The 67,910-nt window shown below is 50.6% G+C and overlaps 6 protein-coding genes across 8 annotated transcripts; 1 reads left to right on the plus strand and 5 right to left on the minus strand.

The window, feature by feature from the left end:
* Positions 1–3,327: 3,327 nt before the first annotated feature.
* On the minus strand, positions 3,328–7,777 carry RRP8 (ribosomal RNA processing 8). Its single transcript, XM_030330794.2, has 7 exons — positions 7,556–7,777; positions 6,077–6,443; positions 5,395–5,848; positions 5,176–5,305; positions 4,891–4,997; positions 4,710–4,806; positions 3,328–4,484 (listed from the first exon to the last, which is right to left on the minus strand). The coding sequence occupies exons 1-7, from the start codon at positions 7,652–7,654 to the stop codon at positions 4,365–4,367; spliced, it is 1,374 nt and encodes a 457-aa protein (XP_030186654.1). The 5' UTR covers positions 7,655–7,777; the 3' UTR covers positions 3,328–4,364.
* Positions 7,778–7,859: 82 nt separating this feature from the next.
* On the plus strand, positions 7,860–14,512 carry ILK (integrin linked kinase). Of its 3 annotated transcripts, XM_030330795.1 has the most exons (13): positions 7,860–7,960; positions 8,387–8,523; positions 11,713–11,878; positions 12,022–12,117; positions 12,319–12,415; positions 12,516–12,599; positions 12,706–12,791; positions 12,933–13,042; positions 13,151–13,278; positions 13,360–13,481; positions 13,580–13,679; positions 13,787–13,917; positions 14,102–14,512. In XM_030330795.1, the coding sequence occupies exons 2-13, from the start codon at positions 8,435–8,437 to the stop codon at positions 14,249–14,251; spliced, it is 1,359 nt and encodes a 452-aa protein (XP_030186655.1). In that variant the 5' UTR covers positions 7,860–7,960; positions 8,387–8,434; the 3' UTR covers positions 14,252–14,512. The 3 variants fall into 3 exon arrangements, with proteins under 3 accessions (XP_030186655.1, XP_030186657.1, XP_030186656.1); XM_030330797.1 differs by lacking the exon at positions 8,387–8,523 and having other exon boundaries at positions 7,867–7,960; XM_030330796.1 differs by lacking the exon at positions 7,860–7,960 and having other exon boundaries at positions 8,125–8,523.
* On the minus strand, positions 14,483–15,883 carry TAF10 (TATA-box binding protein associated factor 10). Its single transcript, XM_030330798.1, has 5 exons — positions 15,637–15,883; positions 15,341–15,495; positions 15,041–15,105; positions 14,836–14,950; positions 14,483–14,653 (listed from the first exon to the last, which is right to left on the minus strand). Exons 1-5 carry the CDS (start codon positions 15,866–15,868, stop codon positions 14,564–14,566), a joined length of 657 nt encoding a protein of 218 aa, XP_030186658.1. The 5' UTR covers positions 15,869–15,883; the 3' UTR covers positions 14,483–14,563.
* Positions 15,884–16,369: 486 nt separating this feature from the next.
* TPP1 (tripeptidyl peptidase 1) lies at positions 16,370–23,282 on the minus strand. The gene is made up of 13 exons (XM_030330793.1): positions 23,202–23,282; positions 23,016–23,087; positions 22,614–22,753; positions 21,300–21,450; positions 20,953–21,080; positions 20,623–20,801; positions 20,238–20,436; positions 19,902–20,090; positions 19,631–19,700; positions 19,071–19,191; positions 18,829–18,987; positions 18,531–18,656; positions 16,370–18,362 (listed from the first exon to the last, which is right to left on the minus strand). The coding sequence occupies exons 1-13, from the start codon at positions 23,243–23,245 to the stop codon at positions 18,222–18,224; spliced, it is 1,719 nt and encodes a 572-aa protein (XP_030186653.1). The 5' UTR covers positions 23,246–23,282; the 3' UTR covers positions 16,370–18,221.
* A 718-nt stretch (positions 23,283–24,000) lies between these two features.
* On the minus strand, positions 24,001–44,922 carry DCHS1 (dachsous cadherin-related 1). The gene is made up of 20 exons (XM_032595115.1): positions 43,020–44,922; positions 37,102–37,290; positions 36,774–37,005; positions 36,398–36,634; positions 35,087–36,112; positions 34,685–34,878; positions 34,342–34,438; positions 34,083–34,240; positions 33,019–33,883; positions 32,687–32,926; positions 32,470–32,595; positions 31,632–31,841; positions 29,499–30,377; positions 29,259–29,372; positions 28,881–29,092; positions 28,638–28,792; positions 28,312–28,442; positions 27,913–28,196; positions 27,409–27,547; positions 24,001–27,074 (listed from the first exon to the last, which is right to left on the minus strand). Exons 1-20 carry the CDS (start codon positions 44,808–44,810, stop codon positions 24,463–24,465), a joined length of 9,891 nt encoding a protein of 3,296 aa, XP_032451006.1. The 5' UTR covers positions 44,811–44,922; the 3' UTR covers positions 24,001–24,462.
* A 12,818-nt stretch (positions 44,923–57,740) lies between these two features.
* Positions 57,741–58,481, minus strand: LOC115526314 (glycine-rich cell wall structural protein 1.0-like). The gene has a single exon (XM_030333755.1). The coding sequence runs from the start codon at positions 58,479–58,481 to the stop codon at positions 57,741–57,743; it is 741 nt and encodes a 246-aa protein (XP_030189615.1).
* Positions 58,482–67,910: the final 9,429 nt, after the last annotated feature.

Consider the following 67,910-nt stretch of genomic DNA (forward strand, 5'->3'; position numbering starts at 1 on the left):
TGATGTTCTGAATCAGAAATTGGGGGAGGGCTTGGCAATCTGCATTATACTAAGACTTCCAGGTGATTCTAACAGTGCCTTGGGTGGTACAGCAACTCCTACCACTTATCTCTTACTACTCTTGCCTTTCCTTTAATGTGTTCTCAAATTGTTCCTTAAACTAGTTTGTTCTTTGAAGACCTAGCATGCTGTTATTTCTTAAGAAAATATACACTGTTGTCTCTTTTCAGTCTAGGCTTTCAACATTAAACACTGAAGCCCAGGAACTTGGGCTTGCATAAGAGCTTCTCCTGAAGCTGATGATGGAGCTGGGAGGCCCCAGTTCAGGCTCAGGGGAGTCCTGCTTTCAGAATCAGAGCAACTGATGGAGACACTAGTGGGGCTGGGCTGAGTTATGGGAGGCCCAAGGCCTGAATCAGCCCCAAAGATTTACTCGGGTGGATGGAACAGGACTAGGCAAAGGAAGAATCCAAATTCTTTTCTGGGAGAAAAACAGAAAAAGGAGAAAGGTGTCCCAGCTGTCCTGCTGAGCATAATGAAAACAGGGAAAATTAACCAAGATCTAGGAATATAAACATTCGGGAAATAATACAGACAGGTAAGCTATTAAAGGTGATGTGTGTCCCACAGTGAGATGACTGCTACTCCAACAATTTCCTTGGATTTTTAAATTTATTTTGAGATAGAGAAAGCACATGCAGAGGGACAGAGAGAGAGGGAGAGAGAGAATCCCAAGAAGGCTTCATGCTGTCAGTACAGAGCCTACATGGGGCTCAATCTCACGAACCGTGAGATCATGACCTGAGCTAAAATCAAGAGTCAGACACATAGCCAACTGAGCCATCCAAGCGCCCTTCCTTGGATTTGATGGCCTGCCTCCCCTTTACCCCAGGAGGCTCCTGCCCTATGGAGCTTTTATGATCGTCATTTCCCCAGTAATCTGCAGTGAATCCTGACAAGCTGGAGAGGACTATGAGGGTGTCAGCCAGCTCCACTCACCAGCCTCACATCACCCCCACAATGGAAGTCTCTCTAGTAGGCAGTCCAAACCCCCTGGACTTCTGAAATTCATGCCATCTAGCTTCCCTGTCATTTTATCTGCAGATCTCTGGGATCTGCCCCCTCCCTCAAGAGGCTGGCACTTGTTCCATACCAACTTCTACCATCATCCTGGAGAACTTCAAAGTCCATGCAGACAAGACCTCCCCACAATACCAGAGCCCTCAGTCCATTATCTGAGGGGCAACCTGCCTCACATGCCTCTCAGGCACTGACCCATGTGCCTTTGCTTTAGACTCAGCCACCGCCTAAAGCTGCTGGGCCTCGGACATTAATCACTCAAGCATTCCGATTTCTGACCATTGCCTCCCGTCTGCCCAGGTGGCCTGTTTAATGACTCCCAGTGCAACAACCCACTCATGTCTTCACTCTCCTACCTCTTCTACAAAATTCCATAGTCCAGCATAGTAATCAGTTACTTCTGAATAGTGTGAAACGCCTTTGCTTACTTTCAAATTGTTTTTTAAATTGAAAAAAAAAAAAAAAATTTTTTTTTTAAAAAAATTTTTTTTTTTTCAACGTTTATTTTTGGGACAGAGAGAGACAGAGCATGAACGGGGGAGGGGCAGAGAGAGAGGGAGACATAGAATCGGAAACAGGCTCCAGGCTCTGAGCCATCAGCCCAGAGCCTGACGCGGGGCTCGAACTCCCGGACCACGAGATCGTGACCTGGCTGAAGTCGGATGCTTAACCGACTGCGCCACCCAGGCGCCCCCAAAAAATTTTTTTTAATGTTTATTTATTTTTGAGAGAGATATGTGAGCAGAGAGAGAGAGAAAGAGAGAGACAGAATCCGAAGCAGGCTCCAGGCTCTGAGTTGTCAGCATAGAGCCTGACGCAGGGCTCAAACTCACAAACCGTGAGATCATGACCTGAGCCAAAGTTGGACTCAACCAACTGAGCCACCAGGTACCTATTTTTTTTTAATTTTTAAACATTTATTTATTTTTGAGAGAGTGTGTTGTTTTTTTTTTTAATTTTTAATGTTTAAGTTTTTTGTATTTTTTTAACACTTACTTATGTTCACTTTCCTTTCATTTCCACTATATGGCAAGGTTCCAACTCTGGATGATTCCTTAGTACTCATTTTTCCCACAGCTACACCTAGACTCCTGAGTAGGCAGAGATAACTACACCACTGGGCTGGCTGGTGGAACCATAAAGTCATGAATAATCCCATATGAACTCACACAGGCCCTCAGTGTTATTCAGTAATCTGTACGCCACTGCAATCTGACTTCATTCTAAATTTTTTTTTAATGTTTGAGAGAGACACAATGGATACGAGCAGGGGAAGGCAGAAGGAGAGGGAGAGAGAGTCCCAAGCGGGCCCTTCACTGTCAGCACAGAGCCTGAAGTGGGGCTCAATCTAACAAACTGTGAGATTATGACCTGAGCCTAAACCAAGAGTCAGACACTTAACTGACTGAGCCACCCAGGCCTCCGATTTTAACAGATCTTGCAACAGCATTTGACAGCTGACAACCTCTCTGTCCCTTCCTTTCGTATTGAAAGCATCCACTCTTCTGGTTTTACTCCTCCATTTCTGGCCTAACCTTCTCATCTTGTCAACCTGTACTCATCCATTTGCCTTTGCCCATCCATTAAATATTCCTCAGTTTTATTCTGAGCCATCTTCTCTTCTCACTACCTTACTCTGGATATCTTACCTATTCCTTTGACTTGAATTACCACCTCTAAACTGCTGATTCCCAAATGCTAGCCAGCTCTCTACCGGCACTTTTACGTCCCTCTTCCAAATGAACACCTAACAGGTACCTGAAACCCAACATTTTGAATGGCAGCACCAGCTCAACTATTTGCTCAAGCGAGAAACCAGAGACTCAGTTCAGATTCCTCTCTCTCACCAACCTTCAACATTTCCCCTGTTCTGCCTGCTCAAGTTCTCCTATCTGCCTATTTCTTCCATTGTCCCTAGTCCTCAGTGCCTACATCCTGTGCCCCAAACCTGGGTTCTTGCAACACACTACTCTCATCAGTCCCACTCAAATGGATCCTGTCATGCCTTATCACCACCTCAGCAACAAGCTCTGGGAATACAAAAATAAGTATGACTTGAGAAGACTACAGCCTAATGCACAAAGCCACCACAATGCAGTCTAGAGAGCGCAGATGAAGAAATTAATTCTGCTTTGGAAAGGGTGGAGTAGGGAACAGCGAGGCTATTTGGAAGGATGAATAAGACTCTGCCAGTCAGACAAGTATTTGGCAGAGAGAAGAGCACATGGGAAGACACTGTGCGGTATGTGTCGAATGGTTCAGAGCCTAGCCTCCAAACATGTCCTCTGGCCGACAGCCTTCCTCAGAGTCTCCATCTCAATGGAGGTACCGACTGGCTCAGAGCACTAGAAGCTGTGTCCCATTGGGCACTCTCCGTTTTTGCTCTTTGAAACAGATAAAGAGGCTATATCTTTATACCTGGATCCACAGCAAATACCCTCTGGGAGAGGCCAAGGGTCTACCATCCCAGTTCATCTTATTCCAGCGCCAGCCTTCCTTGCCCATAGCCATCCCAAGACATGCTTATCTGGGCCTACTGCAAGGCAGAAACAACAGACAGACCCTTCTGCCAATGGACAGCCCAAACCCCCACCCTACCATGGCACCAACCAGTTGTTATTTATGAAGAGACCCACGTTCCTCACCATCTTCCTCCAAGCACAGCTCAGAATCTTACCAGCAATCCCTAAATACCCTGGGAAGTAAAACCTGTTGAAAGCCCTATCTTGAGCTCTCCCAGAGTCTTCCTCAATCAACAAATTCATTCTTTACTTTTCAACCTCCAACCCTACCTAGGGAAGATTTTTAGAAAATAGTAAGGCTTACAACATATCACAGCCATAGCTACAGTTTATTAAGCACCTCCTATGTACTCAGCCCTGGCTTTAGATTTCCTCAGCAGATGGAAAATCAGAAGAGAGCAGAGATGCCAGGGCAGAAAGTCCACGTAGCTCCTGAGAGATGGAAAGAGGAGACAAACCCAGAGATGCCTTGCATTCCAAACCACCTAGTTCCCATGACATTTAGAGGATCCCTAATTCCCAAGCACTCTTGTATTTTCACAATAAACTCCTTATTCTTTAGCTAGCCCAAATGACTTTATGATCTTGGAACCAAGAAGCCTTCAACAGAGCAGGGCTGAACCAGGGGGTTTCATCACACTTCGTTCTTTGGATGGAGGAAGGGATGTACCCGTTCTTGGGTCAGAGCCTGGCTGGATACAGTCTTCAGAGTTCTGAGCCTGGAGTTCGAGACTTGCCTCCCTTTCAAGGGGGCCCCAGAGGTCACCTGCGCTTGTAGAGACATGGCTGAAGTTTCAGGCCTGTGAGTTGAGCCTTGGGACCGACCCGAGGAGGCCCAGTCTTTTCAAAGTCAAACAGGAAGAAGTGGCTGTTGGTAAGATCCTAGGGGCAGAAAAGACCTAGTAAGCTCCAAATCCTCACCCCAGTTCTTCAAAATACTTCTGTCCATGTCCCGCCCTCAGTTAGAAAGCTTCCAGGGCTCTCTCATGTGTCATGCCTTCAAGAAGCAAATGTCTGTGTCTGTCCCTATAGCCTCCTTCCCGAACACTATTACTCTAAAAAACGACCACATGAGACAAAAATAGGGAGACTTCTTGGGGCCCTCACCTTGGAGATGACTTTGAAGCCCAGTTTGGTCACAGCCCCCAGAAAAGTCCGAACATCTTCAAAACGGCTACTGACTTCAGCCACTTTCAGAAGACCCCTGAGAAGGATAAAAAGTTCTATGTAAATGCACGGACACAGGCATGTGCACATATATATGCATCCGTGTCCTGAGAGCTCCTACCCTGGCTTCAGCACTCTATTTGCCTCCTCTAGGAAGTCCCTGATGTTGGTTCCCATCAGTGAAAGGCAGAACACAGCCACATCCACAGACTCATCCTCCAGAGGCACCTGTGGAGAGTAGGAGTACTATAAAGAGCACACGATATGGGACTCAGAAATCTAACACTGAGTGCTAGTGCCAGACACCAGGATGGGCAGGCAGGGCGGAGAGAGGGAGCATTAGAGATTAGCACACAGAGGCTGGGTCTAGACACAATTCAGATACAGAGAGGAAGAGGGGGTTTACCTGGGCCATGTCACACACAGTGACCCTGGGGTCCAGAGAGGCCAAGTCAAAGCAGTGTACAGGGTTCCGGATACTTGAAGCCAGGCGGCAGTCCCCGCAGCCAAAGTCAGCTACCACCAGGGACGCAGGCCTGGGAGTGGAGGGGAGGGATCACTTACTGGTCTAGTCTGAGCCATGACTGACCCACATCGCTTCTCACAGTGCCCAACCCCCATTCACCGCTGGCGAAGATCTCTGGCAATGCGGTCCACTGGCTGCAGTGGCCACTTCTTGACTTGGCTCTGGAAGCCGCGATGGTAGAGGAGAAAGGCCTCAGGGTCTTCCTGGAAGAGACGCTGTGCAGCACTGCTAGGCCCTGAGTATAGCTGTTCGTTGAGGTAACGAAATCGAGCACCATCCAGCCGTTGTGCCATGCGGGCTCGCAGAGCCCCCGCCCGATCCTCATGGGTGTGTGGACTGGGGTCAGGAGGCATCTCTGTCTCCTCTGTGGAGACTGTGGCTGGAGCCTGGTCTGGTGCCTGAGGTGGCCGAAACTTATTCTTATGACTACGTTTATTCTTTTGTCGGTTCCGCCACTGCTTGCGACTCAAGATGTGGGGGGGGTTGGCAGAAGTGGTCCCAGAGCTTGGCTGGGATAGGTCATTTGTATCTCTACTCTTCCAAGCTTTGGGACCTACAGGGAGGGAGATGGGAAAGCATATTTGGGGTAAGATCCCCTGAATTCAGAGGTTTGGCAATCATCCTGGCCATACCCCTATCCTTGAGAAAGGGACTGTTGCCTGCACGAAAGTACTTCTTATTGCCTAATCCCAAACCTAATGGTGGCAGGTAACCTCTGTCATCTATTAGGATACACTGATCCCCCTCCCTGTCCCCCACACATGTACATATCCATTAGTACCTGTTTGGTCATCATTGTCCAGGTGCTGGGCAGGGTTTGAGCGGACCTGTTTCTGGTGTTTCCTCTTCCTTTTCTCTTCTTCAGCAGAGTCACTGGCATTAAAAACCCCTTTGAGGCACTTTTTCTTCCTTTTTACTTCCTTTTCTTCAGAGTCACTGCCAGGTGGGCCCTGTTTCTGACATTTCTTCTTCCTCTTCTTCTCTACTTCAATAGAAACATTGGAAAATGAGGCCTTTTTTGAGTGTTTCTTCTTCCTTTCCACTACCTCCTCCTCAGAGTCACTGCCAGGCAGGCTAGGAGATTGCTGGGGAAGAGCTGCTGCCTCCAGGGCCCGTAACGTGGCCAAGAGCTGACGGTGCTTGGAGCCCTGGGGGAAAACAAGGGATGAAAGCAGGGGTGAGGTGAATAGAGGGCAATGGAGAATAAGAAGGGAGAGGTGGAGAGGCATGTGGATTATTCCTAGTCAACTTCACTAGCTTGTCATGAAGCCTGTCAGACCGTGAACAACTTTCAAGTCACCATCTCAATCTTTGGGAGGCTGGAGAGCAGAGAAAGCATCCACCTCACTTTCTTCAAACTGCAGATGAGAAAATGGAGCTCCCCCAGGAATGTGGTAAGGCCACAAGCAACAGTTCCAACCTTCAATGTCAGGCTTTTGCCTCCAGCTGGTTATCTTTCTATAAAAGCTAGGGAGGTTTTTGAAAATGAGTAACAGGATCACACATGTGTATTTAAGATGAGTCTAGCTGTAGATGTAGTGTAGAGAACAAACCTGAAGGCACAAGCTGCCGATGGACGGAGACCAGTGGCATGGATTAAAGCAGTGGGATGAGGGGATGAACAGGAGGGAATAAAGCAGTCCAATTCCATGTTGGAGGTTGAGTGAAAGGTAGGAACAGCCTTCACATGTGCAAAGGCTTAAAGGAGGTCTATTGTCTGAGAGGCCTGGACTGAAGTCCTGCTGGGAAGTCCTAGGCGAGGCACTTAGCCTGAAGGTTTTCAGTACCCACTCTGCACCACTTCTTTAGAATGGTAGTGCCAATAATCCTTTATTGTCATTTACTCTTGCTCTTTGCAGTCCCATCTCCACACTGCAACCAATGACTTTCTCAAAATCACTCCCCTACTAAATCCATTTCATTGGCCTCTATCCTTAAAATAAGCAAAACTTCTACTCTCCTCTCCAACTTCAAAGGCATACCCTCTTACTCTCTATGCTCCATCCACACGGATCATTGTGTGTGTGACCCTAACTACAGGACATGCTTTCTTGCCTCAGGGCCTTTGCTCGTGCTTTTCCTGTCCAAGAAACCCTCTTCACTTCAGTAACTTCAGTAACTTCACTCAGTCGAATCTTCAGTTGGCCCAGGCGCACTCCCCCCCACCCCCCACACACAACGTAGTGTCCCAGCGCTCGGATCCACCAGGGTAAGCTTCTCCTCCTGAAACAGCTCCCGGTGCCCCTGCAGGGTCACTCACCTTGATTTGCGAGGCTGCGGCAGGCCGAGGTCGTGCAGCTACAGGTTCGAGGCCCGTGGCTACTGGGGCCTCCTCGGCCCACTCCGGCTCTTCGAACATGCGGGTCGGGTGGGCGAAGTCGCGAGAGCCAAGCAGCTCTCCACGTGCAGCGCTAGTCTCCTGTAAACCGACCGCGCGTAGTCGCCGGAACTGAGCCGGAAACCAAAGAGTGCAAGTCTGGGTGGCTAGAGAGGCCGGCGCGGCGCCGAAAACCATCGAGTTTAGGCACTGCTAGCTAGAAGGGCAAGGGAGGCGGGAGGGAGAGTTGGGGGCCCGCGCTGGCCCGAGAGGGCCAGGGGCGGGGCTGGGCGGCGGGCGCGGCCGGACGGGAGTTCCCCGGAGAAGGCTCCTTCAGCCCGAGTCCCGGTGAGTGCTAGAGCATCCGTGCCGCTCCCCAAGGCTCGACCCCTGCCAACCCGTCAGCCTTCACTCGGCCCGAATACCGAGTAGGGAAGGAGGGCCACCCCCGGGAAGGACCCCCGATCGCCTCTCACAGGGTATAGGGCGCCTGAACTCCCCCTCCCCCAGCTCTGCTGGCGGGTAGGGTCCCAGTGCTTGCCCGCTGACATCCCTTCAGGGGACTCTACTTCCTAATCACCCCCTACCTCGTTCGGACCCGCCTTTCCTTCGCGCCCAGGGTACACAGTCGGGGAATCATCCCGTCTTCCCCAACTCCTTTCCAGACCTCCACTAGCCGGAGAGGCAGCCGGGACCCTCTGCCCCCTACACAAACACTTATCTCTGGTGGGGGACAAAGCTCGGGGTTCACTCTCCTTCCCTGGATCCCTCCAGAGTCCCCAGGCTTCCCCAATCTAGGGGATTCAGCGCCGGGACGCTGCTATGGACGACATTTTCACTCAGTGCCGGGAGGGCAACGCGGTGGCCGTTCGCCTGTGGCTGGACAACACGGAGAACGACCTCAACCAGGGGTGAGCTGAGGTGGCTGGTGGGTGAGAAGAAGGGCAAAGACCTGCTCCTCTCCGCGATGTGGGGTACTCACGTTGGCTGGGGGCAGCTGACTTTCCTACCCAGCATGAAGAGTGCAAAGCACAGCCTGTGGGGGGCAGAGGGTCTCCACAGAGAAAACTGTTTCTGCTGACTCTTGACTGCTCCTCAACAAGAGTTTCATAGTCAGAGGCTGCAGAAAGCTTTCCAGTTTCAGTGAGCTGCACTGGCATAAGCTAGGAGGCAAGAGTGTCTGGAAATTGTCTACAAGTCCATATGGCTGCAGGAGGGAACTCTGAGCTTCTGTGGGCTGAAGCATTGGGTATGAGTGGGGAACCACAGGAGATAAGACTGGAAAGGTCTGCTGCAAGGGTCAGCCAGATCATGCAAGGATATTTAGGCCATAATAAGGCCATTTTTCTAAGAACAAGGGTTTAAACCCTTGCTGTGATATGATGAGATTGTTCATTTAAGTGTCATCTTGGATAACTTTTGAGGAGCAGGTGGCCATGTGGAGGGGGAATTGCTTAGTCCATCCCAGAAGTGGTGTTGCCTTAGACTAGAATGGGGGCAGATGAAAAAGAAAGAAGTGATCGGATTCCTGAAATCTTTAGGATAAAGAATTTATGAGACCTGGTGTGGAGAGTGAGGAAGGTCAAAGATGATGACCAAGGGCTCTGGCTTGGACACTTGGGTGGATTGTGGTTACTTTTATGGAGTTGGACAAGACTGAACGATGATGAGTGCTGCTCTGATATGTTAAAGTGACTGTACAGCAAAGTAGAAATGTTGAATAGATTGTTGGCTATGCAGATTTGGATTTAAGGACAGAGATCTGACTTGGAGACACAGATTTGGGAGGTATTAATGTATAGACAACACCTGAAGACACAGGTGTGAAGGAGAGGGGATGAGAAGCCTACAAGACTGAAAAGGAGCCACTGGAGGTTGTATGAGAAACAGGAAAATATGTTAGTTAAGCTCGGACAAGTGAATTTTCAACAAAGGGGTAGTGGTCAACAGTAGAATAGGCTGTTGAGAGGTCAATGAACTTGAGCACTTTGAAGTAACTAATGAATTTACAATTAATATATTGGATGATCTTTCTGAAGGCTGTTATACAGGGAAACGGAGGAAGAAACCAGACACCACCGGGTTCCTTCATTTAAAGTACTGTGAACACCTCCTGTGCTGGGTTCTAGAGGCCCAGAATCAGACATAATGCCAGCCCTCAAGGCAGCAGCCTGGTGGCAGGTTGAACAGGAGGTGAGGAAATAGAGAAAGTGAATGTAGACAAGGTTGGCTGAGAAAGGAAGGCAAGAAAAGCAGTAGTGGTGTTGATGATTCAGGTTGGTGGTTTTGATTCAGGGTTTTTTTATTTAAAAATTTTATTCCTTCAGGTTGGGAGAGTTTACTATTTAGGTTTGAGAGGTAGGGATCATCTATCATCTTCATCCAGGCTTCACTAATGTTCTCTATGCTATTCCTCCATAATTCCCAGTCACTTTTTCCATTTTTCATGTTCTTTCATAATTTCCATAATTCTTTCATAATTCTTCAAAGGGTGCTCTGGTAAAGAGTGAGTACCCTTATTATTTTGTTGGTAGGGTTATAAAGGCTTAGTTGAAGTTGTCCAGTGGGACTTGCATCGTGTAAAACTCTGGTGCCAAAACGTGAAGGGCTGGCATTAGTGAAACTGGAAGGCTTTGGTGCTGGTTTGAGGAGATAGGCTTTGGGGGCCCAAGCAGGCTAAATGCTGGATATGAGGTGGGGTGAATTCCCTGTACGCCTCTTTGGGATTACAGCCTGTGGCCCTGCGATGACAGGCAACCTGACAGTGAGCAGAACCCTTGTGCCCATACTTTTGCCCTCAGGCTCTGGCCTGCTCCTTGCCACAGACTGCAGGAAGCTGATAAACCGGGCACAAATTAAAGAGCTGGGAGGCAAAACTGACTGATAAGTAGAGGATAGTAGTTGCTTCAGAGAAGAGGAGGAGGGGGAAATCCACCTCCCAGGAAACCTTTTGGCTATCTCTAAGTGAGCTGATGAGGGCAGCTGTGGAGGGAAGTCATTAAGTTAAAGGCCACGCCCCACTCTCATCCCGAGGGAGGGGGACATCTGTGTGGCCTGCAGTGGCCAGACCTCTGATCTACTTCAGGCCATGCCCAGAGCTCCCACAAGGGAAGTGACCGCAGCACTAAGGCATCCGGAGGCTGCAGTCCCAGACCACGGACCGCCCCCTGCCCCGCCCCTTGGATGTTCACCGGAGCCCATGCTGGGTACTGGAGGGAATTTCCTTTTATGGCCCCAGGCTGTCAGGCAGACCCAGCTCCCACCAAGTGTTTTTTTCTTTTTATACAGTTCTTTTACTTTAGAAAATACATGTCCTTTAGGGGGAAAAATTCTGATCCAGTTTTCTTTCCAAAGAAGCCATTCTCATTTTCCTCTCCTCATTCCATTCTCATTTTCCGGGCCCAGGATTGTTTGAATAGAGGAATCGTGTCTTACCAAACCAAATCCTGGTTTGATAGCTGCCTCATCAGTAATGACCTATCAAAAGAACTTCTCTTTTTCATTATAAACCCTTCCAAAACATTATTTTCATTGCAGTCCATTTTTAGATCTTAAGTTTCAGTACCAGAGCCAATCAGGAAGCTTGCTCCCTTTCCCATGAGTTGTGGCCTTCCTTCTCCAAGACACCCTTCCCTTGCATTAATATGCATTAAACACTTGTTGTCTATTCTCTCAAGAAGTTCACAGTCTTGCAGACAAGACAGCCCATTCAATTTTTAAAATCCAGTACACAAGTGGTATAGGAGGGGGATGTATGAGATGCAGTGGAAACAGAAAGGACCAACAGATGTTGCAAAAGGAATACAGAGGAAACCAAATGAAGAATGGTACCATTTAATGAGAGAAAGGCTCATGGGAGATGATGAAGACAATGAATCATATGGTTTTGTTGGGATTTCAGGTGGTGGTTGGTTGGGTTTGAAGCTCAGGGGAAGGTCTTAATTAGATAGCTTTGGAAGTTGCTGGCATGAATGAGAATCAGTCCTGGAGAGGTAAGGTTTCCGGGAGAGAATATGCAGAATAACTATCAGTTTTTCTTCTGTCAAAGCCTTTGTTCCCATCCCCCCTCCAGATCAATAACCATTGTCCCTTCCTTAAAGGGACGATCATGGCTTCTCCCCCTTGCACTGGGCCTGCCGAGAGGGCCGTTCTGCTGTGGTTGAGATGCTGATCATGAGGGGGGCACGAATCAATGTGATGAACCGTGGGGATGACACCCCCCTGCACCTGGCAGCCAGTCATGGACACCGTGATATTGTGCAGAAGGTATTTATGAATGCTCCCTCTAGCCCACATCCTATACATGCCTGGAAGTCAGTCACAAGCACATGTACTCCTCTCTCCTCGCATGGTTCAACCCCTGTCTGTCATTTGTGTCTTCTGCCTCTTCTACTTGTCCATGGGACCAGCTGCTGCAGTATAAAGCTGACATCAATGCAGTGAATGAGCATGGGAATGTGCCCCTGCACTATGCCTGTTTTTGGGGACAAGATCAGGTCGCAGAGGTGAGTGCTCATGCCCGAAGCCCTGGGATGAGTGGGAAGCAAAGTCTGAGCCTGAATGGGAGATTCTAGAACCTTCAACCCATCCTGTGAGTACTGCTGAATGTGTGACATTCAGAGTTAATACTACATCTGTATTCATGGTTGGTTGTGACCCTCAGGGAGGCAGCAGGGCCCCTCATCACAACCACCTTTTCATTCTAGGACCTAGTGGCTAACGGGGCCCTTGTCAGCATTTGTAACAAGTATGGAGAGATGCCTGTGGACAAAGCCAAGGCACCCCTGAGAGAGCTCCTCCGAGGTCTGTCCCCCACCCCCAGTTTGTACCCTCTTGTCTTGTCCCCCCACCTATATCCTCGCCCCATACTACAACTGAAGCGAAAATTGTTTTTCTTCCCCAGAACGGGCAGAGAAGATGGGCCAGAATCTTAACCGTATTCCATACAAGGACACATTCTGGAAGGGGACCACCCGCACTCGGCCCCGTGAGTCAGCTGTAAGGGGAGGGGAGGGGTGGTTGAGGGAATAACCTTGAGCTCCTGGGGCTGGGTTAGGGGGAAGCTTGGGTACCTGACCTGCCCACACTCTCAGGAAATGGGACTCTGAACAAACACTCCGGCATTGACTTCAAACAGCTCAACTTCCTGGCGAAGCTCAACGAGAATCACTCTGGAGAGGTGACCCTGCCCTTCTTGCCCCTCCCTCCCCAACCCCTAACCAATTACCTGCTCTTCACCTGCCTTAAGCTTTTCCTCCGGTAAGTGGACAAGAAAGCAGTGGCCTTAGTTAAAGCCTCCTAAACCTTACTTGTCTCTCAGCTATGGAAGGGCCGTTGGCAGGGCAATGACATCGTCGTGAAGGTGCTAAAGGTTCGAGACTGGAGTACAAGGAAGAGCAGGGACTTCAATGAGGAGTGTCCCCGGCTCAGGTGCGGCAGGGCCTAAATGGGAAGCTGCTGGTTCTGAAGAACCCGGAATAGCACCCAAAGGGAGATCTTTTATGCTGATCTCAGCTAGGGATACTCTCCCTCTTCCAGGATTTTCTCGCATCCGAATGTGCTCCCAGTGCTAGGTGCCTGTCAGTCTCCACCTGCTCCACACCCCACCCTCATCACACACTGGATGCCATATGGATCCTTGTACAATGTGTTACATGAAGGCACCAGTGAGTAGGGGATGCCAAATCTCAAGGGATGGGGGCAGGGTGTGTGAGCCTTTCCAAACTATTTAACTCTTGCCTCCTTAGATTTTGTTGTGGACCAGAGCCAGGCTGTGAAGTTTGCATTGGACATGGCAAGGGGCATGGCCTTCCTACACACTCTAGAGCCCCTCATCCCACGACATGCACTCAACAGCCGTAGTGTAATGGTAAGGTCACACTTCACTCCTGGCCCATGCCCCCAGAGCCCTTTCGCTGTCTAGAATAGGACTTACCTCCTTCCACATATCTATCTTCTCTTCCTCAGATTGATGAGGACATGACTGCCCGAATCAGCATGGCCGACGTCAAGTTCTCCTTCCAATGCCCTGGGCGCATGTATGCACCTGCCTGGGTGGCCCCTGAAGGTGAGTGAGGGCATCATGTTGGGAGGTAGAGAAGGGCCAGCTCAGTAGTAATGGAAGGGAGCAGAGACAGGACAGGCAGCTGGAATAGATAAGTCCTGTTCCTCCAGCTCTGCAGAAGAAGCCTGAAGATACAAACAGACGCTCAGCAGACATGTGGAGTTTTGCAGTGCTTCTGTGGGAACTGGTGACACGGGAAGTACCTTTTGCTGACCTCTCCAACATGGAGATTGGAATGAAGGTGAGAGCACAACTGTATGCACTGGTGTCAGAGGAATGGTGGTGGTAGTGACAATAACTATAGCAGGGCTGGGCTCTTCCCATTTTTGTTAGAATATACGGTAATCCTGTCCTGAGGACTAGAGGCCTCTCCCCACAGGATATTCAAGTCCTGAGACCCATTTTATTTTTCCCTGTATTTGCAGGTGGCACTGGAAGGCCTTCGGCCTACCATCCCACCAGGCATTTCCCCCCATGTGTGTAAGCTCATGAAGATCTGCATGAATGAAGACCCTGCTAAGCGGCCCAAGTTTGACATGATTGTGCCCATCCTGGAGAAGATGCAGGACAAGTAGAGCTGGAAAGTCCTTGCCTAAACTCCAGAGGTGTCAGGACACGGTTAGGGGAGTGTGTCTCCCCAAAGCAGCAGGCCTCTGGTTGCCTCCCCTGCCTCCAATCATGGTACTACCCCAGCCATGGGGCCCATCCCCCTGCCCCCATCCCTACCACTGCAGCCCCCAAAGGGGCTAGGCTCAGAGCTTTGTCACTTGCCACACGGTATCTCCCGGCATGGGAGGGACCAGCCCTGCCTGTCACAATAAAGTTTATTATGAAAACAGGCTGGTGTGGGGACAAGGGGACAGACAAGTACATTTAGGTTGGGTGGCTCAGGTGAAGTAGTGCGGCTTCTTCACATTGATGCCATACTCGCTGAGGGCAGGGGTCAAGTCCTCCATGGTTAGAGTGTACTTGCGGTCCTGAGGGAAGAGGGAAGAGCACCAGCTGAGCATAGGAATCCCAGATTTCAGTCCCAGGTGGGTGACCCTGAGTAGGTCTTTCACCTCCCCTAGGGCTCAGGTTCCCCAAAGGAGTTTCAGGATAAATTAAGCCTCCGATGCTGTGGGAGGTAATTACTGATTCAATGAGCCTCCCCTCACACCTTGCTCTTGCTTCGGGAGCTGCCAGAAGCTGTGCCCTTCATTTTGCAGTGCTGTAGGGCATCGTTGGCAATATCTGAGATGAATTTCTGGGCAGCTAGGGAGATGAGCCGAATTCTAGAGAGAAAAAAACCGGTGTGAGAAAGAGATGGGGCAACAAACTCCGCACAAGCACCCAAGACTCTAACTTGCCCAGACTGTACTCACATGCGTGGGTCCGAGGCCTCAAAGCCAGCGCGGTTCAGGTAGTAACCAGTCACTGCATCTGGGATCTGAGAGATCAAGGAGACGACCGTCAGCGTTCGCCCTGTGCAGTGCCGAGCTGAGAGGGTGAGGGAAATGGGTGGAAGGCCTGACTTTCAGGAAGCTCACAGTTTGGGTGGGCAGAAGGGATAAACCAAAGAGCTAGTAGGGGAGCAAGTACAAAAGGAAGCTAGAAATCCAGGTGGCGTAGCGGAAAGTTGGCCTGACAGCGGGTCAATAGCCTTGTTCAGGCAGGAAGCCCACCGTAGGCGTGTAATCCTCCAGCTGCATCAGGAAGTCCACCAGAGGCGTGCTGGACACCACCGGCTTCACGTCTCCGTTGGCCGCGCTCGGCAGCACGTAAACCCCGTTAGACATGGCCCCCTCCGGGGGCGCCGCGCCGCCCGCCGACACCGGAGCTGGAGGAGAACCAGCAAGCTGAGACACGGAGGTGGGAGGCACGGGGCCCCAGCTAGGTCTGCCTCAAACCCTCTGCCCTCACCCACTATTGGGCCCAAGACCTAGGCGCTGCCCTCACCCTCACCCGTCCCAGTCCTCACCCGCCCCGCGCCGCTCGGCCGGCTCCCCGGCCCGCGCCGCCACGGGTCCCGTGCCCCCTGCCGCAGCTCCAGCCCCAGGTCCCCCTGCCGTCCCCGCAGGGCTGGCCTTGTTCTCCGCAGCGGTGCCGGCGGGCAGCGCTGCGGGGGCCGAGACCGCGGGCGTCGGGCCCGGGGCCGAGGCGGCGGAGCCCGGCGCCGCCTCGGGGTCCGCGCCGGAGCCGCTGCAGCTCATCGGGCCGGTGGGAGAGGCGGCGAACAGAGCCGCTTCCGCTTCCGTTCACGTTACGCACACACCATGGGTGACGTCACACGCCCCGCGCCTCGCCCCTCCCAAGTCGTGTTTGCAGTCTCTCGGGCCTCCCGCGTCCTACTTGTCAGTCTGCCCGGGAAATGGCGCAGACGGGCCACTTCCCCCTCGCGCTGTACTCTTAGGCCCTTACGCCGGCATAGGAACCGTGAATGTCGAGGACGCTCTTCTGCGGGTCTGGGATCATTTGTGCAACCTGGCGCTTGAAGACTGCTTTCGGACAGTCCTCGACCACCGGTTGCCTGGTAGTCTGCATCCTTTCTAGTTCCCTTACTCAGCCCTTTACGGGTTGGAACGCAAGCCCCACTCCCCTCCAGCTGTCCAGAGAAGTAAGGGCAACAGGACAGCGCACGGTGCTGCTGTAGATGGGGAGGGAAATATTTCAGCTTGAGTAAACCACATATGCAAAATCACAGCGAGTGAGGGTGGGGTTTTCAACGCAACATTTATTTAATTCCCAATTGCCGTAACTGAGCTAGGGCCTGGAAATAACAAAGTTAAGTAGGACGAGGTTCTAGGCCTCTAGGCACCAACAGTCTTGGAAAGGGAGGCAAACAGGTAAACAAGCATTTTCAGTACTATGTTGGAGTTAAAATACTAGAGGTAGACACAGTATGCGGTGCAAGGGAGGAAGGGAACGAACATCTACTGTCTACTTCTTTGTGTCAGGCACTCTATCAACTTTATTCCATTTAATTATTTCCTGGTTATTGTGAGAGGCAGATATTGATATCCCCACTTAACAGATTAGAGAAAAGATTCAGGGAGATGAACTTACTTGCCCAAAGCTCTCTCGTAGTCTACATCAGAACCAAAAATCAAACAGATTTGGTTTGAAAAAAGCTAAAATTTTTCTAACTAATTTCAACTAACTTCAGAGAGCCAAAAGGTTCACAGGAGGAGGTGACTTCTGAGCTGAGTCTTTAAAAGAATCCTGGAAGCCAATCAGGCAAAGGGAGTCAGAGTTCATGTTAAGGGTGCAGAATAGCTTGAGCAAAAGTGAAAGTGGTGGTGGGGGAGGGCAGGGAGAGCAAGGAGGGTAAACACTTTGTTATTCAAGAACAAATAGCAAGGAAAGGATAGGGTTTGTGAATCATAGCAAAAAGCCCAAATTTGATCAGTAATGTTTGAAGGGTTTTAAGTAAATGACCTGATGAGATTTGCATTTTACTCTGGGAAAATGGTTTTGTGGAATGGATGGGCAGGAAGTAAGGACACTTTTTGCAAGGGTCTCTGAACAATTCACAGGGGAGAGAATATGGCTCTAAGCTAATGTAATAGCAGTGGAGATGGAGAGAAGTAGATGAGTTCTAGATATAGTTAGGAAATATAACTGGCAGGACTTGCGTCTTGCTAAAGCTATATTTAAGAGGTACAGTCAGTAGGAGTTATTGATTGACAGTAGTAATGGGGAGGAGGAGGTGAAGGAAATGGGAGTCTAGGATAACACTTAGATTTCTGGCTTGGTTGGAAGAAGCATAGTATCATTTACCAAGAAAGAACACAAGAGAACAGTCTGGAATTGGGAAAGGAGGGAGATGAAGTATTGAGTATTATACAACTTGCATTTGAGGTATCAATTACTGCTGGATATAAAGTCTGATTTTGTGAGATTGTGATAGCTGTGGATACCAGGTGATTAATTTGTTCCAGGGAACATTGAGAAGAGCAAAAGACTAAAGATGAAGCAATGAAGTATACCAACATTTAGTGAGGAAGGAGAGAATGAAAGACGAAGTGGGAACAGTCAGAAAAGAAGTTAAGTCCTGAAGTCTAAAGAAGGAGAAGTGGACAGCTCTGACGGAGAGCCCATAAAGCAAAGACTGGGAAGTGAGCACTGGATGAAGCAGCAGGACAACCATTGTTTGTAATTGCCAGGGAAGTAAAGAGTGTAAAAGTGAGAGCAGAGGTCTCATTGCAGTGAACTGAGAGAACATAAAGTGAAAGTGTACACAGAGAGCACAGACAACAGTTTGAAAAAGCTTGGTTGAAAAGAGAAAAGAGAAATAGGAGGGGGTTTGGGTGGGGTAGGTTATAACAGTACTGGTTATAACATCTGTAACACTACTGGTAATAGCATCTGTAAGAGGAATATGAGGCAGGAGTAGGGAGACCTGAGTGTGATGGAGCAGGGTAAGGTTGGGAGACATGTCAAGCTCAGAGCATTTCAGGGTTAGGAAGATAAGCTGTCTGCAGCAGTCAGTGGTTGATGGTTCAGCAGGGCTTCCAACAGTGCAGAATAAGGGACCGAGCCACCAGCTGGGGGGCAGGGAACAGGTCAAGGGTTGATTAATGTCTTCAGCAGAGCTGGGAAGTTGGGTGTTCCCCAGCCTGTCACAGGATCCCAGCCAGGGCCAGAGCAGAAACCCTGACCCTGCACCTCTTCATTCAGACAGGACTCATGGCAGCCATGGGTTACCTAGGGAAAAGGTGGGCATCACATCTTGGCCTGCTTGTACCAGTACTAACAGACTAAGCTCCTTTACTTTGTATTCACATTTCAGAACCCCATCAGAACTGCCCTCAAGTTCATCTTTGTACTCCCCATATTCATTAAAATGTCCACACCCTTCCCTTCCATACTTACATCAAAGAGTCCCGCCCCACGCTGCTTATAGAGCCTTGGGTTGAGAAAGCCAAGAGGGGGGCGGCCGCTGAGGATTCTATGTTCATTTATCAGGGATAGTAGCCCACCAAACACTGGAGTAGAGGCCTGCAAAAGTGAGGGTGGGAGTAGAGGTTAGGAGTTCAGAGGGATTGGATTTGGGGGAGGAATGTCTGAAAGGATCAGAGGTCTCTGCAGAGTCAGGGATTCTGGGTGCAAGGTCTTTGTAGAGGGTGAGGATGGTTCCTGAGTGGGGGTTTGGAGCCAGGCTGATTCTTACCGAGGTGCCAGACACCCATGGAATGGGCACGCTGTTGCTGACCACCCAGTAGCCATCGGAGAGTGCGGCCACGTCTGGGTAGGCACGGCCACTGGCATTGAAGTAACTAGATGGTGGTACATGAGGACTGGAACTCAGGAACTGGGCTACAGCTTCCTCCTGAAAGGTGTTGTTGAGTGAGTATTGTCTGCTGAATTGAGGATCCCTCCCACCCATCCATCCACACAAATACACATACACACCTGGTATGAAGGCTGCGGGAACACATTGCTGAAGCCACCCCCACTGATGTAGTCAACGATCTCATTTGTGACTCTGAATGGGTTCTGGAAGGATGTGCCTCCCACTGTGGTGACATAGGGGCTGAGAGCAGAAGACAACACTCAGTTTGTCGGGGTGCCCAGGGGACCTCCAAAATATGTGGAGATGGGTAAGTATGGGCTGGGTCTTGCTAGAGGCACTGGACTCTGGGGGGAAGCATGTACATGGGGGAAGACTAAGAGGTTTTGCACCCTCGGGGCATGGCCTGAGGTGATGGTGCACACTTCTCTACAGCACATTCACCAAATCTTCTACTAAAATGCTTGGGAACTGAGGAAGAGGAATACTGGGAGCTGCATTTTACTCAGGAGCCGAGGGACCTAGACCTATAGGAAGAAGAGGGGAGTGCAGTAACCAGAGCTGGTTAAACTGAGGGCTGAGCTACAGGAGCACCTGGTGGGGTCAAGGCAAAGATTCCAGATTATGAGGTCATAGATGGAAGATTGGTGGTCACAAGTAAGTGATGAGCTGGAGTGCTTACCTAGAGGCAGGGAAGCTGGGACGGAACTGGTGTCTTCCAGAGACAGACCAACACCCAGCCCCACTGTCACCTAGAGAAAGACCAAGTTTAGCACTCAGATTAATTGGTCAGAGCTTGATATGTGTGTTCAGATGTCAGAGAAGAAATTAAAGAGTTATTACTGCAAGAGGTCAAAGTTTAGAGGTCAGATCAGTGGTCCCTGTTGAGTTCAGATTATAAGTCAGAGATCACAAGAGTTCCTGTGGGGTCAAAGTTTAGAGTAGGAGGTCACCTGATGCAAAGAGCAGGGTGAGACCCCGAGCGGCAGCCTTCATGAACTCGGTGTTGACCCGCTGAATGTAGGCGCTGCTGAGGGAGTCCTCATCATCTCCATAGCTCACGGTGTGCACATGTGGCAGGGCTGACTCATTACTGAGCACCAGGAGCCACTGCAGGAAGGGCTCCTGTGACTCATGCCGGCCTGGATTTGGGAGGTGGGGGAAAGCACAAGGGCAATCATTTAGGAGGTTGTCAGGATCTCTCTCTCTCTCATGGGATTCCCTTGAGGGAGTAGTGATCAACACTCCCCACCACCCACCTCCCCACCAACCAGTCCCCTTGGCAGTACCAGGGCTACTGTAGACCCAAGTGGAGATGTTGGCGCCGGCACTCATCAGGTACTCCACATCTAGACTGGCCTCGATCCCAGCCCGGCCCCGGCCCTGTTGTCCAACCACACGGGCTACTGACGCTTGGTGTGCAAAGTTCCCACCAAAGAGGCGCATGAACTCAGCCAGGTCTGAGTCATGGAAATACTGCTCCAGAAACTACAAAGGGAATCAGAGCAGATATCATCGGTCAGAGGATTCAGCCTCAAAGTCAGGGCAGGGGACACTGCTCCAGGTCACAGGATAGTGGGTGAGAACCCAGGGGTGGAGTCAGGGAGCAAGCCCCACACTGGGGAGGCACCTTGGATAGGGTGTGAGGCCCCTGGAGCTCTCTGCACAGCTCACCTGGGCACAGGCTTGGCTGTTGTTGGTTGTGCCAGAGCCCACGTCTTGTGCTGTCAAGTTGTATCGCTGACGGATCACGGATGGGGTCACGCCCAAGTGCAGGCCAACAGTCCCTGACACCTGTGGCTCAGGGCGTTGCCTCAGGGATGATGTGGGGGGAAAGCGGTGCAGCCCCCCCACTGTGGGGAGGGGTCAGCCTTGAGGAGGAGATCTTTTAGACTCCAACCCCCACTTTACCACTGACCCCACCCCACACCCGCCATGGCATCTAAACTTTTCTAACCCCTGGCTCTATGTGCTTCAACCCCCACCAGCCCCACTTGGTGTTACCAAAGTCCACATGAGGGGCCAAGGCCTTCGGGAGCTGGTATGGATGTGGGGACCTTATAACATGGATCTCTCCAGGTCCCCCCACATAGCGATGAAACTCAGCCCCAGAGAGCAGCAGTTCTGCCTGTCTGGAGGTCAGAGATCAGAAAACAGAGGTGAGAAAGCATGGACAAGAGCAGAGGAGGCTGCCTGAACATCACTGTTCGTTGTTGTCTCCCCATGTGTTAGCTCTTGCCCACAAGTACCTGCCCCCCCCTCACCCTAGGTCTCAGTTCTCTCCCGTTGGGGTGACATGTCTCCCTGATGGGATGATTGGTACCCTCCATGGGGCAATCATTCCCTCTCACCGGACACTCAGCCAGCAAGTCAGAAAGTCCCGTGTGGTCACTGAATGGCAGTTCTGGGCTCCAGCGGCCAAAAGCCATTTTTGGACTGTGCGGAAGGTCAATGGTGATGGCCGGACCAGTTCAGCCACATCCTCTAGGGTCAGGTATTTTCCTGCATAGATTCAGTAGAGGATCTTGCCTTCATTCATTGCTTTTCCAAGTTGCCTTTTTGGACCTCAACCAGGAGACATTGGGACTTCCCAGGAAAACTGGAACAGGGTCTTGAGGGATGGGTGAGAACTTTCTAGCAAAAAGGCAGGTTGTGCAAGCTATATTTGGGGGCCAGGGGAAGAAAAGACTAGGGAGACTTGGAATGCTATGGCCAGAAATATGGATTTACCCTAAAGGTCACAAGTTTGCAATTGCTGCATCAGAGCATGTATTGCCATGATCATAACCAACATGTAAGGTTAAGAAGTTAAAATTTTTCACTTTAAGTTTATTTACAGTAAAAGTTTTCAAAACTTTCAGAACCAATTATAAGATGACACCTAATTTAGTTCCAGTCTTCATACTTGTTTTTAAGCTTAACGTGATAGTGTGTCACTATTTTCCTGCACAGCACCAGGCACATAGCTCTGGGGTAAATCTGAGACTGCCCCCCCCCACCACTCCCCACCCCTTCATGCAGGGGAGGGACACTATCCAGCATGACCACTGGAGCAAAACACTGTTTTAGAGCAGAGTAGGGAGCATGGTGGGGAGTGGGATGGAGGGGAAGAGACTGCAGACCGCTCAGGGGGCTGGGCAACAGTCTGGGTGCAAGAAAAAAACAAATGTATTGGCAGTAACAGGCAATGGTAAAAAGTGGACGAGGCTCTTTCAGAGCTGAACTGACAGCCCTCGAGTCTGACTGGAGGAGGAAATGGGCATGTTGTGGGTAAGGTAGGTAAGGAATTTGAGTTGATGGGTACCTATCTGTACTGCATACTACTTCCCAATCTGTCTGGTAGCTGGTAAGTAGTAGAGTCAGAATCTGAATCCAGATCTGATCACACAGACTGTGCTCTTAATTTTCAGGTTTCTAGCCTGACACACGTGGAAAGTTTTTGGGGAAAGAATTTGAGTGAGTTTTGGACAGTTTATTTCCAGTTCACTTTTTTAAATTCAGAAACTCTTCAATGAGAGCCACTGCTATTCAACTGCCCTATATCACCACCTCCCCAGGCACCCAGAGCACGGCCCTGACATTACGTGCACCATCCCACGCTCAGCCCAGCCAGCCCTGGGTCCCTCCATTGCATCCCACATCCCAGCCCCAGTCCCAGTAGGCACCGTAACGAGGAGAGCCGGGATCCGACACAGCCTGCACCAGCTCGGATAATCTTTCCACGTTCTGCTGTCTCAGGGCAAAAGTGAGACTCAGCTCTTCCTCAGAGTCTACACGGCCCAGGGACACCCAGCCCGGGGGCAACCTGCAGGGTCAGGAGTCATGAACATGGTCTTTGTTAGTGTGGGGATGGAAGGTTCAGGATTAGAGGCTGAGACCTGGGGTAGGATCCCAGAGGCAGATATGGCTCACAAGAGGTGAATGATCAAGGACTGAGCCTGGCAACTGGGGATAAGACTTTGCAGTGGATACCAGGAGCTGGTAAGAGGTTGAGGGAGGCTGGGACGAAGACAGTGGGTGCAAAACAGGGCATAGGGAAGGAGAAGGTCTGTGCTAAGTCAACTTACGCCAGCTGCTGGTCAGGCTCCGGGCTGTAACTGCATTTGCCAGTGACGAAGAGGGCAAGGAGCCCTAGGAAGCTGCAGAGACAGCAGGCGGGTTTTAGCTGGAGCTGGACTGTCACTGCGTTCCCACCTTCCAACACGTACTCCCTCCAACATGATCCCCTCCTCCCAGGGCCCCCTAATTCTCACCAGGCTTGGAGTCTCATTCTGCCTTTCTGGAGGTCTGCTGTCATGTGACAGATCACATGAGCTCTAATATTCCGCCACCCGGCATCTGCCTAGAAACTGGTGACTGTGCTGGCTCCTCCCTCAAATGGGTGGTCCTGAATGCTGGAGAATGGGTGGGGCTGCCACCAGGATCCTTCCTCCGTGGCTCAAGGAGCACTGGGTAAGTCCAGGGCTCCCCACTGCTGCCAGAGTCCAGCCAGCACTCACCGTGGGGGTATAGGGCAGTGCTGAAGAGAGGGGCTCTGGGGCACACAGACCCACAGACATGGGTTCCTGCTTAGCTATATGGTATCAGGAAAGCCACTCAACCTCCTGGAGCCTAGGCTTCATTTAGAATATGAAAGCTATTGTATTAAAAGTCCTCTGTCTCATAGGGTTGCAGTGAAAATTCACAGCGATAAAGCAGACACACTGCTCACCAGAGCCTGATGAGGAAAAGGTTCAACAAGCTTGAGCTCTTATTACATGTGGACCCTCAAGCCTAGAGTTGATCATCCCCAAGATCTCTCCCCATTCGCCAATACCTCTCTAGGTCACTGCTACATCTCCCTGGCCTCCGGCCCTTGTTAGAGGGAAAGGCCAAGTGCAGAGATGTGATAGCCTCAGGCTAGGCCCGGGCTCCCAGTGCCATCCCCACCCCAGATGCCCCTGCGTCCAATACCCCTCCGTGCCTCCTGAGGTGTCCACAATGTATAGGGTGCCTTGCAATCACCCCCCCCCCCATCCTGACAGCTCCCACAGAGTACAGCCGGACACTGGATACAAACTGCAGTTTATTAAGGCTCCAGAGTGAGAATTGGCACTTGGTTCTGGGCAGGGGCAGGGGTGTCAGTGGAACCCAAAGGAGCTGGGCCTGAACAGGTTGGAGGGACCTCCCCCCATCCTCCCTACCCCCCAATAAATAAAGTCTCAGCTCCACCTCAAGGTGCTGGCACAGGGCAGGAAGCCCTCACTGAGGAGAACCCAGGGCTGCTGCCTCCTTCATAATTCTCCCCACACTGGACCTGGCCCTGGGTCAGTGCCAAACAGGGCCTCTGTGGCACTGGTGCTCTGATGGGGCCAGGGTGAGATGTGGGACCTGCTGCCACTGGAGGAGTTTAGGATGGGGAGCTGGCCTCCCCCGTGGCCAATCATGGTCCGAGGCTGCCCAGGGCAGGCTCAGATGGGGCCTGCATTGGGGACACTGTGCGCATCCCAGGTCGGGGCTCAGCCTGGGCCACAGCTAGATGTGCAGCTCCGTGTCATCAGGTGGCTCCAGGCCAGACTCTTGGCTAAGTGCTGAGGCTGAGGGGCCCTGGGCCACCCCAAATGGTGAGACAACGGGTGAGCGAGCAGCCAGAGGAGACAGTGAGGGAGAGAAGCTGGGGGACATGGCAGCTGAGGATAGGGAACCTTCGTGGCTGATGGGGGAGCGGTGAGAAGCTGGTGGGAAGATGGCCCGGGTTGCAGCCGTGCTGGCTGGCTTAGGGGGCACAGACTTGGCTCCTGGGTGGGCCACAGCAGTGATGAGGGGTGGTGGGTCAATACGGGGAGCCGGGGGACATGGCCGAGCTTCATCCTTGAGCCGGGCAATCTCTGTGAAGACACTGGCCAGCGGCTGGAACTGAGGGCACCAGCTCAGCAGGTAGTCCCAGTTATAGCTGCCACGGAGCTCCTCCTCACCAGCCACAATGGCCGTCAGTGCACCTGCCACACATGGCTTGCCATCTGCTGGGAAGCCATAGTCCCCAGTGGGTGCAGGGCTCAGGCCACAGCCCCCCAGGAAGGCTGTGGCAGTGGCTGGTGGGCCCTCTTCTCGGTACAGAGTGGCTCCTGCACCTGGCAGCAGCAGCCCTGCCTTGCGGCCCTTATACCAGGTATCAGGGGCAGGTGGCTCACAGGATGTGTCACTCAGCCCGTCTGCATCCTGCTGGATGCCTGAGTCGGGGCCACGGGCAGCCAAGGAAGAAGCCACACTGGCCACACGTGGGAATTCATTGATCATGCGGATCTCGTCATCCTCTGCAGCCTCTGCTGAGCCTCTACCACTTGAGTGTGAAGGGTCCAGGGAGCCACCACGGGGGTAGGGTCCTCCAGCTCCTGGCCCACCATAGCTGGGGAGAGTCTGGTGATAGAGGTGCTCTGAGGGCGGTGGGCTGGGCGGCTCTCGGCCTAGCTTCTGCAGAGAGCCACTGGCCAGGGGCGCTGCCTGTGACATTGGACCGGGTGCTGCCTCAGCCTTGCGGCTACGGGCCCGCACCAGCCCTAGGACCAGTGCTGCTAGAGCAAGCACCACCACAACTCCCAGGGAGGCCGCCACAGCCCCCACCAACAGCAGGTTGAGGTCAGGTGCCAGGCCCAGGGCAGTATGGGTGATATCCACAGTCACAGGCACTGTGGCACTCCGGGAACCCGGCAGAGGCCCCCGTGCCACCACCTCCAGCCTCAGCTCTCGTGGTGCCTCACGTCGTGTCCGGCCTCCACTCCCAGAAGTGCCTGTCCCGCTGCCTGGTGCCCGACTGTCCACTCGAAGGTAGAGAGCACCTGTAGTCTGGTTGATACCAAAATAGGGGGAAGAGGTGGCAAGGGAATAGAGCACCAGGCCATCAGCACCTCCATCCTCATCTGTGGCCTGCACATGACCCAAGCTGTAGCCACGCCGGGCACCTTCTGGCACCTGGAAGTGGAAAGCTGGAGCCAGGAATACCGGGTCATACTCATCCTCCCCTGTCACCAGCACCGACACAGTGACCGAGGCTGAGAGATTCCCGGCGTCGGCAGCACCCACCAGCAGCTGGAAGCTTCCCGTATGCTCATAGTCGAAGGCCACTCGTGCCCTCAACTCTCCTGTTGAGCTGTTCAGTGCAAATGCTTCACGGCCCTCAGGCCCTGGCCCGGCCTCCAACAGGCTGTAGCGGAGCCTTCCGAAAGCCCCAGCATCCCCATCAATCGCATGCAGAGTGGTCACAAGAGTTCCTGGAGGCTGGTTCTCTGCCAGGCTGGTGCTGAGCAAGCTCAAAGGGAAGACTGGGCCATGGTCATTCACATCCTGGACTTCGATAGTCACTGGTGCCAGAGCGAAGTGTGTCCCAGCAGGGTCGGCAGCCTGCACTACAAGCTGATGTCGAGACTGGGTCTCACAGTCCAAGGGGTGGGCGAGTCGCAAGGCACCTGAACTCTCATCCAGCTCAAAGAGCCCAGAAGGGTCACCTGAGCTGAGCGTGAAACGCACGAGGCCATGAGGACCCGGGTCAGCGTCAGAGGCCTCCACATGCAGCAATTCAACTCCAATGGGTGTGTCCTCAGGAACTGCCATGCGGTAGGATGCTTGAGTGAAGACAGGTGGGTTGTCATTGACATCCAACACAGTGACAGTGACAGGAACAGCTGAACTGCGAGGTGGCTGGCCCCGGTCAGCTGCAGCCACAGTTAAGTTGTACTGGGTTAGGGTTTCAAAGTCTAGAGACTCAAGCAACACCAGGCAGCCCAATGCCCGGGGACCTAGTCCACCACCTTCACCAGCCTCAGCCAGCCGGGGTTCCAGCTGGAAAACTCGGCCTCGGTTGCCACTGACGATGCTATAGTCCACGGTGGCATGGGCGCGGCTTCCATCGGCATCTGTAGCCTCCAAGGTGAGCAGGGTGGAACCAGGGGGCAGATCCTCAGTCACAGCCACACGGTAGTGTGGCAATGTGAAGCTAGGGGTGTGGTCATTCTGGTCCTGCAGCTGCACATGCACTGTGGCTCGTGCTGCCCGGCCTGGCATCCCATGATCTCGAGCTTCCAGCACCACGTCTACCACTCCTGGCCCCTCATGGCCCAAGGCCATTGTTCCCACTGTTGTGAACAAGGTCCCTGAGATGAGAAGGGAATGGAGAGAAATATGCATTCAGCAGAGACTGTAGGTGAGCAGAGGGGTGATCCTTTGGGGCCTAGGAAATGGCCTTGAAACTCAGACTCCAGGGAATAGCCTGCGCTGGGAGTTTATGAAATGGTTTCCCGGATTCAGGAAATGGCTTCTAGACATGCAGTCAAGACAGGGTTTAAAATAGAGACTAAGGAGGGGAAATTTTTCTCTCTGGGTCAGGGATCCAGGAGTTAAGAATTTGGGCAAGAAATTCTAGGAATGAGGTCAAAATATGGCCCATCACAGTCAAAGATAAGGGGTCAGATCCTGGGAAGGACGTACCATTGTTGGGGTCAACACTGAAGCCCTCAGCAGGGGAAGCCAGGTGGTAGGAAATGTGACCATTGGCACCTGAATCCTGGTCAGTGGCAGAGACGGAGAGAATGGCACTGCCTGGGGGTGTGTGTTCAAGCAGTGTCACCTGAGGGGTGAAAACAAGTGTTTATGGCCAAGCTTCCCAGCTGCCCTACTGTCCACTCAGCCTATGTTCTAGAGCCTGATCCCATGAGCCCTGCTGGGCATCCATGCCAGCTTGAAGCCCATACTCAGTACTCAAACTTCCCACCTTCCTCCATTTCTGGGCACAGGATGAAGTACCTAGACACATTTCCTAGGACGTGGAAGACTGGTTTGAGACGGGACCCTCCCATCCTCAGGGGTCCATCCTCAGGTCAGTTCCAAGATCCAGCCCTCCCTCCCCCCGCTCAGACACTTCTAGCTGTGTCACTTCCTTCCAACGTGAACAACACTGGGCCCAGGTGTGGGGACATCTGGGGACATCAATACCTGGTAGAGGCTCTGCGAGAAGGCAGGTGCATTGTCATTGACATCCTCCACAAACACTGTGAGGTTAGCATGGCCCTCATGAGGCCCGTCATGTGCCAGCAGTTGCAGGTGGTAGCGGTCACGTTGCTCAAAGTCCAGGGGGCCCGTGAGTGAGAGGCGGCCTCCATAGCGACCTATGCTGAAGGGATCCTGGGGTCCAGATGGGCTCAGCACATACCACAGCACGGGTCCTGAGTCCACATCATTCCCTGTTACCTGTGCAATCTCTGAGCCCAAGAGCGTATCTGTAATACATAGGACATGTGTGTCTGGCATGGTCCCAGACACCCCTGGAGCCCCAGGGTAGGGTACAGTGCCACCCTACCACCCTTTGTACCTCTCACTTTACCCAGCCCTCACCTTCTGACACTCGGAGCTCCCAGGGCTGGGGGATGGTGGGGCGATTATCATTGGTGTCGATGACCATCACCGTCAGGGTAGCTGAGCCCACCAGGGCTGGGCTTCCTCGGTCTGTGGCCATCAGTACCAGTCTGGACACAGAGAACAAACAAGAGTGGGGCCTGGGGATAAGGGAGAACCTTGGGCAGGGCTAAGAGGACACCCGACAGGCTAGAGGTCTGGGGGACTCAGGATGTGGCCTAGGAGTTGAGGGGGGGGACAGGGCAGGGCTTGAAACTGGATGGACACAGGATGGGGTGTCAGGAGTCTACAGAGCCAGCCTTTACCGTGTTTCAGCCCATATCTCACGGTCCAGGATGGCTGTGGTAGTAATAGTGCCCGTGGCTGGGTCTACATGGAACAATCCCCGTGCTGGCTGGGATGCGGCCAGACTATAAGAGATCTGTCCACTGGGGCCTTGGTCCAGGTCATCTGCCTCCACCTGGTGGGAGGAGGAGGCTGCTGGCACTGAGCTGGCCACAGACAAGTCCGGCCAGCCCTGCCCCCCATCTTCCCATCACACCCCACACCTGCAGCAAGGGTCCCTCCAAGGGCCTGGACTCAGGCAGGAAGGCCACATAGTGGGGCCGCAGGAAGCGGGGAGCATTGTCATTGGTGTCTTGCAGGGTTAGGGTCAGCACAGAAAAGGCAAAGGCTCCCCCGCTCTCTGCTTGCAGGACCAGTCGCAGTCGTGGGCTTGCCTCGAAGTCCAGCCCCTCTGCTGAGCGAACTGTGATGGCTCCTGTGGGGGCGGCAGAAAGCATCACGGATAGCTCTTGCTTGCCCTGGAGCCTGCCTCGCTGAGGCCCTTCCTCAAGGGTAGCCCCTCCACAACCAGAGCTTTCTCAGGCCCAGGAAGCTTCCCCAGGAGCCTGTTCCCTCACAGAGCCCCTGCTCCTTCCCCTTACCTGTACTAGGCTGGATGGAGAAAGTCCCTCTCTCATTCCCACTGAGAATGCTGTAGGTGATTGGTCCATTTGAGCCCCCTGCATGGACAGCCTTGGGGGAGACAATGGGAGTCCCTGCGGAGATGATGGTATTGGTTGGACAGTGAGCACCAGACTAATGTCTCCACTAGGAGACATTTTTAGTAAGTAACCCCAGCTCATCCAGGGATACAAAGCTGGGAGACATTATTGGGGACCCACCTGGGGGTGCATTCTCACGGAGCATGGCTTCACTACTAGCCCGAGGGAAGCGGGGTCCACGCTCAGACTCTCCCTGCAGCCCAACAATGACCACACCAGTGGCAGAGCGAGCTGGACGGCCAAGGTCGGTGGCCACGATGAAGAGGACACGATCCCGGGGACCCAGGGCTACAGGGGAGCGGGCCACACGTATTTCACCGGTGTAAGAGTCCACAGTGGTGCCAGGCGGTGGTGTGCCTGCCAGCCGGTATAGGATGGAGGCATTAGCACCAGCGTCACGGTCTTCAGCTCGCAGAGTGGCCAGAGGCAGGGTTGGGGTGCTGAGGCTGGGGCCTGGGCGGGGCAGACGCAGCCTTAGGGGACTGGTGGGGAAGGTGGGTGCGTGGTCATTGACATCACGGACTGTGATGGTGACAGGTACCGTGGTGCTCAGGGGCCCAGCTGCTGCACCATCCACTGCACTCACAGAAAAGGCATAGCTGGGACACTGTTCTCTGTCTAGAACTGTGGCTGTGCGCAATTCCCCAGAGCTGGGCTCCAGCAGAAAGGCTCCTGCTGCACCTGTACCCAGGTAGTAGGTCACACGGCCATTGGCCCCAGCATCAGGGTCATGAGCCTGTAGCTGCAGCAACAGGGTCCCTGCAGGTGCATCCTCAGGCACCTCCACAGAGTAGGCAGGCACAGGGAAGGCTGGAGCATGATCATTGGCATCCAGCACGGTCACTGTCACAAGTAGAGTGGCACTGAGAGCTGGCTGGCCTCCATCCCGGGCCTCTATCTGCAGCTGGAATGCTGGCTCCACCTCTCGGTCTAGTGGCCTCATGGTGCCAAATTCCCCAGAAGCTAGGTCTAGGATGAAGGCTCCTGATGGGTCCCCATCTGCAGAGAAGTACATGTGCATATAAACGTGTGAGTCCATGGGAATGGGGGTGATTTACAGGCAACAGCAAATAGGACAGAGTGGTGGGGAGAGAAACTGGGAGAAAGGCAGAGAAAAGAACCACAGAAGATAAAGGAAGATATGCTAAAGCAACCCTTCTCAGAGTGTGTTTGGAGACTCCTTCCAGGGAATATATAAGATCAAACTAGTTTCATATCAATACTAAGACATTATATGCCTTTTAAATTCTTAGTATTTCACAAGTGTACAGTGGAATCCAAATACTACATGACATGTGATGACATCACTTGGATAGTTAATGGAATGTGTGCTTATGATTCTTACATCTTCTAGAGTATAGGCAAAAAGTTTAGAACATAAACATGTTTTCAGAGACTCAATTCGGTTTTTGCTGGCTTACCTTTAGTTACACCTGCTATAATCTTCGCAATCTCATTGCTGTCCAGCAAATTATTTGAACCTCTAATACTTCTTTGTACTTATGCAGAAATATGGCAAGCAGTACTTCACTGGCTTGTTTTACAGTAACATTTTAAAATTTTTCTCAAAAAATAAAAATAAAAAACAAAAAATGGGGTGCCTGGGTGGCTCAGTCAGGTAAGCATCTGATTCTTGATTTTGGCTCAGGTCATGATCTCACAGTGAGTTTGAGCCCTGCATCATTCTCTGTGCTCACAGTGCAGAGTCTGCTTGGGATTCTGTCTCTCCTTCTCTCTCTGCCCCTCCCCTGTGCGTGCGCTCTCCCTCTCTCTCAAAATAAATAAACTTTAAAAAAATAATAAAAAATGGTTCTTAGCTTTAATGTCTAGTATAAAAAGTATTTATGTAATGTGTTTATTATAAATATGTATTTATGTATGTATTCATATATATATGTATAATAACGTATCACATTATTATATCAATAAATATTGATATCACACAAACAAAAATGCTTAGAATTCTCAAAAACTAAGAATATTAAGAGTTACTGAAAGGAAAAATTTTGAGAACAAGTGCTCTACAGAGACAAGAAAAAAAAAGAAACAGGAAAATAAAGACAGAGACACAAAGGGAGATAAAGAACTGAAGAGGCATAGAAAGAGACACTCAGAAACACATATATACATGAATGAAAAAGTAGGAGACAGAGAAGGGAAAGGAAACCCAGACACACTGTGGCTGACATAAGCCAACAAGGAGTAGAACTGGGCAAGTGGGTGCTGGATGTGTGGGTGTGGGACAGTTCTCACCCAGGATGCGGTACTGCAGCTGCCCGTTGGCTCCCACATCTGGGTCAGAGGCCCGCAGCACAGTAAGGGTCTGGGGGTCCTGGCCCTCGGGCACCTCCAGGGAGAGGTGGGCACTCCCAAAGGTTGGGGCATGGTCATTCTCATCCTCCACGGCCACCCGCACTGTGACATGGGTCAAGAGTGGGGGCGAGCCCCTGTCTCGGGCATACACTGTGGGGAAGCAAAATCAATGAGATCTAGCCTGCTCCCATCCCATGGAGAAACCCATACCACACATTGTTCACACATGTTCACCAGGTGTATATATGAGCCAGAAAATATCCATCTCTCCACACTCCGCAAGCACATGGGTGCCTACACATATACATGTACACATAAATATACAAGTCAGAAGATGTTTTTTTCCTTCTAATCTCCCAAACTTAGTGCATGCAAGATGTATCTTGGATGGGTAGTAGTGTGACAGAAAAGGCACTAAGTGAGATATCAAAAACGTGGGTTCAAGTCCCAGTTCTACCACTTCCAAGCTGTGTTAGCTTGCACAAGTCACCTAACCTCTCTGGTACAATCAATAGGTTTCTCTGTTAAATGGCCACAGTATAATCTGAGGGAATCCTAAAGAGCACAGCTGTGACATTATGTATTTGAGACTTCGTGTGATGACAACGGGGACAGTCTAGTAGTCAGATCACCTCGCAATCTGCCCCAAGATGATCCAAAAATATAACAAGCTGTGCTGTAATAGGTGGAAGCTTCTAGAAGGTACTTTGGAGCATCTACCCATGTAACACTGGCTGTTTATAACACCTCAGGCTTTTGGGGTCCTGTCAGTGTGTACCTGTTAAGTTGATCTCCTCCTGTTCTTCCCGGTCCAGGGCCCGAAGAGTTGTGAGAACTCCAGTCTCTGGGTCCAGGGAGAAGCTTTCACCAGAGATGCCTCCGTAAGTCACTTGCCCATTGGCCCCTGAAGAAGGGCAGCAAGGAGGGGGGTCAGCGGGTAAATACACCTTTTCCTTCCAGGTGTACCTCTCTCCACTCATCCCCTCAGGTCTTACCCAGGTCTGGGTCGGTCGCCCGCAGAGTGAGCAGAGAAGTGCCAGGCGGGCTGTTCTCACGCAAGAGGACGCTGTACTCTTGCTGCTGGAAAGCGGGTGCCTCATCGTTGACGTCAGCAACACTGACAGTCAGGAGCTGCGTGGCTGAGCGCGGAGGGGAGCCGTGGTCGGAGGCCACCACCGTCAGTACGTGCTCAGCTCGCTGTTCGCGGTCCAGGGACCGCACCACCGACAGCGCTCCTAGGTGAGCGGGTAGGGCAGGTTGGAAGTAAACCTCAACATTCCCTCCAAATCAGCACCCTCCCTCGTCCCAATCTCTGCGCCCAACTCACCGGTGCTGGAATGTAGCCGGAAGTAGCCGTCCCCACCAGCTGCCAGGCGATAGGACACGCGTGCGGCCTCGCCCAGGTCCGGGTCCCGCGCTACCACGTGCAGCGCCACGGGCCCGGGCGGCTGATCCTCGGGGATGCGCACTCGTGAAGGGGAGGCGAACACCGGCGCGTTGTCATTCTCATCCGTGACAAAGACGCGCGCAGAAACGCGCGCTGCGCGGCGGCGGCTGGCGTTGGCGGGCCTGTCGGTGGCTTCCACGAGCAGCAGCAGGGCAGGTGTGGTCTCCCGGTCCAAGCCTCGCGGTGCGCTGAGCGCCCCGGTGCGCGCGTCCAAGCGCAGCGCAGGCACAGGCGGCTCCTGGCGCAGCAGACGGTAGCGAACATCGCTGTTAGGGCCCGGGCCGTCGGCGTCCGAGGCGCGGAAGGTGTACAGCGCCGCGCCAGGATCCGGGTTCTCCGGCAGCGCCAGCGCCAGCGGGTCGCGCGCAAAGGCTGGCGCGTGCTCGTTCTCGTCCTGCACGCGCACCTGCACGCGCAGCAGCCGCGCGCCCGCGCCTCCCGGGCCCTCAGCGCGCACAGTGAGAGCGCGCCACGCCGGGCCTGCCTCAAAGTCCAGGGGCCGGGCCAAGTACAAGCGCCCTGAGGCCGCGTCCAGCGCGAAGGTGCCCTCCGGGTCGGCGCCGCCCACCAGAGTGTAGGTGAGTGCGCCCACCCCCGCCAGCTCTGGCGACGCCACGGAACCCAACAGGGATCCGGGCTGCATCCCCTCCGCTGCTGTCACCGTCAGCACGACGGGCACCGGAGCCGCTGGGTCTGGCTCTGATGGATCCGGTGGGGGCTCAGCCGAGCGAACTGATGGAAGCACCTGTTGTGGACAGAGGAGGAAGGACAGAATCAAGGGGAGCCAAGTTAAAGGGGTCTGGGCTGGCCTGCTGGGTAGCTGGTAGGGCAGTAGGAGTAGACTGACTAGAGGGCACAAGGACTCCATGAAAGCGTGGCTCTTGGAGGGAGCTCATAGTGGTGGCCAAGGAGAAGTAAACAGATTTAAGGAAGAGCAGCCTTACTTGCACCAGCAGCTGGAGGCTGGAGCTCCTAGGGGGGCTGCCTTGGTCGTGAGCGCTCAAAGTCAGCACATAGTGCGGCCGCTCTGCTCGGATCAGGGGTGCAGCAGTGAGCAGCTCCCCCAAGTGAGGGTGCAGAGAGAAGAGCTCTGAGCCAGGACCTGGGGACAGGTATACAAAGGGTGAGGGCATGAGTCCCAGAGCTGGGGAGGTCATGCCATCACCCACCAACTCCCTTCTCTCCACGTCTCCCCCATCATACCAGTTAGTGTGTACAGGATGGTGCCATTCTCCCCCTCGTCTGGATCTTTGGCCTGCAGAGTCGTCACCAGTGTTCCTGGAGGCACTCGATCTGGTACCTGTGGGGACACACAGTTCACCTACAGCTGTGTCCTTCCTTGTGTTCTTGAGTCAAGTTTCCCTCACCTGAGACATCTCAGAGTCAAGTTCCCCTCACCTGAATGCAGGCAGAGCCCCTTTTCTGCTCTCACACCTGTTCCAAGAGCCAGTCTCTCTGATCTACACCTACAGCTCTGTGGGGAGATGACCCCCCACCCCATTGCCTCTCACACTTCTTCAGGGCAGGGTCCTGCCACTTCACATACCTGTATAGGGAGGCCGCCGCCAGCAGCCCCTGAAGCCTGCAGGAAGGTAGGGCTATTGTCGTTGAGGTCGAGCACTGCGATGTGCACGGTGCCTGTGGTACTACGGGGTGGGTTCCCCCCGTCCTGCACCTGCACCAGGAGCTGGTAGCTGCTCTGCCGCTCTCGGTCCAGGGTTTGGAGTGTGGTCATTTCTCCTGGGAGTGCAGGATAAGGGTCATGTATGGGCACAGCCTGAGGCCTGCAGCTGAGAAGCTGGGGTTTAGGGAGTGTGGGAGGGAATGCCAGGGTGAAAGTCCAGGCTGAGTCCTGGTCCTCTTGGCAGGGGTCTGGGAATTCTGTCTGGGTATTCACCAGTCTGAGGATGAGGCTATGAGATCTCAGAATTTGGGCCCCAGTGCTCACCAGTCTGGGGGTGGATGCGGAAGGCCTTGCTGTCTTCTGACAGCTGTCGCAGGCTGTAGGTCAGACGTCCGTTGGGTCCTGAGTCTCGGTCAGTGGCAAAGACCCGGCCCACGCTGGTCCCTGGGGGCTGGTTCTCAGCCACAGCCAGGAAGGTGGGCTCCTCAGACAAGCGGGGACTGTGGTCATTCTGGTTGAGGATGCTGACCCTCACGGTGGCTGTGCCTGTCTGCTGCCCCAACTCAGCTTTGGACCCAGACACTGCCATTACCTTCAGTGTGTACAACTCCTGGGCCTCACGGTCCAGTGCTGCTCGCACCCATAGCCAACCACTCTGTGGTTCCAGGCCAAAGGGGCTGCTTGGCCCATCTGCTGCAAGGTGATAAGTGATGGGGCCCCCATCTGGTGCTTGAGCTTGCACTTGCAGGACCTGAGTTCCAGGGGTGGTGCCTGAGGGCAGGTCCACACGGTAGATGGGGCTGTCAAAATGAGGAGCCAGCCCACGGGTCGCCGAGTCTTGTACCACTACCCGTAGTCGGAAGTGGCTGGTGCGGGGTGGGGAGCCTCCATCCCGGGCCTCCAGCTCCAGCTCATGCGCTGGCCCCCCTGGAGGCCCCAGAGGTCTCATAAGCCGTACATGGCCTGTCGTGGGGTCCACAGTGAAGGCCCCACCACCCCCAGCTAGCAGGGTAAAGGTGACTCGACCGTTAACACCTGCATCAGGGTCCAGAGCCCGAAGTGTATAGATGGGGGTCCCTGGGGCAGTGCTTGGTGGCAGCAACACTGTGTCTTCAGGTGCAGGGAAGGCAGGGGAGTTGTCATTCACATCATCCAGCAGCACACGCACCCGAGCCATTGAAAAAGCTGGGGGCACTCCACTGCCTGCCCGCACCTCCAGCTCCAGCACCGGTCCCAGCAGCTCCCGGTCCAGAGGGCGAAGTGTTTGTAACAGCCCCGAGGCCCCATCTAAAGAGAAGAGTCCTCGGGGATCCCCACCTGATAAGGCAAGGGTCACAGACCCCAAGCGACCTGAGGAGAGGAGAGAGGAGTCAGGAAAGAGATGGGACGCATCTAACGAGTTGGGGCCCAGACTCTGATCCCAAGGAGGGAGAAGCACTGTCCACACCTGTGTCTTTCAAACTACTGGGACATTCATGTGCCTGGGGATGAAGCAGAGGGCCTGCACTGTGTCCAGGGAGGTGCTGGGGTTGTAACCTGCGTGTTATCTGTGCTGTGATACTCTAGGGTACTTTGAGATGGGTTATGGTGGTGTGTCTGGGTACAGCACCAAATGGGTATAATGATAAATGATACCTGGTGGGTTGTGTGCCTGGACTACACCGACACTGGTGCCTGGCGCCACATCCTCTGGCACGGAAAAGACATACTGTAGTTGCTCAAATACAGGTGGTACAGGGGTTCCAGGCACAATGCTGATGTTGACTCGGGCACTGGGCTCTGCCTGCAGGCCACCTCCATCCTGGGCCCCAATCTCCAGCTGCACCACAGCGTTGGCCCGTCTGGCCAAGGGCCAGGCTACTGTCAACAGCCCTGGGAGAAGGGATAGAAGCACTGACGTATAAGGAAACAGAATAGAAGTAAAAAGGTTATGGGAGAGGGGGCAATACTTCATGTAAGCAGGTGGGGAGAGGGGTCCGGGGGCAAGGCCTGGGAATCGGAGGATCCTCACCTGAGTGCTCGTCCAAGGCAAAGAGTGGGGGATTATTGCCAGCCAGGATGTAGTAGGAGAGTCGCCCATGGGGCCCCTGATCAGGGTCATGGGCACGCACCCTCAGCACAGCTGTGCCTGGTGTACTCTGGGCACTCAGACTGGCAGCATACTCCCGTGGATAAAACTGAGGTGGGTTGTCATTCTCGTCTGACACAAACACCTTCACGTATACCATGGACTTGAGGCCTCCCTAGGGAGACATGCAGCCATAAGTCAGGTGGACCTTGTCTGGCTCTGGTGAATGCCCTATTCCAACACCCAGACTGCCCATGGTCTGCCCACTCACCCCATCCACAGCTGTCACTGTGAAGTCGAAGCTCGAGGGCCCCTGGTCTCGGTCTAGGATCCGGGTCGTGCACACATCACCACTCTGGGCATCAATGCGGAATGGGGGAGACCCTGAGGCCCCAAGTCCAGCACCCAAGGAATAGGAGAGGAGGCCAAATGGGCCACTGTCTGCATCTGTGGCTGTCACCTGGGGAGAGGCTGGGGTGAGTGATGTCCATCTTGTTGACCAGAAGAGCCAGAGTTAAGTGGCAATTAGAAGAAGCAGGCCCTGGGCCAGCTGGGAGCCAGGGTCTTTGGATGGTGGACACATACAGGGGACTAATAGGACATGGGCCAAAACCCAACTACATCTCAAACCTCACCACCTGGTTTAGGTTCCTGTGAGCCTCTGATCACAACATTTTTGTCAGCTTGTCAATACATAGCCTTGTTTTATGCATGTTTCTGTTTAAAGACACCTATGTAACATATATTGTTGATTCATTAACACTGAATTCATGGCCAATGGCACTATAAATCATATCTGAATGAAGCTTATCTAACATACTAATTTTCTTCATAAGGCACATCACAGCCCTCCTGTGCTTAGGAACACCAGACAGCACTTCAGCACTACACTTGGGGACCATTTTAAACAGCAAAATCACCAAACAAAGAGGACAAAAATGCAAAAAATGTGGCACCAAATAGACCACAAAAAGGACCCTTGTTTACAGTATGAGCTGAAATATGAAGGCAGAGCATTGCTTGGAATGTGCACATCAGGCCACTTAAATTTTTCATCATTCTGCACATGTCCAGAAATGTCTGCAAAAGCTCCATAAGTATTGTTTTGGGGGTTAGAAATAAATTTTAGAGAGTCTGCAAATTCACAAATGCAGAATCTGCAAATGATGAGGTCAAACTGCACTGACAAAGGAGAGTGCTTGGGCTATGACTGCAAATTCCAGGTGGGTCACAGGGAGTTAATAACCATCACCAAGTCTCATAATCACTCTGAGCAGAGAACTAACTGACCGATGCACCTACTGGGACTGATGTTCTAGCCCTGCATTTTCTGGAGTTTGGCCATTCCAGAGCAGGGTTTGATTGATACTGGAATCTAATCGCTGGAGGGATTGGGGTCTGCTCTGTGGATTTATGGATGTGACTCACGCACCTGTGGCATCCACTGCCTCTCAAGCTAACCTTGTTGGAAGTGAGAGAGGGAGAATTGCAAGTCCATGGGGCATCAAGGGCATTATGTCCAGGAGGCTCCACAAAACCAAGAAGTAGGGGAAGGCTTTCCTGGTTAATTCTTGGGCATCTCCTAGACTGGCTCAGGAAAAGGTAAACTATTGGACACCAATGTCAGGAGCCTCTGAACATTTCAGAAGCAGAGCAGCAGGAGACACCATTCCAAAAGCTTCTGAGCCTAGGACAGGGCCAGGCACACAGTAGGTACTCTATATATATTTGTTGAATGAGCAAACAGATATTCTGATTGCCCTTACAACAAAAACCTCCTTCAAACTAAGTTTTATACATTGGGTGCACATTAGACCCCCAACAGTGTGTTAGCTGGTGTTGACTGCTGTAGCCTGTGACAAAGTATTCTCTGTGTGTACAAGGGTCTTAGGGTCACGGTATGCTGTAAGAGGAAGCTGGAGAGTTCCCTTTTCGTAGCCAGAAAATGCTCCTCAGAAAGGAGGCTAGCCAAGGACTTCTGATTGTTGCCCAGGCCCTTGACAGAAGTGATTTGTGGCACTGTTTACCCTCCAGAGAGACCCTGCCATGGCTGAACCCTGGAAAACAGCTCCTGCTCTAACTCTTTACTGTGGCTGTGGGCCCAGATATCCCAGGAGACAAACATCCCCCTGCATCAATCCAGGCGGGCTGCAGCACAGCTGCTGCATCATCTCCAGAAGCTGTTAAAGACCTTTGCCCTCTGACTCCCTGCAGGAAGAAAGCAATAAATAGTGGTCAGGGGAAGTTGTCAGGAAGTGACCCCAAAAGGCATACAGGCCACTGACTGGAAATGACCAAGGCAGAAGTGAATTTCCCAGCCTGTGCAGCTCCAGCTCAGAGGCTCCACTGCAAATGCAGTTTCTCTTCTCAGCAGGCGCTCAGCCCTGCGTCCCAGCCCAACCTTGGTCAGTCCCCTCTCCCACTTAGCTCTCCTTTAATCCCCACCCGCCCTTAGCTCTCATCGAATGCACTACTTCAAGGAGGAAGTAAACACCCTTATCTGTGAATTTTCTGAAGTTCCTACCAGACCACAAACTTACTGCATCCACCCCACCCTGACCTCCCTCCCAGGTGTCTCCCACTTCTCCTTCTGCTGCCTCCCCCTCCACAGACTCCTCCGCCTCCCCTTTCCCTGACTGTTCTCACACATTTGCTCCCTGGGATCTCTCCCTGGCCTTCTCACTCGACATGCTCCCTCAGGACCTTCTCTTCCATTTCTGTGGCTTTGACCATCATCTGCACTTTGACCTGGACCACTCTTCTGAGCTCCAAACCTGCACATCAATGCCTGCTCAATATCTCCACTTGGATGTCCCAAGTGACACCTTAAATCCAATGTGTCTAAAACTAAACTCATGATCATTCCAACCCCTCTCTAATGACTCTTCCATCCAGGCAGTTGCTCAAGCCAGAAATCTGTTCTTCCCTTTTTCTCTCCCGGTATATCAATCAACTAGGGACTAAGTAAATCCTCATTATCTCTCCTATTTGTCTAATCCTCTCCATCACCATTATCACTGTCCTGATTTAGGCCTGAGCCATCTCTCCCCTGGACTATTGTGATTCCCTTCTCATAGGTGCCTGAGCCTCCAATCCATCTTCTACACCAGGACTTCTCATCCTTGGCACAACTGGCATTTTGGATCAGATAATCCTTTGTTGTGTGCTGTCCTGTGCATTACAGGATGTTTGACAGCATCCCTGGCCTCTGTGCGCTAGATGTCAGTAGCATCACACCACTTGTGACATTCATGTGTCAGAATGAAATGTCTGTAGACATAGCCTGATGTCCCCTCCAGAGGGCAAAATCATGCCCAGTTGTGAACCGCTGTTCTATACTGACTACCAAAAGCATCTTTTGAGAAAGCAAATATGATCATATTACCCTTCCACTTGAAAATCTTTAATGTTCTCCAAAGAAAAGTGCTCAAACCCTTTGGCTTGGCTTGACTCCTCACTGTCTGGCCTACCTGCACAGTCTCCCTCCCAGTCTCCCATCCCAAACCTTAACCTCCAGAGGCACTGAGCCACTTGTAGGCCCCTGAACAAGTCAGGCTCTCCCACTGCTCTGTGCATGTGTGTCACTTGTGCCTGGACCACCGCCCTACACTCCCCACTGTCTGGTCTCTTCACCAACTGCTGCTCATCCTGTAAGTCTGAGCTTGAGGCTCACCTCTTTTGGGATGCATTCATACTGCCTGTCTACCTCACATAAGACCCCATCATGGAGGTTTTCTTATTGCAGTACAACTACTTCTTTGCACATGAATCTCCACTCTAGACTATAAACTCCATGAAGCAGGGGGCAGGGTGAATGACTCATTCATGACTGTATTCTGTGTCCCTAATGCAATGACTTGCACATGGTAGATATTTGATAAATGTATATTGAGTGAATTGAATATTAAGACTTCTTGTCTTAATATTCAGATATGAACAGGTATGAACACTCTGTGATCATTTTTAACTCCCACCTCCCTATAGTTATGAATAGTAAAAACTCCAGGAAACCCCTTGGAGAGTTACCCTCTAGCTTCAGGCACTAATGAGGAGGAAAAAGTTTGGAAGTCATCACCCATTGGTCCGAGGCCAAGAGGGAGAGTAAACACATGGGAGAGTGGGTGAGAGCTGGATAGCAGCAGGCAGGCAAATACCCAGAGTCTGGCCAGAGGCAAGGCGTCAGCTGGATCTAGGCACTGGCCTGAAGTCTAGGCCCTGAGAAGATGCGCAAGGGTCTGGTGGACTTCTGAGATGTAAAGACTTCAAGCACTAGTCTCCTAAGAGGCCTTGCTACCTCCTGTTTCCTCTCTTGCATACTCCATATTCCATGATGCAGCCAAAGCAATTGTTTCAAAAGGCGTACCAGATTTGCTTACAGCCCCTCTTTGGCCCCCTGTGATTTTTAAAACAAAGTCAAAGCTTGCAATCTGGTCCCTGTCTACTATTTTGTCTCATCTCTCTGCAACTCTTATCAGCATAGTTGGGGCCAACCTGAACAATGCAGTCACCTGAACACGTCACAGTGTTCTGCGGCTCTCTCTGTAGGCCTGGAATTCACAGCCACATACTCTGTATGATCCATTCGGCCAAGTCTCACTGGTTCTTCAAAGGCCCCTTCCTCTGGGCTTCCACAGCACCTCATATGCCATCTGACACAGCACTAGTTACTAGTGTGTCTCCCTATCTAGACTGGGACCTGCCTGGGAACAAGACCGTGCTCTTTCTTTCTTCCTTGGGACCAGCACAGTGCCAAGCTTATAGCGGGTTAATTCTTGAATATGTCACCTACACACTGATCTAATCCATCCTTCACCCTTAAAGCAAGTTAGCTCCCTAAAAACACAATCTGTAGGAAGGAAGGAGGGAGGGAGGGATGAAGAGGATTTTTAGGGTGGTGAAACTACTCTGCATTAATACCATAATGCATGTTGTTATATATGTCCATTATATACACATATACATTATACATTTGTCCAAACAAATACAGTGTACAACACCAGGAGTGAACCCTAATGTAAACCATTTTTGGGGATTTGGGGTGATAATGTGTCAATGTACGTTCATCAGTTGTAACAAATGAACCACTCTGGTCGGGGAGGGTATATGAATGGGGACAGAGAGTATATTTGAAATCTTTGCTCTCAACTCAGTTTTGCTGTGGATCTAAAATTGCTCCCAAAAAGTAGTCTTTAAAAAACAAAAACAATGGGGCCTGTGTGGCTCAGTCAGTTAAGTATCGACTCTTGGTTTCAGCTCAGGTCATGATCTCATGGTACATGGATTCAAGCCCCCTGTCGGGCTCTGCACTGATAGTGTGGAATCCCTGTTTGGGATTCTCTCTCTCTCTCTCTCTCGCCCCCTCTCTCTCTCTCTCTCTTCTCCTTCCCTGATCTCTCTCTCTCTCTCTCTCTCTCTCAAAACAAATAAAAAAATATTAAAAAAAAACCAATATGATCACACCCTCTTCTGGCTCAAAGAAGTTCAGTGACCTCCTTTGCCTTCCAAGTAAAGTCCTAATCTTACCTCACGGCTTGGTGTCCAAGGACTTCTGCAATCTGGCCTTGGCCTGCCTCTTTAGTTTCATGCCCCCTCTGTCTCCTCCAGGCCTGACTCACAAGCACTCTATGGCTTCCAGAATCTGTCCAGGGCTCTCACCTCCTCCTCTGAGAGGCCTTCCTGCTCTGGATATTGGGATCTTATTAATACTTCTTGTTATCTTGTGACTGAGCCCAAATGTCTCATCAAGGCTCAGCTCCAGGGAGAGGGATGGGGATTTCTTCCAGCTGAGCACAGCACTGGACAAGGGCTCCATAAATACTGGCATCCCCTTAGGGGAACAGGAACCACATGGGTGTACAGAATCTCCATCTCTGCCTTTCAGAACAGCTTTGAGATTTGATAGAGTTTCTCTCACCTCTTGACACCACAGGACACTTTTTCTCTTGATCCAATCTTAATTCTCTCAACTGCCTCACCTGGCCCAGCTCTCAAACCCTGCTTTCTCATCTTGTCGTTAGCCCTCACACTCTGCACAGACTTTGGAGCTCACAGGATAGGACCAAACCCTCTGACATAAGTCACCATAAACAGATGCACCTGCAAGGCTTGGTTTCTGTTCTGAGGTCCCCTGTGACCCTTTCATCCATTCCTGCACACAGCAACATCCCGCTGTGTGCGGGACTTACCCACCTGCAGGAAACAGGTTCCAGGCTGGGTGCCCTCAGGCAGTGAGGCATTGTAGAAAGTCCTCTGGAACTGGGGCTCGTTATCATTCACATCTTGCAGGGCCACACTGACTGTGGCGGAGGAGGCGAGAGGAGGCAAGCCCCCATCTGTGGCCACCACAATCAGCTGTGGCTGAGGTTCCAATTCATAGTCCAGCGAGGCAGCCGTGGTAATAATGCCTGATGTGGGGTCGATGGAGAACCAGCGGGTGTGAGCTCCAGGGGCCAGGCTATAGGTGACCTGACCATTAGTGCCCTGATCAGGATCCCGGGCTGTCACACGCACCACAAAGCTGCCAGGCAGTGCAACTTCAGGAAGGGGCTCAGGTCGGTAGAGCTGACGGTCAAAGGTAGGTGCATTATCATTGACATCAGTGACATGCAGCACAAAGGTAGCCTCGGCCCGCAGTGGGGGTGAGCCTGAGTCTGTGGCAGTAACCCGCAAGTTATAGGCATCCCTCTCCTCCCGATCCAGCTGCCTAGCTACGCACACCAGGTAGATGACACTGTCCTGAGTGCTTAGGGCAAAATGGCCCTCTCCACCCTCCAGGGAAACATTGACATGAGCAAAGTCACCATCATCTGGGTCTGACACAGAGATGCGAGCAACGAGCTGGCCAGGTGGGGCAGCCTCAGACACTCGTGGGGAGCCATCTGCACTCAGGAAGATGACAGTCATGGAGGGCTGATTGTCATTGGCATCTCGCACGTGCACAGTCACAAAGGCTGAGCCCAGCTCAGGGTGAGCCCCGCCATCCCGCGCCTGCACCACCAGTTCATGGACCCGCCGTTGCTCAAAGTCCAGTGGCCGCTCCAGCCGCAGCAGTCCTGTGTGTGCATCAATGGAGAAGGGTCCATCACCCTCGCTCTGCCTCCGGTTGATCTCATAAGTCACAGCCCCATTGGCACCAGCATCGGCATCAGATGCATACACCTGCAAGACAGGACTGCCAGGGGCTAGGCTCTCAGACACCACAGCGTGATAGCGGCTCTGATTGAAAGCTGGGGCATGGTCATTGATGTCCAGCAGTGTCACATCCAGCAGGGCCTGGGCCCTCCTTGGGGGTGAACCGCCATCATAGGCCTCCAGTTGCAGCATATAATGTGAGCGGTTCTCTCGGTCCAGCTCCCCAGTAACTACCAGTTCTGGCACTGGGGCCCCATCTGGACCAGGACGTGTCTCCAGCTGGAAGGTCTCTCCAGCCCCATCACCAGATAGTGCATAGCCCTGGGTTCCTAGGCGGCCAGCATCTGCATCACGAGCAGGCTCCAGCGGGTAGCGGGTGCCAAGAGCTGTATGCTCAGGTATCTGCAGGGCAGCCCGAGCCTGCGGGAAGGCTGGAGCATGGTCATTGATGTCAGCCACTCGCACAGTAACTTCTACGGTGGCACCATCAGGAGTCACTGCGGTGAATCGGTAGCGATCTCGCCGCTCACGATCCAAGACACGGGCTGTACGGACCACTCCACTGTGTTCATCGATGGCCAGGTCTGTGCCCACCCCGCTGCCCTCTTGGGCGGAGATGAAGTACATGGGAGGTGCTGCTGTGCCTGGTGGAAGCCCTGCACTGATGTCCCCAATCAATGTGCCTGCCGGTTGCTCCTCATCAATCTGTAGGTCCAAGCTCCCGGCCTGACCCCAGGCGCCTGACACTCTGGCTCCCAGCAGCAGCAGCAGCAGCAGTGGTAGCAGGGGGAGGTGCCTGGAGCTCTGCATGCCAGTGCAGGAAGGCGCAATGCCCGGCTCCTTCTGCATGACAGGGGCGATCCAGTTGTGACTAGGGCTCCAGCTCTGGGCCAGGCTCTGGGCCCAGCTTGATCTCAGGTTTTGGATCAGGTCCAGCTTGGGCCCTGGCTCCAGCTCGGGCTCCCTGACCTGGGAGAAAAGCAGAAGGAAAAAAGTCATGATTGGGGAGGTGGGGAATGGAATCAATGGTCCGGGGAGACTGGGACCTAAGCCACAGCAAGACTGAGGCATGTTCAGCCCTGCCGTAGGGCATTTGTGCTGTTGCACACCCATCTTGAGTCCAAGAAGTGCCTGTTTCAGAACTCCTCAGGACCCGCTCCAGTCTTTCCCTGGCAGCTTGCCATCCCACGCTAACCCTCCTCCCCCAGCAGACTGTTTTGTTCCTATTGTCCAGGTCTCAATGCCCTTGGACTCCCTTTCTTTCATCTCTGGACTTAAAAATATGGCCAATCCTTTCTTATTTTTCTTCTCATTCAGGACTAATACCTCAATAACCATGTGTTTTTGGTAACCTCACCTTCAATCATCACCTTTTGGAGACTTCTGTCAGCATTTAAATATGTTGAAGACTTTCCTATTTTATTTTATTTTATTTTATTTTATTTTATTTTATTTTATTTAATCAATTGATTATTTTAGAGAGAGAAAGAGCCCAAGCAGGGGAGAGGCACAGAGTGAGAGACACAGAGAATTTTAAGCAGGCTGGAGCCTGATGCGGGGCTCAATCCCATGACCCTGGGATCATGCCCTGAGCTGAAATCAAGAGTCGGACACTCAGCCGTGTGTTGTGCATTGTATAGGTTTGGACAAATGTATAATGTATATGTGTATAATGGACATATATAACAACATGCATTATAGTATTAACGCAGAGTAGTTTCACCACCCTAAAAATCCTCTTCATCCCTCCCTCCCTCCTTCCTTCCTACAGATTGTGTTTTTAGGGAGCTAACTTGCTTTAAGGGTGAAGGATGGATTAGATCAGTGTGTAGGTGACATATTCAAGAATTAACCCGCTATAAGCTTGGCACTGTGCTGGTCCCAAGGAAGAAAGAAAGAGCACGGTCTTGTTCCCAGGCAGGTCCCAGTCTAGATAGGGAGACACACTAGTAACTAGTGCTGTGTCAGATGGCATATGAGGTGCTGTGGAAGCCCAGAGGAAGGGGCCTTTGAAGAACCAGTGAGACTTGGCCGAATGGATCATACAGAGTATGTGGCTGTGGATTCCAGGCCTACAGGGAGAGCTGCAGAACACCGTATCCCTAACCTTCACCTCAAGCTGATTTTCTTCCTTCACTCTCCTTCCTGTGAACAGTACAACCACTCAGCAGCTCTTCTTGCTTCTTTGCTTTTTTTCAGTCTGACTTCTAGTTAGTCATCAACACCTGACCATCTCAATAAGACATGTCTCAAGTCTGCTCTTTCCTCTTGCTTTGCAGCTGCTGACCTAGTCTGAACACAGTCATCTGTCCTTTTGATTCCTACAGCAGCCCCTTACTTACTGCTCCCCCTGCCTCCTGGCTTGGACCTTTTGACCCATCTCCACCTGACCAGAGCTATCCATGCAGCTTTAACCAAATCACTCCTGAAGAGAGGCTTCCATGGGTTCCCCATTACTGACGGCAAAAAACTGCTGCTCCTCTCCAGAAAAAAAAAATGCACATACACATACACGCAGACTGTGTCTGCAGTTTCAGGGAGTTCATAGGCAACCTCTAGCCCAAAAGATAAAGTACAGTGTCCTTAATATATAGCTTCCTGATCTGAGCCTGCCACCTCTCCAGTGCGCCCTACCTTTACTTTCTTCCACCACACCCTGCATCCCAACACTAAAGCCATCCCCACTCTTCGCCCTGTATGCACAGCTCTCTCGTCTTGTGATATCCTTTAAAAGTCCTCTCCAAGTGGCCATCTCCTATTCAGTCTTCAAGATCCAATTCCAATGTCCTGTCTTCTGTGGAATCTTCTATGACGTGTCTCTCCCCCTACCTGCAGAGCCCATCGTACCATCAGAGCCTCTGGGCTCTCACTGCTCTAGGTGCACACTGGCAATAAACTGCATAGCAGCCCTGAATTACAGGCTCCTTGAGGGCAGCAACTTCAGGGTCTTAGTTGGACTCTGTCCAGCATGGTTGAGCAGGCAATCAATGCTGAGTGCAAGGTCAGAGCCTTATAATTCTACACCACTACACTCAGGTGCTGACACAGACAGCATGTCCATGGACATGCCAACTCAGATGACATACACAAACACATGTGAGCCTGTGCCCCTGAGGCACCAAGGTCAGTCCTGTGGCTACAGAAGTGTGTCCTCAGGTTTTTATGTATTAGCTCTGCTTTAGGACTTCCTGTCCTCCCAAGGGAGTTTCTGACCTCTCACTTACACTTCCATTCCCCATCCCTCCCACCTGTGTGAGGCAATAAAAACAGTAGGGATTCTGAAGTTTGAGTTATTTTCCTAATCCAGATGATTCTGTGAGAATTAGAGGCAATGGAACCAAGGAGCTCAGAGCCGGGCATCTGGAAGCTGCTTTCTCAGCACCTCTCAACACCATCTCTGATGGATCCCTTCATCCTGGCTTCAGAGTTCTGGGCTGCTCTGTGTGCACTCTCCTTGGGGACTCAAGTCTGAGAAGCTCAGGGAACTGCCACATTGGATAATAGGTCGGAGGAATTCAGAACAAGGAAGTGAGTGAACATAGGTCTGACTCAGAGAGCGGAGAGGGTGAGTGCACAGGGTTGGCCCAGGGGCTCAGGTCAGGGATCTGGGCCTAGAGACTGGGTTAAGGATCAAGGGTTAAGAGTTGGTTGTATTTATTTAATCAATCAGTGGAGAAAAAGCAGTTATGGTGGATGGGGAGAGAAGATAATGGACAGTGAGGCCGATGTATTTATTACTGTATTATAATTCTGTCTCCCCACCCAGAGACAGGATGTCAGCTATGTGAGAGGCTAGGATTGTATCTTATTCACTGTTGTGTGTAGCACGGAGCATGGTACATAGTTTGTGATCAATATGTTTTCTGAATGAAAGGATGTATGAGTGGTATGAGATAAAAGCTCAGGTGAATCATCAGCCTTGAAAGAAGAGGCATTCAGGCCCAGGCAGTTGCCCCTTATCCTAACCTGTATAACCTGGGTTCCTGTCCATTGCAAACACCCCCAGTATAATCTCACAATGGGCACAGAAAGGTGCATACTCACAGTCACAGACCCATGTACAGCCAGCTACACAGACTCACATACAGATAGGCACGTTCAGCACACACTCATACATATTTGGACAGGGGCTACGTTGACATATACACAGCCAGTGCACATATGCAGATACACTCCCCCCCCACCACAGAGAAGCATGTTTTCACACACACAGATGGGCATATTCATTCCCATGGAACCTACCCCCGCCCACATACACATGCAGGCATACAAAGACACATACAGGCCTGCTTTTGTACACACAGAAAGACACTTTCTTACCAGCCTCACATGGGCAGGCATGTTCGCATGATATCCCCCCACAATATACACACGGGCACATTCACATACACATCCCAACCAGGTACACAGACAGACACACTTTCACGTGTGCAGACACACCGGCAGGCACGTGCCATACACTCGCAGACCCACCCACACACAGGCATGCTCTCGCACATGCTGCCGGGGCACTCGTGGTCAGCTCTGTGGCTGCAGCTGTGACCTTTAGGTCCCTGGGGCCTCTGTCTGGACTGTGCCTCATCACTTCCTGCTCCAGGACTTCCAGTTCCAAACTCGCACTCCAGACTCTCTCCAGAGACTGTCTCATCCTGTCTCCAACTCTCCTCTCACCATCTCCCCATCTGTCCGGTGCTTTTCAGTGCCTCTTCCCCAGGACTGGCTCCTCCTCCCTGTTCCTGTCTCTTTCCTTCTCCAGGTCTGTCCTGTCCCTTCCCCCAGATCTGGCCTCAGTAGTCCACCTGTCTCCTGCCCAGACCTGTCTTCTTTCTTCCCCCAGATCGGTCACTTGTCCTCTCCCACCAAGTTCTGCCTTGCTGCATGCCCTCAGTGTTTTGGTCCTGTTGCTCTGTCCTCTGGCTCCATCCCGCTCTCCCTCTCTAGCCCCACATCTGGGCCTCTGGAACCACAGCTGGTTCTCATTAGGAGGGGGAGGGGCGAGGCTGTTCATTGGGGCCTTCGATGTGATGTCAATCCTCCCCCCACCGCAGCCTGTGTGTCTACAGGACCTGGGAGCAGGGGGAACATGGGAGAGGAAAGAGAGGTGGGTTGGGGGAGGAGTAGGGGGACCATAAAGGAAGGGGGTGCTCCAGAAGGAAGTAGAGGAGTGGCCGAGGTACCGAAGGGAAGCAGGCTGGGGGAGCTGGCACCGCCCAGGCCTCCTCCCTCAACTTCCTGTCCTAGGGCCAGGGAGGGGCAGGGACCAGAAAGACAACAGAGTGAGGGGGGGACTAGAAAGGCAGATTGGTGTAGAAATCATGGAGGAAGAGAGTAACCTTGGTGAGCAAAGGGAGGGCTAGGCATAACGGGGAGAGGAAGGGACGTGAGAATGCTGGTGGGGATGACTGGGGCAAGACTGAGAGAAAGTAAGCCAGTGTGACAAAGGAGAGAGCACATGTGGCAAAGGGCAAAGGAGAGGGCGAGTGCAGTTACTACAGAGGGGGGAGCTAAGTCAGAGTGGACACAGCTAGCCTGGAGAGGTGGGGGAGGTAAATAGAGGTGGGAGACAGAGCTGTGTTGGAGAGCAGAGAGGAGAGGAGGGTGAGGAAGGGAGGAAGGAGAAGGCTGACAAACTTGCTTTCCAGGATATCCCTGAGAAAACTCATGGGAGGGTTGTGTTCCTCCTGAGGACTGGTTCCTGGGAGCCACTTCAGAGAGGCTGGGGACAGATACAAGCAGAGGAAAAGTCCCTTTTCTGAGCTTTAATGGTGTGCTGGGCTCTATGCCAGGTAGTTCACAGACATACCCCCATTTAATCATAACAACCCTGTGAGGAAGGTGTCCTGCCTTCCTCAGTGTGAAACAACTTTTCTGAGTTAACACAGCCCCAATTTGATCCCAAGACTATGCACTCCATGCTGCCTAGGATGCAGAGAGAAGGGAAGGATGAAGAAAGGAAGAAATGGCAGGGGAGCTGAAGGGAGGGAGTGCTAGCAAGACAATGGAGGCCTGAAGAAGAGAACATATGGGAGGAGAGAGACCAGGTATGAGGTGTCTGTGACAGCCCAGGTCAGTAGCAGAAGACACAGATAATGGAGGTGAAGTTGGTTAAAACTTGGCCACTGATGCGTCAGGAAGGGTGAGGGAATGGAAGGGTCTAGACTGATCCCAGGGTTCTGGCCTGGTTACTAAAGTGGTGCCATTAGGATACCACCGAGGAGAAGCCATTTTTCAGGTGCCCATTGGGATCCCCACATGGTGATGTCCCAGACACAATTGGATTTGCAGGTCTGGAGGAGAGAGGTCTGGGTTGGAGACAGGGATTTGGACAAATCAGGGGTAGGTGAAAACCATGGGCTTGGAGACCCATCAGCTAGGATGTGCAGAGGAAGAAGAGGGTCTAGCATAGAACCCTGAGGAGTAGTCATATTTAAGGGGCGGACTGAGGAGACCTTTATTCTTCTCAGAGAAGAAGAAGAGGAGGCAGTATCACAGAAGTTAAGGGAGGAAATATTTCAACAAGAAGGGAGGGATCAATAGTGTCCAGGGCTGCTGAGACTTCATGCAAGACGAGGGCTGAGAAATGGCCATTGATTTTATCAGTAAGGAATTCACTAGAGATCTGGAGAGAATAGTTTCAGGAGAGTCTGAAGGGTGCAAGCCTCCTGCAGTGGGAAATGATAAAGAATAAATCAACTAAACAACTCAACAACACAGCATAGATTGATTCATCACTACACACTGCACTTCTATGATAGGGAGGCAATATATCACAGTAGGGCAGGACAGGATAGTGGTGAAAACGTGGACTCTGGGGCCAAACCAAATGTTTTTTGCCCAGCTTCACACTTACTAGCTTTGTGACACTGGGAAAGCCACTCAATTTCTCTGAGCTTCCAGTTCTTCATTTATAAAGTAGAGACAATAATAGCACTTCCTACAGTGTTTGCTGTTAGAACAGTGTCTGGCACACAGTATGTGTTTTGTAAGTGCCCAAGCATAATTAAGAAGATAGGCTCTGCTGTGAGACAGACTTCAGTGCAAATTCTGACTCTGCCACTTACAGTGTAGTCCTGGGTGAATTGTTCAACCTTTCTTAGTTTCCTCCTTGGTAATGAGGGGATTAAAGTGTCCATTTTATATGGTTGACACAAGAGTTAAATGAAAGAATGTTACCAAAAACTTAGCACATCGTCTGGCATACAGTGAAGGCTGAATAAATATCAGCTGCTCTTGTGTGCCAGACACACACGACAACTCTGGGATAAGTGTTATTTCACAGATGAGGAAACTGAGGGTCAGAGTGGGTGGCAGAGAGATGTGGAACACAGCTCTGATGGACTCCAAAGTTAGTGCTTCGTTACCTTATATTGCTTCTCTACTGGAAGGCTTGGAATGCTCTGATGAAGGGCGAGGCAACACAACAGGGAAGGAGAACAAGCAGAATTCTGCTATAAGAGAATAATTCTGACAGTGTGCACAAGGTGGGTTAGAGGAGGAGATCTGTGATGAGGAAATGCCAGTCCAAGTAGAGGGTCAGGTGGGCATGGAGTCAGGTGGTGAGACAGGAGAAGGGGCCAGAGGATGCTTGGAGATCTCTAGGAGACAAAGAAAAAATGGGGAGAAGCTGGCCCAGGGCATGCATGTGAAATGATTCATTAATAGATTTATTCAACAAATATCTATTGAAGGCCTACAACGGGCCAACCATCATCCTAAGCAGTAGAGATATAGCAGTGACTTGGACAGACAGAGTCCCTGCCTTCATGGTGTCCACAGGTAGGGAGACATGATCTGGGACAGGCATGGCAGGGTGAGAGGGCAAGGGCTGGTGGTGATGGGCAGCAAGGGATGACCCTGATAGTCTGGGTTGCAGAGGAGGCCAGTGAGGCTGGAGCAAGAAAAGAAGGTGAAAACGTGGCAGCAACCCAGAGATGTCAAGAGGAAAGAACAAGTTTAGGGAAGTAAGAGGTTGAGGGTCAGGGGAACACAGAAGAACTGAGATGTTGGAAGTAAACTAAGTTAACCGTTCAACACTTACCAGTTGTTTTCTTTCTAAATTCTCAAGCAACTCTCTGAATGTTGCCTCCATTTTCACCTGAGGAAAGGGGAGCTCAGAGAAGCTAAGGTGGTAAATGGTGGGGCTGGAAGGTCAGCTCTACTCAACCCACAAAGGATACAGTCCTCAGCAACACACATCCACAAGGAATAACTTCATAGCCGTCACATCCCCCTGGAAGCACTGTCAGAACCAACACACACCTACACCCTCTCCTTTCCTCCCTTTCCTTCTTCCCCTCCTCCTTCCTCACCAACCAAATGGGAGATGCAGTCTAGCTCCTTCCATGAGCAGCCTAGAGAGACAAACATAAACAAGGACATTCTAGTGTGCCAAGTGAACACAGAGGGGCATCCTGACCCAGGCTTGGGGGTTCCAAGCAGACCAGTGGGAGGAGGTACCCTCTCACCAGTGGACATAGGAACTCAGTAGTAGTCCCTCCCAAGGGTCAGTAGTTGAAAATGCCTGGGAGTCAGAGGGTTACCGAGGAAACATGGACCATAGAACTGAAGTAAGGGGCAGGCAGAGGGAAGCCAGGAAGAAGATAGGATCCAGCAGCATGAACTCCTGGGAGGGGCTTTTGCTTGCAGGTCTCAGGGCATCAGTCCAGTTGCTTCTGTTACCACAGGAAGGATAGGGAAGAGGAAGAGGGCACACACAGGTGTCTGGGCACCTGATATGGGGAGGGGCAAGGCCAAGGGTGCCAGGATTTGGGAGGACCCACAGTGGGTGTGTGTGAGGGGTGGTGGAGGGAGGAGCAGCCTATGGCACCTCCCAGGAAGGGGGCTTGCTGGAGTGGAGCAGATGGTGGGCACTATCGTGCCTTGTGGCCTGAAGGCAGGTCACAGCTTCCTCATCTTCCTCTCCTTCCAGGAACCCCAATAGGCACCTGGAGCAATATATTGGTATCTGCAAATTTCTGGTGCTTCTTAAATATTTGCCAACTGAATGAAAGAGAAATCAAGTACAGAGAGGGAGAGGAAGAAGATCCAGGAAAAGAGAAGCCCATGTGAAGGGCAGAGCGGAAGAGAACATAGGGTGAGGAAGGACAGTTTGTGGGGGAGAGGAGTGGCAGTAAGCGGCTTCATTTATTCATGCATTTGTTCATTGCCATGAATGTGAATGTGAAGGGTCCCAGGGAGATGAAGATATATAATATGCAACCCTGCCATCAAGAGGCCCCAGCCCAGTCAGAGAGACAGAACGGGGAAGAGGCAATGACAACAGTCAGACAAGAGGATCCCAAGCCTGCACGGTAAAGTCAGGAAAGGTGGGGTTTGAGACTAGATCTGAGGATGGGAAGGGGCTAGCTATAAGAAGAGGGGAGTAAAGGGCTTTTAGGGCAGAGAACAGTATGTGCAAAGGGCCAGAAGCTTAGCAGAATGCCATGTCTTTGAGGAACTACAAGGAATTCAATATGGCTAGAACCTGGAATGTGAGGAAGGTAGGGAAATGACACAGATGATGAGACTGGGAAGGCCGAGGGGAGTCAGATCGTGAGGGACCTCCTGAGCCTCATTAAAGTGGAGAATTCACCCAAGATAATGGAAAAACATTGCAGAATACTGAGCAGGGAATGCATGGCAGGATTTGCACTTTAGAGAGATCCCTCCTGCTGCATTGAAAAGAATGGCCTGGAAGAGGAAGAGTAGAAGTCTAGGGAGACAAGTTAGGAGGCTCTTGTAGTAATTTTTGTGAACAGACAATGAGGTGAGGGCAGTAGCTGAAGCCATGGAGCAAAGGGGATGGGATGCCAGAGAGCGCTGGAAAGGAGGTAGGACCAGCAGGTTCCAGTGACTTTCTGGGTTGGAGAAAGACAGATGGCAAAGGCAAGGCATTGGCTGAAGTTGACTTCTGGATGCGTAGCTTGATAACTCAATGCAGACAGTGGTGGTGGAGGGAAGGAATGATGAGTTCAGGTTTGGACATTTAGGTGCTTCTGAGCTGTATAGCAAAGACCAGGTAGGAAGCAGATATGGAGGTCTGCAGGTCAGAAGGGAGGTCCGGAAAAAGTAGACATTTGGGAGTCATCAGCCTATAGAGATGATAATTAAAGCCCTGGAAATGAATGAGATGGATCACTTAGAGGAGTGTATACAGTGAGACAATAAGAAGGTCCAAACCAGGGGCGCCTGGGTGGCGCAGTCGGTTAAGCGTCCGACTTCAGCCAGGTCACGATCTCGCGGTCCGTGAGTTCGAGCCCCGCGTCGGGCTCTGGGCTGATGGCTCGGAGCCTGGAGCCTGTTTCCGGTTCTGTGTCTCCCTCTCTCTCTGCCCCTCCCCCATTCGTGCTCTGTCTCTCTCTGTCCCAAAAATAAATAAACGTTGAAAAAAAAAAAAAAAAAAAAAAAAAAAAAAAAAAAAAGAAGGTCCAAACCAGAACCCTAAGGAACAGTAACATTTAGGGGCTCTCCAAAGCAGACTGAGAAGGAACAGCAAGGAGGAGCTCTGGGAGAGAGATGCACGGACCCCATCATATTGTAATCATCTGTTTATCTGCCTGGCTCTTCCACTGAGGTTTAAACTTCCTGAGTGTATGAATAGTGTCTTCTCTCATAATATTCCCATCACCTGGCATTGTGGTTGGCACTTGAGACCTCACTAAATGTGGACAGAATAAAATGGTGGCTCAGAAGCCATAAGACAAGAATGACTCAAAGAGAAAAGAATGGTCAACAATGTCAGACCATGCCAAGGGGTCAGGCAGTTGAGGACTTTTGAAAAGAACCTCTAGATTTGGCAGGTGAGAGGTCACTTTCTCTTAGGGACAGCCATGACCCTGGAGGGGCAAGAGTAAAGGGGAAGTGAGGAAGTGGGAACAGCTCCATGCAGAAGACCCTTTCACAGTGAAGCAACATGAGAGGGTCTCTTAGCTCATTGGGGACTACAGGCTTCAGGGAGGCAGGGGAGACTGGAGGCTCTGTGTATGCTCGCAGGAGGAATGGGTACAAAGGGAGAAACTGGAGAATGAATAAGACACAGAATAATTAGGGGAGTGATGTCCCCATGGAGGCAGGAGGGGATGGGTGAAGTAGTCTTAAACAGAAGAGACACCTCTTCATAGGAAAAAAAAAAGAAAAGATTGAGGGGAATGCAGATAAAATTTGAGGGTGGAGGCAGAAAGCTGAGGAAATTCAAATTGGATGGCCTCACTTTTCTCAGTGAGTGAACAGACCAGATTGCCTACTCTTACTGCTTCCCTCCCCTTCACCTCTACATCCATCCCACTGCTGAGCCCTGCTGACCCTGCTGCCTACACAACTCTTGAAACCATCTACTTTCTCCCTCTCTGCTGCTACCATTCCAGTTCAGGCCAGTGTCCTCCTCTCCTGCTTCCTGCAACAGCCAACGATCCTCCTTTACAGATCCCTCCTTTCAGTCTCCACACTGTCAGACTTGGTAGTTCTAAACCAGATCTGATCATATCACACTGTAGCTTCAAAACATTAGGAGACTTTCCATTATTGTGGGGTTAGATAATCTTTTTCCTGTGACCTACAAGAACCACATGATCTGACTAGCTGTCTCTCCACCTCTCCCAGACTTTCTCACCTCTCCTCACAACATACTATTAGTGCCAGGCTCACTGGATTGCTTTACCTCTTGGACATAAAATACTTCTTGCAAGTGGGCTTTTCCATGTTTGCTCCCATGGTTTTGAATATTTTCCACCCAGTCTACCTCATCTCCACCTCTCCTTTGCTTGGCTGACTCCCTATTTATCCATTGAGCTTAAGCTTAAACGTCATTTCCTCCAGAAAGCCTCTTCTGACATCCCTATATTCTCTTAGCTTTCCTTGCTGTGTGCTACCGTGGCACAGCACTCACCAGATAGCCTGTAAGCTCTGTGAGGGCAACGACCATGTCCATTTCATTCACCCTTGTAATGCCACACCTACCACACTGCTTGGCACAGGGCAGGTACTTAATATGGGTTTGCTGAATGAATAAACCAGTGGATTGACTAATCTGCTGAAAACAATGGGCTGAGGGATGTGAGGTTAAGGGGTATGAAGAAAACAGAAAAAATTTCCTCTACTTATTTATGGAGGGCCAGTTGAGGGTGGAATTTATAGAAGCATGAATTTATAGAAGCATTACTTGGTGTGGTCGAGAATTTGGGTTGAGACTTTGTGGGGTGGGTGGGCTCAAGGACAATGAGACAAAGAGTGGCCAAGGAGTGTCTGAAGGGATAGTCCTGGGTGTGTATACTGGAAGGAAAGCACAAAGCCAGAAAGGGGCAGATGAGGAAAAAGCAAAGAGGTCAAGGGCAAGAGGCCATTATGAGGTTGAAGAGTAAGTATAATGGGAGTGAGGGCATCTGAGAGCTGGAAGGACACAGGAGGCTGTGGGCAGAGAGTGGAAAGGAGGGGTTTACAATTTTAGAGATGGACCAGTTCTACAAAGTGGTCGTGGGAGGGAAGAAGGAGATAACAGGAGCTAAGGAGCTCAAGAAGCTGTGAGGCTGGGGTATTAGAAGGACACTTCAAATCAAGGCAGGCTATAGGATGAAGGGAAGACTGATGCAGGTCCCCAGTTTTCAGGGAACAAGACGTTGAGCCTAGGGGTCTATGGAGGAGGAGTGAGAGCATCGTAAGTTAATGGGAGCTTGTTTAGCAATTGGGACAGCTCACTCCTGGTATATTCATGTCACCAAAAAAGCAGGGGTTGTTCCAGTGGGTGTGTGGTAAGGGCCACTGCAACACAGCGTCCTGTCAGTGTCAGGACTCTGGAACACCTGCTATGTACAGGCAGCTCTGATGAAGTATAACCTAGATGATGGGTTGGCTGTGACTGTTTCCAGTGGATGTGCATGGCTGTGACAGTGTGTACAAGGAGATGTTGGCAGTAATAGTGTGTCTCCCATGGTACGTGTTGGCCTTGACAACGATCTTGTGGGGGGGATGTGTTGGCTGCACCAATTCTCTTGTGGGTGTGTGTTGTCCTGAGAGCATCATCTGCGTGTGTGTTGGCTCTGACAGTACTTCCTGGGGGTATGTGATGGCTGTGAAGGTATCTCTGGTGGGTGTGTGTTGCCTAGGATTGTGTCCCTTGTGGGTTGAGTAGGGCTATGACCGTGTCCCCTGTGGGTATTTGGGGAGTTGACATAAGTAACAATATTTTTCTGGCCTATGACCCCATGGCTGCAGGCCCAACCCACACCACACTGACTTCATTGTGCTTCTAGACCTCCCTCTCCCCACCCCCTCCACGTGGGACCAGGCCTGTGGTGACCTCCCTCTGTCTCCTGAACAAGATTCTCATCTAAGCATCCTGGGCACAAACTCAGAGCACCAGCATGGATGCCCCACTTCCACTCCAGGCTTTGCCTGTTTCTCCTCTGTTTCTCTTTACTTCTCCCCCTTAGTTTCTTTGTCTCTGTCTCAGTTTGTCTCTGTCACACACCCATCCTCCACATTCTGACACATGGCTTCCAAAGAGGCAGGCAACACACACACACACACACACACACACACACACACACCCACCCTGACTGGGACTTGCTCACCATGACACACACTCATTCTGACCCACACACCCTCGGAGTGACACGCACATACACACACAACCAGACAGACACACACGGACACACAACCTCCCAGTGACACGCACTGACTCACACTCTGCTGATGCACTCACACTCGGAGTAGCACACACACACCCTGCTCGCACCCCGCACCCACACCCCCCTCACACTCTCACGCCGCACACCCGACTCGATGTCACACACACAAAGACCCCCAGGCCCTGCCCCCACGCTCACGTTCACGCTCGCCCTCGTCCCGCAGGCCCAGGCCCCCCCTCCCCCATTGTCTCCGGCTCAGAACAAAGCCCCCGGCTGCACCGCCGCCGCCGCCGCCCGGGAGAGGCCGGAGGGCCGGGCGGGCGCGGCCGGACGGGCCGGGCGGGCGCGGGCACTGACCTCCGCGCGGCGCGGGCTCCCTCGCCCGGTCCTGGGGCGCCGTCCGGCCGCGGTCAGCCCCCCGGGCAGCGCCCGCCCGCGCGGGGCCTGGGGCCGCGCATCGTCCCCCGCCGCCGTCTCCGGGCCCGCGATCAGCTCCGGGCAGCCAGCCGTCGGTCCGTGCGCCCCTGGCCGTCGGTCCGTCCTTCCCTTCGCCGCCGCCGCCGCCGCCGCCGGGGCGCCGCCTCCTCCACAGCCGCCCCGCGGAGGATGCGAGATTCGCCGCCGCGGCCCCGCGCCCCCTCCCCTCCCCTCCCCCGCCCTCCGCGCGGTAACCCGAGCCCCCGCCCCTCCGCCCGCGGAGCCCCCGCCCCCGCCCCCACCCGCGCTCCGCGCCGCGGCCCCCCCAGCGCCCGCCCGTCCTCCCTCCGCCCCTCGACTTCCCGGCCCCAGTCCCCGGCGCCGGATCCAGCCCCAGCGCCGCGCGGTCCTCACGTCCCCGTTCTCGTCCCTGCTCCCGGTCACTGCGCCCGGCCCCCTCCTCCCATCCCGATCTCGACATCCTCTGCCTCGTCCTCTTCTTCCATCTTCTTTCCCAGCCCCTATTGCCCGGACGTCCCTCTTCCCCCTCGCTGTCCCGTTCTCCCGCTCTCTCTCGCCCAGCCCTTCTCCCTCCCACCCTTTTTTCTCCATCTCCTCTCCCTTTCTCCCCGTCCCCTGCTTCTCACCCCTTCCCTCGGCCTTTTCTCTCCACCCGTTTCTTCCCTTCCCATCCCCTCCGCTCAGTCCTCTCTCTCCCTAGCCTCTTGTCTATCAAATTCTCCCCATCTCCTTCCTCAACCCTTCTCTTGTACCCGGCTTCCTTCCCCGTCTCCCCATCCCCTTCTGTCCTTCTCTTCTCTTCCCCTTTATCACCGACCCATTCTGCCTTCCCATTCTCCCTGTCTCCTCTGGCCCCCTTCCACTCACCTTCTCCCCATTCCCTTCTGCCATCCCTTTCTCGATCCTCCTCTTTCCCCATCCTCTTCTTCCATCTTCGTCTTTCCATTCCCTCCTAGTCACTTCTGTTAATCCCATGCACTGTCCCTTTTCCCTTCTTCATGGCTCAGCTCTCTTTCACTCCCCTCTTCTTTCATCCCCAATTTGAGGCTACAGATTGGAAGGTATTGGAAAGAAGAGATTTGCGGCTGATGGTTTAACTCGGGAGATAGTCCCCAGAAAAGGAAAATGAGATAGGAACTGGGCAGGGAGTTGGGAAGGGGCTCGAGGGACAACTTGGAAGAGAAAATGGGAAGGAGTGAAATCAGACAGAGGTGGAGAGGATCAAAGAACTGGGAGAGTTTTGACCCTTCCCCTTCTGTCTTTCCTGATGACTGTGAGTAGGCTGAGTCCAAAAGTCTTCTGTGCTTGAGAGGTGTAAAAATGGTACAGAGGGACTGGGAACTTCTGAGAAAAGAAAACAAAGTTTCAGTTAAAGCAGAAGGGGGTGCGATTTGGAAAGAGAGGACTGAAGGAGAGGCTGGAGTCCTTGGTAACATCCAGATTTCTGGTTTGCAAGCTGAGTGGATGGCAATGACATTCACTGTGCGAGACAAAAGGAGCAGCAGTAGCTTGCAGGTTGACATAGAAAGATGATGACTTTACATTTGGGCTGCTGACTTTGAAGTGCCTGCTGGGTAGGTAGGTTTTGTAGCTTAGAACAATGGCCTGGATGGGCATAAATATTTGGAAGTCATCTGCAAATACCGTATGAGCTTGAATACAGGGTGAGGTTTTGCCTTTTTTGTTTTTCCAAAATCTTCCCTCAGGAAAGAGGGAGTAACCTTATATTTGAGTCCTTACAAAGTCTCTCATATTACAGGGTTTGCTCTCATTTATTTTGAACAACAAACCACTGGATAGGGCAGTATGGTATGGTGACTAAGCTTGTGGACTCTGGAGCCAGACTGCCTGGTTTGGGGTCCAGACTCTGCCATTTACAAGCTTTGTGGCTTTTGAAAAGTTACTTAACTCGCCTTTGCCTCAGTTTTCTCATCTATACAGTGGGTCTAAGGATTAAATTATTTTTTTACGTTTGTTTATTTATTTATTTATTTATTTGTTTGTTTGTTTGTTTGTTTGTTTTGAGAGAGACAGAGAGAGAGAGAGAGTATGAATATGAAAGCGAGAGTGAGAGCAGGGAAGAGCAGAGAGAGAAGGAGAGAGGAAATCCTGAGTGGGCTCCATGCTCAGTGAGGAGCCCCATCTCATGACCCTCAGATCATGACCTGAGCTGAAATCAAGAGTTCATCGCTTAATCCACTGAGCCACCCAGGCGCCCCTGGATTAAATGATTTAATATACAGAGAAGACTATGCACCTGGCACATAGTAAGTGCTCAATAAGTGCTATTTTTTACTCTTGTGGCAAGACTAATTAACCTGAAATGTCCTCGACAATGCTATTTTGGATGCTTGTATAGATCACTTGTCACAGAATCCATTGTCAAAGATGTTTAACACAGCTTTGGTAACTATTCCTGGTGGTATGACCTCACAACTGCATGTGTTGGATGTCTCTAAATATGCTTTTAAAAGATTGCTTTAAAAAATAATACAGTAGTACTTGGGAGGGGCTTCTGGGGTGCTGGAAGTGTTCTATTTCTTGACTTCAGTGATGTTGTGTTTCGCCTTGTGACAATTTATTGAGTGGAACACTTATGATTTATGCTTTTGCTGTATGAATGTTACTTCAGTAAGAGAAATTAACAACTGAAATTATTTTTAAAAGGCAATAATACACTAAGTGGTTTTTAGAGATCAAGAACATACTGTTGCAGGATACAGGCCAAAAACCAACTGCCCTAGTGTGATGTAAATGGCCCTTGTGACTTGGGATAAAGTTTCCAGTGACTGAATCATATGTGGATTCAAATTGTGCTGTGTCCTGTCCCAAACTCTTCACTTAGACTGGAGAGAAGATCATCCATTCTGGGAAAATGGGTAAGATGACTAAAAGTGACCCTAATAGTAAGAAAGACACTGCTTTGGAAATGCATGCCAAGAGTATGAATAAAATTGTTTACTGAATTATGAGAATGGAAAAAAAGCAAATCTATAAGCCAATATATTTTTATATTGTATATAAGCCAATATATTAATATATATATAGTTTATTTTATAAAGCAATACCTGAATTTAAATATGTGTATAGTAAATTAACTATTGTAGTATGTATAGTATATGTGTAGTAAATTAACTAATAGAAGTAGACTTTTGATTATTTCATACTCATTCCTAAAGGTATAAGTTTTTGGGTTGGTCAAAAGCTCTTTGGATTTTCTCACTGGGAAAATGAGGTATCACCTTAGCTTTGGATTGCTTGTGTTGTAAATGTGACAAATGGCAAGAGAAGTTAAGGGAGTGACTAAGGTTGCTCAGGGGCAGCATGTACATTGGGAAGAGAAGGGTGTTTAGGACAGATCCTGAGAAGCTCCAATATTTAAAGGTTGAAGAGAGGAGGAGCAGTCCTCAAGGAAAAGTGAGGAGTGGCCAGAGAGGGAGAGAAAAGAAAGGGAAGTGAGTGGTACCACTAAAGCCAAGGGAAAGGCCAAGAAAGAAGTCACAAAAGCAGGGAGTGGTCGTCAAGGTTGAATGGCACAGAAGACGCTAGAGGTAAGGACTGAAGAGTATCCACTGGATTTAGCCAGAGGTAGGCTGCTGGTGACCTTGGGGACGATGGGGTTGGTGGAGTTGTATAGCAGTGGAAACTAGTCAGCACTCAGTAAATGAATGAGCGAAAGGTGAGGGCCTGAAGACTTTGAGTACAGCCTGCTTGCTCCTTAAAGAGGCTTGACTGCAGGCAAGAAGAGAGATCAATAGCAAGGGGCGGGGGGGGGGGGTAGACAGGTATTTTAGGAGGCCAGAGTTTTTCAAATGGGAGGACCTAAATGTATTTTCTTGCTTCCTTCATTTACTGAAGACACATGTAAGTGCCCACTATGTGCCAGCTCTATACTTAAGATACATATTTAAGATATGACTAAAGAGTAAACTGTGAAGACATATCTGCAAATTGGTACTGGGGAGTATAATGATAGAGGAAAATATGGGATTGTGCACATAGAGGGGATTCCTCATCCAGCTCAGGGTTGGGATGTCAGCCAATGGTGTCACAAAGAGGATATTGGAACTGGATCTTGTAGGATGAGTAGAAGCATAGCAAATGAAGAAGTTGGAGAAACAACTTTCAGGCAGAATAAACAGCAGCACCATGTTCCAAAGCACAACAGCATTAAAGAAAATAGTTTCTGGCCATGGAGATTGGTGTATAAGTGGTAGTAGTGGTGGTTCTGAGTAGATTGAGTTAGCTGGAGTGTAGGGAATATTGGCTAGTATGAAAGGAGAAACCAGAAAAAGTAAATGGGACCAAATCATGGAGGATATTATACGTCATACAAAGGGTTTAGGCTCTGAGCAGCCATTGAAAGTTTTATTTAATACAGGAAATAAAATGAGTAGGTTATGTGACATTAACATCATTATGGCTGCAATATTGAGGATCACAGGAGACGAGATATGAGTTAGTTTCAGTTGCCCAGCTTATACTGTAGTGAGGGTCTAACCTAAGTTAGTGATAGTAAGATTAGAAAAGAGGAGTAGACTATGAGAGAAATTATAGACTGACTAGAAGAAGTGGTGACAGGAGGATTCTAAGATGCTTTCCGTGTTCCTGGGTCATGTAGTAGTGATGTTGCTCGTAAAGTTGGGGAAACAAAGGAAAAGCAGATTTGTGAAGAGAGAGATAAGATAATGAATCTGGTTTTGGAAACGATGAGTTTTTTTTTTCTTTTTTTTATTATTATTTTTTATTTTAACGTTTTTTATTTATTTTTGAGACAGAGAGAGACAGAGCATGAACGGGGGAGGGGCAGAGAGAGAGGGAGACACAGAATCGGAAGCAGGCTCCAGGCTCTGAGCCATCAGCCCAGAGCCTGATGCGGGGCTCGAACTCATGGACCGCGAGATCGTGACCTGAGCTGAAGTCGGCCACTTAACTGACTGAGCCACCCAGGCGCCCCAGAAACGATGAGTTTAAGGCATATGTGAAATAGCCGAATGAAGATGTCTAGTAGGTGGTTAAATATAAAATTTGGAACTCAGAAGAGACAGTTGAGTATTTTCAGAGGATAAATATTTGAGAGCCACCAGACTAAAGGTGGTATGTAGAACCATGAGAATGGATGTGGTCACTTATGGAGAATATGTAGTGAAAACAGGTTGTGGGCAGCTTTTAAGGGGTAGATAACAAAAGAAGATTCATGAATGAGATTGGGAAGAAGCAACTGACAAGGTAAGAATTGAACAAGAGAGCAGTGCCCAATGTGTTCTCACAGAAGACAAGGAAAGAAACCACTACAAAATGAGAATTGTCAACAGAGTAAAAATACCACAATAAGATGAGGTATGGCAGGTTTCCATTAGATTTTGGAATTAGGGTGGAGCTGATGACCTCAGTGATCAAAAGAGAGGAGGTGAAGAACAAATCTAGAGGCACCACACTTCCTGAATTCAAACTATACTACAAAGCTTAGTAATCAAAACAGTATGGTATTGACATAAAAACAGACACATAGATCAATGGAACAGAATAGGGAGCCCAGAAATAAACCTATGCGTGTATTGTCAATTAATTTTTGACAAAGCTGCCAAGAATACACAAAGAGGAAAGGATACCGTATTCAATAAAGGGTATTGGGGAAAGTGGCTATACACATACAAGAGAATGAAACTAGACCACTATCTTATACCATACATAAAAATCAACTCAAAATGGACTAAGGACTTGAATGTAAGAGCTGAAACTATAAACTCCTAGAAGCACTTCAACATAGAGGGTAAGCTCCTTAACATTGGTCTTGGCAATGATCTTCTGGATTTGACACCAAAAGCAAAGGCAACAAAAGTACAAACAAACAGCAAAGGAAATCATCAACAAAATGAAAAGGCAGCCTGTGGAATGGGAAAAAATATTTCCAAACCACATATCCTGTAAGGGGTTAATATCCAAAACATATAAGAAATTCATACAACTCGGTAGCAAAAAGCCCATAGCCTAATTTAAAAAAGGGCAAAGGGCCTTAATGGATATTTTCCCAAAGAAGACATCCAAATGACCACTAAGTACAGGAAAAGATGTTTAACGTCACTGGTCATCAGGGAAATGCAAATCAAAATCACAATGAAATATCACTTCATACCTGTTAGGATGTCTATTCCAAAAGCACAAAATAAACAACAAAATCAAGAGATAACAAATGCTGGTGAGGATGTGAAGAAACAACCCCCTGTACAATGTTGGTGGGAATGTAAACTAGTATGACCACTATGAAAAACGTATGGAGGTTTCCCAAAAAATTAAAAATAGAACTGCCACATAATCCAGCAGTCTTACTTCTGAGTATATATCTGAAGGAAATGAAATCATTTCAAATAGATATCTGCACCGCATGTTCATTATAGCAATATTGACAGAAGCAAAGACATGGAAACAGCCTAAGTAAGTGTCTGTCAATGGATGAATGGATAAATAAAATGTGGTATGGATAGATAGATAATAAAACAATATTATTTAGCTTTAAAAATGAAGGGAACCCTGCTATTCATGACCACATAGCTGAAACTGGAGGCCATAATTCTAAGTGAAATAGGCCAGAAAGAGAAAGACAAATACTGCACTGTATCACTTGCATGTAGAATCTTTAAAAAAAAAAAAACAAACTGAACTCACAGAAGCTTATAGGATGATGGTTACCAGGGGATAGGTGGGGGATGGGAAAAACGGGAAGAGATTGGTAAAAGGGTGCAAACTTTCAGTTAGAAGACAAATAAGGTCTGAGGATCTAATGTATGGCATGGTGACTATAGTTGATAATACTGTATTTTATAAATAAAATTTGCTAAGAGAAAGGAGAGAGAGAGAGAGAGAGAGAGAGAGAGAGAGAGAGAGAAAATGGGAAAGAAACCAGACCACAGAGGGAGAAGGAGGGAGTGGAGGTAAAACGGTAGTGACTGTGTAAGAGTGAACACTTCATGGTCTGTGAAAGAAACCCAATTGAATTCCCTGAGGAAAGAAGGGTATATTTAGTGGCCCAGGGTACCAAACCTGGGAGTTGACTGGCAAATGGAACAGAAACTCAAATACCACCAAGACTTCCTCTGTGTCTCTAGTTTCTGTTTTTCATTTTATTTTATTTTGCTTCATCTTCTCCTACTTATTTAAATTTTTTATTTTATTTTGGAGTGAATTTTAGATTGCAAAGTTGCCAAGATAGTATTGAGAGTTCCCACGTACCCTTCACCCGGGTTCCTCTAATGATAACATCCTAAATAATTATGATACATTTGTCAAAAACAAGAGGTTAACGCTGGTACATCACTGTCCACTGAACTCCAGACTTTATTCTGATTTCACCAGTTTTTTTTTCCACTAATGTTCTTTTTCAATCCTAGGGTTCAATTCAGGATACCACATTGCATTTAATCTTCACGATCAGTTAGTCTCCTCTGGTCTGTGACAGTTTCTCTGTCTTTGTTTTTTGTGTTTGTTTTTGTTTTTTTCATGACTTTGACAATTTTGTAGAGTACTGGCCAGTCATTTTGGGAAACATCCCTCAGTTCAGGTTTCTCGGATGCTTTTCTTATGATTAACCTGGAAAGAGGTGCCAGGGAGGTACAGTGCCCTTCTCATTCCATTATATTGGGTGTACATGAGAGCAACATGAATTATCACTGGTGATGTTGACTTTGATCGCTTCATTAAGGTTGTGTCTGCCAGATCTTTGTACTGTAAAGCTACTTTTTTTTTTCTCTTTCCATATTCTGTTCTTTGAAAGTGAGTTTCTAAGTCCCATAGTGAGGGAGGAGGAAATTAAGCTCCACCTCCTGGACGGGGGGGGCACATATGATCTACATTATATTATGTAGTATATTATTTGGAATTACTCTGTTTGGAAGATTCATCTCTCATCCTTCCTGATGTTTTACACTAATCTTAATATTACATATGTGATTAGTCTAAAAAATAGGTAAGTAGGTCTTATTAAACACCAAAAAAAAAAAAAAATCAGAAATCCTGGAGAAAGACTCCAGATGGTCTGGGCTGACTCACATGCCCATTTAGATCAATCTTGGGAGCAGAGTCAAGAACAATTAAGAGGATGGCAGCTCCTATTTAGAATGATTGTTAAAAATGCTTTGGCATGAACTTGTCCTTTTGACCAGGGCATGCTTTGGTTCTTTCCTTGGTTAAGTGACCTCTCACTTAACCTTCAGACCTCAGCTGAAGCATCACTTAGTCACAGACCTCCTTCCTGACTTCTCCAACTAGATCAGTACATTTGATGGATTCTCATGGTGCCTGGTACTCCTCCTTTGTGGTAGTTATCACAATTGCAAGTTTCTGGTGTGTGAATACTCGATTAAATACCTAAATACGCCACTAAACAGTCTATCTGGTGTGTTCTCCTTTGTAGCACAGACTTGCTTGCGTGCACATAGGTGGTGTTCAGTCAATATTTGTTAAGGGTATGACTGATATGAAGTGGGCTTCTATTCCACAGTTGAAGAAAGGATATTACCGAGGTAGCAGAATCAAGGACCACTACTCAGTGAGTGCAGTGAGGAGAGAGAGGCAGTAGCAGGAGGCTGGGAGGAAGAGTGGGGAAGGGAAGGACTAATGGACAGCTGCTTGGAAGAAAGCAGCAGGACCATGTTTGACACCGTAGGTCAGGATGTCACAGAGAGGCAATGACTGGTGGAGCAGGTCCCAGAGGAGAGAAGAGGGACTGGAGACGTCATCATGAGTACAAGAAACAATTGTGTTTTAGCAGAAGAGATAGGAAGGGAAGGTGGGGAGGATGCAGAAAGTTCATGTGTGAGGGTATGATGGCAGTGGGGGAGGAGGGTGGACAGGACAGGGATTTGAGGCCATCAAATGATCGATCTCCTTCTCTCTGGAGGGGAGTTGGGGAGAGAGGCAATATGTTAGGGAACTTCAGGTGAGTGTTAAAGGAGTGGAGACACTGGTAAGGAGACTGGTGGCCAGTTGAGGATGCTGTGAGAGGACAGAGGACACAGCCATAGCCACACTAAAGTCCTTGATGATAAGGAAGGGAGGTCATTTCATGACAGTGCTGAGGAGGGTGGAGGCTTGTATGACAACATGGTGTGATTCTCAAAGGTTGGTGCATGTGTGAAGTGGTTGTCTGTATTTGGACCTTGGGGAGCCCTGAGACTGGAGACTCCAGGGAAAGAATGGGGAGTAATTGCTAGAGGGTATGGGGTTTCGTTTGGTTCAATGAAAATACTCTGGAATATATGGTGATGGATACACAACTCTGAATACACTAAAAACCACTGTGAATTTTACACTTCATAAAGATGAATTTCAGGGTATATAAATTGTATTGCAATAAAACTAAAACATAAAAAACAAAATCAAAGTAAAAACTATTTAGAAGTAATAACTACATTCTCAAGGATAGGAATAAGTAAGATCTTTCTAAAGTACAGTCTTCCTATTCTGATATGAATGGAACTGGCAGAAATTCTACCAATGCTTCTTAGATGTCACTATGGCACAAGGCTCATTTACCAATCGTCATCATGATATCTTAGAATAATTGTCTTGAATTAATGAGTTTATATTGGAATTTATATAGTTAACTTTATCACTTATTATAGTAACTTAATATCATCTACCAACCAGTATAAAAATAACAGTATGGGGGCGCCTGGGTGGCGCAATCGGTTAAGCGTCCGACTTCAGCCAGGTCACGATCTCGCGGTCCGTGAGTTCGAGCCCCGCGTCAGGCTCTGGGCTGATGGCTCAGAGCCTGGAGCCTGTTTCCGATTCTGTGTCTCCCTCTCTCTCTGCTCCTCCCCCGTTCATGCTCTGTCTCTCTCTGTCCCAAAAATAAATAAACGTTGAAAAAAAAATTAAAAAAAAATAA

This window comes from Lynx canadensis, chromosome D1, assembly GCF_007474595.2.
Source record: "Lynx canadensis isolate LIC74 chromosome D1, mLynCan4.pri.v2, whole genome shotgun sequence".
Lineage (NCBI taxonomy): Eukaryota > Metazoa > Chordata > Mammalia > Carnivora > Felidae > Lynx > Lynx canadensis.

Excerpts from the sequence above, each read along its gene's own strand:
- TPP1 (XM_030330793.1), bottom strand. The coding sequence starts at position 23,245 with ATGACAGCAGACCTCCAGAAAGGCAGAATGAGACTCCAAGCCTG. Across the intron at positions 21,451-22,613 it reads TCCCGGCTCTCCTCGTTACG|GAAAATACCTGACCCTAGAG; the intron begins GTGCCTACTGGG and ends GAATCTATGCAG. Across the intron at positions 18,363-18,530 it reads GTGGGGCGGGACTCTTTGAT|GTAACCCATGGCTGCCATGA; the intron begins GTAAGTATGGAA and ends CCTTTTCCCTAG.
- LOC115526314 (XM_030333755.1), bottom strand. The coding sequence starts at position 58,481 with ATGTCGAGATCGGGATGGGAGGAGGGGGCCGGGCGCAGTGACCGGGAG.
- RRP8 (XM_030330794.2), bottom strand. The coding sequence starts at position 7,654 with ATGTTCGAAGAGCCGGAGTGGGCCGAGGAGGCCCCAGTAGCCACGGGC. Across the intron at positions 6,444-7,555 it reads CCGCAGCCTCGCAAATCAAG|GGCTCCAAGCACCGTCAGCT; the intron begins GTGAGTGACCCT and ends GTTTTCCCCCAG. Across the intron at positions 4,807-4,890 it reads AATAGAGTGCTGAAGCCAGG|GGGTCTTCTGAAAGTGGCTG; the intron begins GTAGGAGCTCTC and ends TATCCTTCTCAG.
- TAF10 (XM_030330798.1), bottom strand. The coding sequence starts at position 15,868 with ATGAGCTGCAGCGGCTCCGGCGCGGACCCCGAGGCGGCGCCGGGCTCC. Across the intron at positions 15,496-15,636 it reads GGCCGAGCGGCGCGGGGCGG|CTCCGGTGTCGGCGGGCGGC; the intron begins GTGAGGACTGGG and ends GTTCTCCTCCAG. Across the intron at positions 15,106-15,340 it reads TGGAGGATTACACGCCTACG|ATCCCAGATGCAGTGACTGG; the intron begins GTGGGCTTCCTG and ends TTGATCTCTCAG.
- DCHS1 (XM_032595115.1), bottom strand. The coding sequence starts at position 44,810 with ATGCAGAAGGAGCCGGGCATTGCGCCTTCCTGCACTGGCATGCAGAGC. Across the intron at positions 31,842-32,469 it reads GGAGGAGATCAACTTAACAG|TGTATGCCCGAGACAGGGGC; the intron begins GTACACACTGAC and ends GCTTCCCCACAG. Across the intron at positions 28,793-28,880 it reads TGGAGGGACCCTTGCTGCAG|GTGGAGGCAGATGACCTGGA; the intron begins GTGTGGGGTGTG and ends TCCTCCCACCAG.
- ILK (XM_030330795.1), top strand. The coding sequence starts at position 8,435 with ATGGACGACATTTTCACTCAGTGCCGGGAGGGCAACGCGGTGGCCGTT. Across the intron at positions 13,279-13,359 it reads TGTGTTACATGAAGGCACCA|ATTTTGTTGTGGACCAGAGC; the intron begins GTGAGTAGGGGA and ends TTGCCTCCTTAG. Across the intron at positions 13,918-14,101 it reads ACATGGAGATTGGAATGAAG|GTGGCACTGGAAGGCCTTCG; the intron begins GTGAGAGCACAA and ends CTGTATTTGCAG.